The sequence below is a fragment of the Coturnix japonica genome, chromosome 4, assembly GCF_001577835.2.
Source record: "Coturnix japonica isolate 7356 chromosome 4, Coturnix japonica 2.1, whole genome shotgun sequence".
Classification (NCBI taxonomy): domain Eukaryota; kingdom Metazoa; phylum Chordata; class Aves; order Galliformes; family Phasianidae; genus Coturnix; species Coturnix japonica.
The window spans coordinates 37,207,963-37,280,051 of record NC_029519.1 but is presented as its reverse complement, the minus strand read 5'-3'; the positions used below and the strand labels follow the sequence as shown (position 1 = coordinate 37,280,051).

At 35.4% G+C, this 72,089-nt stretch overlaps 1 long non-coding RNA gene across 1 annotated transcript; it reads right to left on the bottom strand.

The window, feature by feature from the left end:
- Window positions 1-47,280: 47,280 nt before the first annotated feature.
- Window positions 47,281-67,214, bottom strand: LOC107313328. The gene is made up of 4 exons (XR_004307253.1): window positions 67,160-67,214; window positions 53,744-53,859; window positions 47,929-48,057; window positions 47,281-47,363 (listed from the first exon to the last, which is right to left on the bottom strand). It is a non-coding gene; the product is annotated as an uncharacterized LOC107313328 (long non-coding RNA).
- Between the last annotated feature and the right edge of the window lie 4,875 nt (window positions 67,215-72,089).

Below are 72,089 nucleotides of genomic sequence, written 5' to 3'. Positions count from 1 at the left end.
GACACATAGGGTGCAGTCTGTGAGGAGTCCAAACAGGCAGTCTTTGCATCCAGTCAGATTTAAGACCAAATATGTTTTTATATTTATCTGTATTCTTTTATATGTTAATCTAGTCCTTAATAATTTTTCTCTGGGATTTCTGAGTACATCCATTACCTCAAGAGGAAATAATATCAAGGAAGTGTGATTATTTGTGCCAAAGAAACCATAGTAAATCATTTGTTTTCTCCATTTATATAAACTGTCTAGACTGTAAATATATATATATTTCGATTTAATTGTGAATTTTATGACTGCTTAATGCATCACCTGGTTTTTGTTCTGTGTAATCCTATGTTACTGACAGTATTTTACATAGCAGTCTTCTTGAAGAGTGAAGGTGATGCAGGACCCCAAAGACATGTTTAACGAACCAAGGACCTCTTAGACCTCAATTTACATAGCCAAATCCTTCCCTCTCAACCTTAAATCCTTAAAACACAATTTATTTAATCCCTGCTATATTCAAACACACTGAGCGTGTGTAACAATACATCAAAATCATTAGCATGAAACCTTAAAATAGTGTATTGAATTTGTATAAAAGAGCCAAATCCTTTGAGATCTTAAGTGTCACATCTAGATCTTTTGAAGGAAACACTGTTTTAAAAATTTGTTCTAAAATGATGTTGCTGGTTCACCTGTCAAGTTCCAACACCTGAGTGCCCTTTGAGCAATATTTTTTCATTATATTATATACATTATTATGTATAAAATATATATATATATTTCAAATAAGGAAGAGGAGACTGCACCAACTCTCAGAAATGATAGCAGACTGAAATATATATATATACTTTGCTCTGATTAACTTAGCCATACTGTAGCACTATAGCAGCAGATATGAATTATGCTCTTATTGTATACTTAAGCTAGTTCTAAACTATCACACTTTTCAGGTTTTATTGTAGTTGAAGATCCACAGCAGCACAAGACTCTCTACATCTCTCTAGGCTGGTTTAATCTCTGGGAAACTAAAAGTACCCTTCCATCTTTAACTGGCGAATTTAGCTTGTGTATGTATAAGCTGCAGCACAGAAATATCTAAGGTTACTATTTCAAATTTAGCCTAATACTCTGTTGATGAACTTAAGGAAAGAAAAGAAATTGAATGAAATCCTCCAAGTCCAGTCCTCAAGGAAGACATGACTATTAAACCCCTTAGTCACTGCATCGTTTGTGGGTGGAACAAATACATGGTAAACTCTTGCCATTTACCTGTGGCTCATGCACAGCTGGCTGCTGTCTATGTTCTGAATTTCAGGATCTAGGGTAGTAAATTTTTGTGCTAGGGTAAATTTGTCTGCTTTTCCTATCAGATAATGCATCCACACATAAGAGTTCAACCCCCAAAGGCTTAGGCTCTTGGATTGTTTCTGTCATCTTGGAAAATGGATTTGCAAGCCCAGCTCCTCAGAGAACATCTGGTAGATGTTCCTGAGCTTTATCAGGTGTGTTCACGTGGTACAATGCATTTTTGAAGTTACCTGTGATGTTAACAGTCTGGATTGAAAAAAGTTGTTAGAGTTCTGTTACAGCAGCTACTATGCAGTAAGTGTCTGTACTCTGTAATGGTTCAGTAACTATGATTCTACACTGAAACTAGATTGGTGATACAGGGAATCTAAAGAAAGACTTTTTTGAAGAGGTTTTGCATGCTGGGAAAGTTTACAGCTTGCTTCTTTACACAGACCTATTTTTGCTGAAAACTGGGACCTGATTCATCACTGTGTTATTCTAATTTTATGCTGGCATAAGCCCATTTTCTGTAATGGAATTTCTCTGGTATAAGGCAGGAATGATACAGTAGTGAAGCAAAGACTACATTTTTAAACTGACACAGTCAGAAACATCAAGCCTGATATATTTTTTCAGTGGTAAATTGTAGGTACTAATTCCAGTCAAGCTGAGCTATGTGACAATGTACTAAGCATTATTTAAGTCATACTATCAGGGAAAAGATGGTTTTCTCCGGTTGAAGCTGAACCATGAGACAATAAAGCAAGATTCAGTGTGGCCATAGAATGTGTTTACAGTACCAAGTTGTGTGAGTAGGAATCTGCTTTGTATTTATGCAAAGACAGCTGCATGTGAAGTGAGTGAATAGCCTTGGGGAAAAAAATAATAATAAAAAAAAATAAGGTACAGCTCCTCACTGTCCTTTTTTGAAATTTTCTTTCAGCACAATGGATGGTTCCATCTCCCACTGCACCTCTCTTCTTCCTCATGAGTAGTTTAGCCTTCAGCTCAGTGAGTGTGGAGACTGAAAGTTCTTCCCAGGAGCATATACTAACCACCAGGTTAATACCTAAGAGATGGACAACAGTTGCTTGATTTTCAAGGAAGTGTTGCCAAACCAGGACACCTGTTCAGACTTAAAATAGCAAACGCTAAGAAATCTTTCATAAGTTAGGAAAACATATAGAGTGAAGTCTTTGGATGACAAATTTTGACTTAGGAATTTCAAGAGAGGCTAAGGTCCTATTTGAAGTTCTGGTTCTGCCTATGCACTACCCACATGATGGCTGATGGTGACTAAACATTTATACAGCATGCTTATGGATAAGTCTATTGTTTGTTTGCAGATTTTCAGTGAAAAGGAAAAACTGAAAGTTTAAAAAAGGGCAAAGGTAGTTTGCCTTGCTTTCAGCAAATGTGATGACAAATAGGTTTTTCATCATTTCCCCATCTCTGAAAATAATTAGATGAAAAACAGAGGCATACTACTTGACCAGATCCATAGCTCAGGTTACTGACGTTGAAATAGGAACAAACAAAATTTTCCTGGTTTACTGGAAAGCTTATAAACCTTTACATCTCGCATCATATGGACTAATTAGAAAACGATATATTCAGGTACTATTCAACATGATTGGCATTCCCTCATTTACATGGAAAGGCAAGTAAATTCTCCTTTTAAGAAAACAGTGTTTTTTCTAGTTTCATGTGGCAGCCACTCAACTTACTTTATTTCTTTGCAAAATAGGAACTTCAGCATTTCATTTTTTATCTTTTATCATTAGACTCCTACAGCTTTAAAATGATTTTCCCCCTAGAAAATGCAAATCTATTCCTTTGTAGTGAAAACCATATTATACATGCAGCATGTAACTTTCAAAACTTTAGTTAGAAGCAGCAAAGCAAGCTGTCAGACATTTCAGTAATTGAATTTCCTTGAGAACTGCCTTGGTTTGTCAGCTCTGACTTTGCTGTCAAAAGAAAAGAAAATAGCCAGGGAATTAATCTAAGATAACACAGGGGGTATTTTGATAATGCCAAGACACAAACATTAAGTGTTTTCTCTGGAGATATTTTTGAGGTAGGATTCCTCCCCTCCAAAATCCACACGGGTTCATTTTAGCCTTGAGTCATTATTACCTTGTGCAGAGTTCTGAGAATTAACTAATGACCTATCAAACTGCAGTACAAAGGATCCTTTCTTCCTGTATTAAGATGCACAATATCATTGCTTAAAAGGCCCGATATACCCTTTGTCAATTAAGGCATAAGTGCAATTCATCTTCTACTGCTTCCGCAGTTGGATTGCTTGTAAAATGTTTAGTGGTTAATTATCCTGGAAGGAAGTCCAACTTATGAAAAGCCAAGCAGTGGGAAAAAATAGCCATAAAATTAATGACTTATTCTTTGGTCCTTATTTTACTGGGGAGTGTTAATCAGAGACTGTTGGAGTTGCACCTTTGACTAGCACTCTGCTTCCTTTATAATCAGCTTCAGAAGTATTCCATTCTGGGTTTTCCCCTTTGGCCTGTGTTTGCCTCCACAGGACTTGAATGTATTAAGAGGAGATTGACAGCTCTCCTAACAATTGCAGCCAGTCCTCTAGCTAAAGGGAAACACAGGGCTAGTCACTTTTACACTATTGGAACCCACCCAAAGTTATATTTAATGTATAAAACTGTTATCTAAAAATTGAAACTAATAAAATATATACTGCTGTAGATAAAAGAAAATAGGTAACATTTGAGCTGTGAGACCTTCATTAGACAGTGGATAAAACTGGAAGAGAGGAGAATTGTATGGGGAGTAAATTATTGTATTTACAGCTAGCTCTTTATACCTACAGAGAAGATTCCAAAATAATCAGGTCCCAGGGACAACTTAGCCACTGTACATACAGTCCATTTTAGGTGAGCCAAAAGGATGTGTAGAGGTAAAAAGACATGCTGAGTGCTCTCACTGGTGAAATGGATAAAATTTCTTTATGCAGATTCTCTGTGCATTTTGGCATTTAGTCTGTTAACAACTACAGAATTAAAAGAGATATTTTTTTCCCCCCAGGTCACACTGCCTTTCATTGTCTAGTAGATTTCTGGCAATATTATTTTTGCTACTACTTTAATAATGAAAATTTTAATATGTTACAAATAGCATATATCACAGAATTGTTGCTTAAACACACATTGTTCCTCACACAAAACTATGAATAATTGAACTTAGCATTTTTTATTATATCTTCATATCTTCATTTAATCACAAACACCACCCCCCCACCAAAAAAAAAAAAAAAAAATCGGGAAAAATGCCAAATGCTATTTTAAGCCCAGCACATTATCCACTCTTTTTCTCCACAAACCTGGATAGGAGTGTCAGTGTTCTTTCTTTCAGAAAATAAATATGATAATATCATTTTCCAGATGCAGATGTCTCATAATCATAATTCTATATGGCTTCCCTTCCACACAGAACAGAAAAAGAAGTCATTCTGAATACTGCTATATCTCTCTTTGATAAGCTATCCAGGTGTCCATGAGCCTCACTCAGCAATACCCGATAAGTGTTCATAGGCTTTTCAGTTTCTCTTGGAAAAGATGATGTGTATGGCTAAGAATATTCAGCAGTCATTCACTGCTTTGAGGACTTGCAAATATACCTTTTTGCTCCATCCATGATGCCTCAAGGAATTACATCTGGCTTCCAGCTGCCATGCCAGAAGGACATGTATCTAATGCAAATCTTTTGTCATATCAGTCACACTGAAGAGTTATCTGGGGTAACCAAGGGCACCTCCTTGGGCAGTGGGGTTTAGACAACAGATACTTTATGTCAGAGGAACTTAGTCCAGTGCTATTGTCTTTAACTGCACATTCTCCCTGCCAATAAACCATATAATGCCTAAACCAACATTAATGTACTACACAATTTATTGTACTCATAAATAACAGAACAGCTCAACTTGTAATTGATGCTTAGTTAATTTCTGGGGATCTTGGAGATGTCATTTGAACCTGTAGAGCTTTCCTGACATATTGACACTGCCAGTGCACTCTCAGCCTGTTAGTCCCTGTCTCTGGACTGTACTGTTTCACTGAATCACAGAATCCCAGAATGACCTGGGTTGGGAGGGACCTCGAGGATCATGAAGCTCCAATGCACCTGCCTGGAAGGGCCACCAAACTTCCACGTTTACTGGATCAGGTTGCCCAGGGTCCCACCCAACCTGGCCTTGAACATCTCCAGGGATGGGGCATCCACAGCCTCCCTGGGCAGCCTGTTCCAGGACCTCACCACTCTTCTAGTAAAGAACTTCCCCCTGACATCCAACCTAAATCTTCCCTCTTTCAATTTAAAACCATTCCCCCTTGTCTTGCTATTATCAGCCCTTTCAAAGAGTTTACTCCCCTCCTGATTATAGGTTCCCTGCAGGTACTGAAAGGCTGTAATGAAGTCACCCTGCAGCCTTCTTTTCTTCAGGCTGAACAATCCCAACTCCCTCAGCCTGTCTTTGTAGGGGAGGTGCTCCAGCCCCCTGATCACCTTCGTGGCCTTCCTCTGGGCCCTTTCCAACAGCTGTTTCACTGTTGTCTTCTCACAAACTATTAAACTAAGTCAGTGTTCCTTACTTTCCCCTCTTCTCAGTCATTCCTCTGCCATAAGCCTGTGGTGGGTGACAAATTCGTTTAAGAACAGATGACTGCTGTTTATGACCATTGTTTCCCATCTCATGACATCTACAAAGTTTTCATGTAGTGGCAGCAATTCCCACAAAACAGCACCTTTGCCTTCCTTATTTGTGGTACTATTAGAAAGACCTGAGTAATACTGGTTTCTAACACTGTCAGCATCCTTGATTCTGTTTTTCCATTTATTAAAATGCTGGCTACAAAATCATGTTCAGTTTATGCTCTTCTTAAAATCAACAGCAATATATATGTATCAGAACCTGGTTGTCCACCTTGTTCTTGTAAGGACTATAAAATATTCATTCCATTTGTTTCCAAGCTGTTTCACAGAGATTATGAGAACCAGCTGGTCCACATCTAGGCCATACTAAACTGTAAATGACTTAAACTCATACCCTAAAGTAGGACCTACTGTCATATATTACTCTGTTAAGTATATTGTCTACTAAAAATAGGATATATATATTACCTATTTACTTGTTATCTGTTCCTGCAATAACTGCCTCTGGAAACAAAGACAAAAGTGCTAGAATAGGATGTAACTTTGAAGAAAGATGTCTAAATTAAATACATAGTGGATTTATATATATATATATATATATATATATATATACATATATATATATATATATATTTATACTATATAAATATATATAGGTTTTTTTTACTGTGATATTAGTGGTGCTTCCTTGATGAGGATTCCATTTTTGCATATGTGGCAAGCTCTAAAATCTTCCCCTGTGCACTGTCCTCAGGGGGCAACATAACACACAAGCAAAATATTATCTTTTTTTTTTTTTTTTGGAAAGCCTCAAAGAACTTTTTGTACCTTTTTCCTAACCTAAGACTTCAACACATGTAGAGCATCAGCATCCTGATTATTTTGATATTTCATTTTATAGAGTTTTTCTCGTTAATAAAAGTAGATAAAACAGTGCCACAACCACCTGTCCTTAATTACTGTCTGCAGAGCCAAAATTGCAGCAATTCGTTCTGTTAGTTACAGTTTATTTTTTTATTCCAGGTGGAATTATGTGTTGTGATGTGGAGGGGAGTGAATGGAGAGGGAGGGGATGTCTGGTAATACATGTACATTTCAGGATGAACTGGATTTTACTATGTTATTTGTTTGGTTATATAGCACATTAGATAGCAGTGTTTGGAAACTCAGTTTTTCAATTTGCAGAACATGTTTTTTGGTTTGTTTGTTTGTGTTTTGTTTTGTTTCTAAAAAACAAACGAACAAACAACCCTGATACTTTGCTGCTCACAGAGTATTTGCCAGGAAATTTACACTAAATTATTTACATCCAGGTTTAGTTCCTGCTGAACTGTAAATAGAGACATGACCTTACCAACTTTAGATTTCTAAGTTTTTTGTATTATATTTACTTTATCGTCCTACATCCAAACAGAAGTAGCAACCAATGCACAAAGCAGTTCAAAGCTCCCCATTGCTGAAAGTTGTTCTCTTCCTAGTGTGATATACAATGAAATACTGAATTTTCACCAGTTATCTTCCACTTTTGTGAAAATCCAGCTTCTGATAGAGCTCTGAGTTGTTCCTTTTCTTCTGAGGTATTGTCTTGAAGGGTGTTTACATTATATCATTGACAACATATCAGGTAATAAGAATGATCTGAATTGGTTTTAGGTTTCCTAGAGTATCTCATCATCAAGTATGAAAATGTCAGCTGACAGTCATTACAATAACAGCAGAAAATCAAGTTCAAGTTCCATCTCTGAGTTAGTATCACCTGACCAGAAATAAGGAAATTCCACCCTGAAGTTAGTTGTGTACATAAATGAGTCTGTAATGAATACATAGCACTGAATTATTATGTCCACGAAGCTTGCAATGATGTCCCGCTGAGTTCCTCTATTACCTGAATGCAGCAGCTGCTTTGAAAGATGAATGCATGCATATGTACAAGTATATCATGGTGTTCCACTATCTCCATAGAATACAACAGACTTCATTTCAATATTTTTGTGTCTCTGTTATTATGTATCTTTATGTCTGAGATTAACCAGTTTTTTGTTATCTCCAGCATTTTGAAACACAAAGTAATTTTTCCTTAGGGCATCTTTCTTTTGCACCGGTTATCAAAATCCTGGTTTTCTATTTTTCCCTCTTGAAGTTAGTTAGTTACTCTATGCAGATTGTATTGAATAAAGGGCTAATTTGTTATATTGTTAAAACTGTAAAAGTAGTTGAGCACGAACAATGGGAAAGATATGGGGTACCTCAACCGTAACCCAAGGAGCCTGCTGATTGGTCCAAGGAGCCACATCCTAGAAACCATCCTAGAAACTGAACCAGTTGAAGCTGGAATACTTCCTCAAACTACACTGGGGTCAGAAGTACACTGCAAGGATGACATACAGCCTTCATCCCCACTACCACTGAGATGACCAACAGGAGGCAATACACATTTGTACAAGAATGAATAAACATACCTGCTTTATAACTACTTTGTAGGTATAGAGTTTGATTCTGCAACTTAGTATCATTAGCTTGAGGAAACTTTGGCAGACAGTGTCTGCCTGCAGTAAAACTTTGAGATCTTCTTCTGTATTGCACAGAAGGATCTTTAATAGCAAGGCTTTACAGTATGAGTAATTTTTAGAGAGGAAGGTGTAATTGTACATAATGCTCTGTGAGTATGATATACCTCGATAATTAAGATTGTTTAATGGTTTTACATAAATACAGACTTTCCATGACTTTATATTATTAAACCACTAGTCACAACAATATAATCTGGTATATTTTTTCACTATGTTGAAAGACCTTTTAACCTTCTCACCCCCTTTTTTTTTCTTTTTTTCTTTCTTTCTTTTTTTTTTTTTTTTTGAATGAAAATAAAATATTAAAATATTATTTTGATGAATGGAAAACACTGCTTTTCCTGCTCATGATTTCTCTGTCAGTTCTACCTGCTACTTCATAAAATATAGCTATCAGCAATGTGATTCTCAATGAATGGTACAGATTACAAAACCTTTAAAGTGTTTATCCCTGCAAGGAATTATAGGTTTATTTCTGGAATTTCTAGATTCATCCCTAGACTCTTCCTTGTCAAATCTCGGAGTATTAAGTCAGTCTTCTACTTTAGTTATTTCTCAAGATGAGTGTAAGGCCTGTGTATATTACTGGGATGGCTACTCGATCCTCTAGCTTCCACAGAGCTTTCAGATGAACAGAGTCTGGTCTTTTTGATTGATTTCAGGTGAATTTCTGAACTTGTTCCATCAGATCTTTTTGATTTTTTTATTTCTGTTGTGGATATACTCTCACTACCTGTAAAGACTAATCTGAGGATAGCATCATCCTCTCTGGTACAGACCCATGCCAATAAATCATTTACTTTCACTGCAGACTTTTGATCCTATTTGATTGCACCATGGTGGTCTAAAGGATCCACAGCCTTGCTTGTGGAATTCTTTTGATATATTTGAAGAGTTTGCGGTATGTTTGGTCTGTTCTTAAATCTTCCCTAGCTTTTTAAACTTACCTGTCAAGAACTATGTCTCAGAGACAATACAAAAGAAGGGATAAAATATATGGGTAGCATATTACCAAGTAATAAGGCAGCTCCTCTTCTCTCTTTTACATTTCTGTATTTACTTAAAGATCTCTGTTTCTATATACTTTCATCTTTTTACTCTTAGGAGTAGATGTACATGTACAACTGTTCCAGATGACAGTAGAAATTCTTGTTTTCTCAGTACTGCAGAAACTGTTTAGAAAGAAAGTAAGTCTTACCTGAGGAAAACTCTGGAATGCTTGCTTAAGTAATACACCATGAGTTTTGTGATGGGATAATGCATTTTGTACTGAAATTGCAATAGAAATGCCTGCAGACAAATATGGACTTGTTCTTTCTTAGATATACTTTCCTCAGAATGATAGAATATTCTATTCCAAGTGTGGTCTTTTCAGTTTAAGTAAATACTGGCAATAAATAAAACCCTTGGGGACAAAAATTCTCATGGTATTGTCTATTACTGGATCAGGGTAGAGACAGAACAGAAGGGAGATGTTTATCACAGATTGCAGTGAGGAGAATACATCTCTGTTCTGCATCCTTGTTTCCAGGACAGAGTGGAAGAAATCATTCTATATGAAGGCAGAACAAAATAGACCCACCACACTTCAGGAAAAATGAATCTTATGAGGAAGGGTGGTTTTGAACCACGCACCCCCAGCCAAGGGGTGAAACCCAGAGAGAAAGAGTGAAGAAAAAACTCAACCTAACCAGTGTGTTAAAGATTCTAATAATTTCTGTAAGGAGTAATGAGTAAGGGAAATACCATCTGATCACTGTGTCAGTCATTCTACTCTCTCATAAAAAATAACAAAATAGTCTTTTTCTTTTCCTTGTTTGGGAATATTCATCTGCAAGAACTGCATCTTTTAATTCCAATCTTATCCAACATAGAAGTTGGACTTACTCATCATTAGTGCTGGAGAATTAAACAGTTGTGCATCCTTAGAGCAAGTGGGAAAGACATGTTTTCTTTCCTCTGAATCACAGCCAGACTCTGTACTATGAGGTTCAGGAGATTTTCTGTTTATGAATGGCACGCTGGTGACACATTAAGGAGCAGCTGCTGAAGCAAGAGTAGATGTAATATACCCTTCTGACCGAGGTACGGCTGAGAAAACAGTTGAACAAGTAAATCCTAAGGAATCCAAGCACAGAAGACTGACTATCCAATTTCCCCTTTTACTATTTTATCTTTTGAATTATATGTGAGAGCAGAGTTTGTCAGACTGCCGGTGTGTTGCAGAGAACTCAGGACTTGAGAACTCAGTGAAATATAAAACAAATACAGGAACAACGAACTGATCTAAGGACAGCAACAAACTCAGACAAATGGTTCACTCCTGTTTAACTGGCTCCCCTTTAGAAAGCTCCAGAGAAAGTTGCACATAGTGAGATATACATCTATTAGTGATGTGGTGAAATCAGTCATTACTAGAAAAGACCAAATTTTTCATCTGCTTGATGATGTGACTGCCACTTACATTTTACAAAAGAGCTTAAGGTGCTATATTTTACAACAAATATCTAATAAAAAAGTCTGAAAAAGAACAGCACTTTTTTTTTTTTTTTTTTTTTTCTCCCCAAAAATATCTACTTAATCACACTTCATGTTAAAAGTGACATTTGGTCAAAGTTAATGAAGGGAATATTACTAATAATAAAAATAAGATCACAGAAAGATATTCACTTCAAAGAGTTTGGTTGTGTGTGAAGATAGGAATATATAAAACTGAGAGAGTAAAGATGAGTCTGGGAGGAAAGAAATACTAATATTCTTCCTGGAGTCCCTCTCCTACGCACTCAAGTCCATTATGTCTTGCTCAAGAATAACAGAAGCATATGTATGATATGTGAATCATTTAACACATCCAAAAGCTCCATTTTTGCATTTGTCATCTTGGGTTAGTTCTAAAAATATTTCTATGACATAACACAGGGATAAAGAACTAAGAAATCCAAGCATATGATGTTCTGAAATAACACTAGGTACTGACAGATCTTTTTTCGCTTCAGGATGAGGTGTAAGTTTACCAGGGTTAAAAAATACTTCCTGCACGGGTAGAAAAATCCTTTTCAAGCAAGGAAGAAAAGAGTTTCTGCATATCAACATGACAGAAACAATGTAATAGGAGGTAGATAAGAGGTGCTAAGGTTCTTGTGGTGTGTATCAATGTAATCAACATCTCCAGCAAAAGAGGAAAAGATTACAGTTAAGCACTTCTGATGAAAGCTAAAAATAATCATATTCCCTTGTTCCTGTGCTCATATTCTCACAGTGGTAACACAGCTGTAGAATAAATGAGCATATGGTCAAGCATATGGACAAACTTCAAAAGAATTAGCACTTATATTCATAATTGAAAATGTTCTTCTTTTGCTTGTATTGTTGCACACATATCAGTCTCTTTTAGAAGTCTTTCCTCTTCCAGCTTTATTTGTGTGTTGCTGACCTCCATGGTAGGACACTTGACACCAGTGTTATGCAGTGTCACAAACGTATTTCTCTTGATATCCCAGTCAGTAAGAAGTTGCTGGGGACACAAGTCAGAGTGATTAATAGCACACTACTCATAAAGGCTTGACTTTTATATAGAGGCTATATAATGGAATGCCCATAATGCCACATTTTGTAGCATGACTGTAAAGATCACAGCAGTCATTTCATGACCTTCTGGAACCATTTCCTCATTTAAGAATGACTGATTTTATGACTGATATATATATATATATATTCTTAAAATAATATTCACCTACAAACACATTCTTTTGAGGATCTTATAATTCTTTATAATAGGTTGGAGCTGTTGCTCTGCTGAAGGAATATACGGAAGTAGAACCAAAAAGTGAAATCCTATTTATGGCCAAGATGGTTTAGCATAGATGCTTCCTATATCAGAAAATATGCATAGTAACTTTTTTTACTTTTTGTGATTATTCATTGGTTTAACAAATACATGAGAACTCACTCAAAATAGGACTGAAATCAATAGCCAGGTCAAAAATACAGTTTAAGACAGTTAAAGGCAGTTAAAGAGGTCCTCCTTCACCTAGACTGACACAAGTCCATGGGACTGGATGGGCTCCACCCTCGGGTGCTGAGGGAGCTGGCAGGGGTGATTGCTGAGCTGCTCTCCACCATCTACCAGTGCTCCTGGTTATTTGGAGAGGTCCCAGAGGATTGGAGGCTTGCTGATGTGACTCCCATCTACAAGAAGGGCTGTAAGGAGGATCTGGGGAACTACAGGCCTGTCAGCTGAACCTGGTACCGGGGAAAGTTACGGAACATATCATCTTGGGTGAGATCATACAGCTTCTGTGTGGCATCTAGAGGATCAAGCAAAGCAAGCATGGGTTTGAGAAAGGCATGTTGTGCTTGACCAACCTCATTTCCTTCTATGACTGGATGACCAGACTGGTATACAAGGAAAAGAAAGGTTGTTAATGTAGTCTACCCAGACTTCAGCAAAGCCTTTGACACAGTCTCTCACAGTACTCTTCAGGGGAAACTGGCTGCCTATGACCTGGACAGGTAAATTCTTCTTTGGGTAAGGAACTGGCTAGAGGGCCATGCCCAACGGGTAGTGGTTAATGGAGTTAAGTTCAGCTGGCGACCCATTACAAGCGGTGTCCCCCAGGGGTCAGTACTAGGGCCCATCTTAACTGATGACCTATATGAGGGGACTGAGTGTACCCTCAGTGAGTTTGCAGATGAGACCAAGATTGGAGGTGGTGTCGACCTGCCTGAGGGTGGGGAGGCCATTCAGAGGGTTCTGGATAGGCTGTTTCACTGGGCTGAGGTGAATGGGATGAGGTTCAGCAAGACCAATAGCTGGGTCCTGCACTTTGATCACAATAACCCCATGCAGCGCTATAGGCTTGGGGCTGAGTGGCTGGACAACTGTGAAGAGGAAAGGGACCTGGGGGGTGCTGGTCGATGCTCAGGTGAACATGAGCCAACAGTGTGCCCAGGTGGCCAAGAAGGCCAACAGCATCCTGGCCTGTATAAGAAATAATGTGGCCAGGAGCAGAGAGATAACCATCCCTCTGTACTCAGCACTGGTGAGGCAGAATCTCAAGTACTGTATTCAGTTTTGGGCTCCTCACTACAAGAAAGGCATTGAGGCCCTGGAACGTGACCAGAGAAAGGCAATGAAACTGGTGAGGGGTCTGGAGCACAAGTCTTATGAGGAGCAACTCAGGGAGCTGGGATTGTTTAACCTGGAGAAGAGAAGTCTCAGGGGAGACCTCACTGCACTTTACAACTTCCTTAAGGGAGGTTGTGATGAGGAGGGGCTTGGTTTCTCCTCCCAGGCAACAAACAGGACCCAAGGAAATGGCTGCAAATTGTGCCAGAAGAGGTTTAGATTAGACATAAGGAAAAACTTTTTCTCTCCGAGAGTGGTCAGGCTGCCCAGGGAGGTGATGGAGTCACCATCCCTGGCAGTGTTCAAGAGGTATCTTGATGAGGAGCTAAGAGATATGGTTTAGTGGTTTTCTGTAGCTACAGTAAAGGGAGGACAGTTGGACTAGATGTTCTAGGTCCTTTCCAACCTTGTGATTCTATGATTCTATACACAACTGAGTTTGAGTTGTCCACGGTAAAATACTGGAAAAATAATTGACTTGTTTACAAACTTCTTTTGATAGTGTTTTCCTTGTACAGATTCTTGTTACTCCTGGGCAATCAGTTTAGTATAATCTTTGGGATGAGGTCTTCATGCTTTGGGCAAACTTTCAACAATCATTCAAAATTCTTTACAATAAAAATTTGGTGAACCCTTTTCAATGTTTTTAACAAGCTGTCAACATTTACAGTCTTGTATTAATGATCTTTTTCATTATGAACTATGTGATATTCCTTGCCTCACAGTGAAAAACAAATAATAGTACAGTCCACGGAGGGCAAAAGAATCATAAAGACCTGATAAGAGAAAGGGAATGTTTTCTTAGATGAAGGTGAGGGAAACCATACACAAAAACTTTTGGTAGCATCCAAACACATCTTTGCAGTGAAAGATATTGCTATCATATAACATCAGCAGAAAATCTACAACATGTTCCTTATATGTGAAGCATGTTAACAGCCTCATTTTTAGGGGGAGATGAAATGCTGAAGTACTTCTTAAACTTTAGTCTTTACAATGGTCAGAATTGTAAATCAGGCATCAGGAGTATTTTTTTATTTGTGAGGTGCATTTAACCCAACAGAAGCAAATAAGAACACATTTTTTTCTGCCAAATTCCTATTAGCTAGATGTTTTCAATAAGAATTCTTTCTGTAATTTCAGGTGTATTTTTAAGATTTTTCTAAAGCTACTATTCCTTACTGAAGAGCATATGTGAACTCAATCTTTTATGGACAGTTTTACCTTAAGTATGATAGTCTTGCATCAGTAATGAGAAGTGTCTGAATAATTTATTTTTGGATTTTGCAATTTTGCTTCCTTTTTTTTTTTTTCTTTTTTTTTTTCTTTTTTTTCTTTTTGACGTATTAGAGTCATTATGATGGAATTAAATTGGCATATGGGAAGTATTAGCAGGAAACTTATTTTAAAGTGATAACTAAAGCTTTTATGTTCAGTACTAAAATTTACTGCTGGATCTCAGTATGCTTAAAAAGCTGTTTTCTCTTCTCTGACACCTTTCATTATGTGCACATCAAAAAATGTTGAACCTTTATCTTCTCTTCCATTTTTAGAAAGGTGCTATAATATGAATACAGTAGTCAGATGATGTAGAGTGACTTGTTTCCTATGGCTACCTCAGCAAGATAGCAAATGTAATATAAATTTAAGACCACTTTACTTCCTTAACAATCCCTAAAGAAACACACCTGATAATCATGCCTACTTTATATGTTTACCAGACTTCTTAATAAATAAATAAATAATCTACCAAGTTTGATTTTAATTTAGTGTGGATTGTATTTTAATTTTTTATACAATCCACATAAGTCATAAAAGTCAGTTTTATCATTCTTCTGTTCAAAGTCTGCTCTGGTTTCTAAACCAGGGTATTAATATTACAGAAAATGTCCAAGGGTAATCGCTTCCTTCCTTATAAAAATGCATCACTTCAGTACTCCATTACTATGAACTTTCATGGATTTTTGATACTAGTAAGCTGTATGTAATATGGGATTTGGATGTATGTTGGATATTTGATAATTATAGACAAGTGGTGATTCAGACAGATAGGTCCCTACTGTTTCTTGCCTTTCTCTTCAAGCCACAATTTATTAGCCTTGTAGTACATTCCCACATGTCTTTTCATCACCCATATCATGTCTATGGGGTGTAACACAGATTCTTCCTATTATAACTTACTATAAACTATTATAAACAGCATTACAAATTCCCAAATCATTTTCTATACAAATGAGTAATGTAATAATTTCATTTGGGATTCACCAAAATGTTCTCAGTGAATATTGCATATATATATATGCTGTACACAAATTTATTTTGAAGCATCTTTTCCTGCTTGTCCATTCAAATAATTCTGAGGTTAAAAGAGTCTTTAAAATGCCATGGAGCATTTGTTTTGGGTTGCCTGCAGGAAGTGTGTCTAGCAGCTCTGCTTTTGTTAGAAAGGAGATAATAGATAATATTGAGAGCAAATGGCACTAATTGGCAAACTTGGCAGTTTGATCAGAAAGGCTAAAAACTAAATGAGCAAAGGGACTGACCTCTTTTTGTATGTTAACAACGAAACACTGTTGAGCTAGCACAGAGAAATCTGTTGACCCTATCTCTTCTCTATGGAGAGTTTGTTCCTCTGGGGCTGTCAATCCAGACTTTTTCAGTAGTGTTAAAGTTATTAATAAATAAAAGCATAGAAATACACAACAGACTACGCAGTGTCCACATCCCCAGAAGAATCCATAAGGTCAGATTTTAAATAGACATATCTTAATGATAGAATAGTATTGTATGGTGGTATATTGTACTGTTATACATCTTCAGTGAATCTTCTTTTGTAACTCCTGTCTTGGGAACTATATTTGGGAATGGGAAGACAAAGAACTTTTTAGCTTCAAATTTCCCAGTTTTGAGGTGGAGGTGGGAAACATCAGAGAGCATGTTAAAGTTGGAAAATAGTGAGTCAGTATGTTGGTTTTGCTTAGCCTCTGACAGGAACTTAAGCTACCTTTAGTAGGAAATATATAGCATTAATACTTCATTACTTCACCTTCTGGCTTTAATACATTATTACTCCACATTACTAAAAACAGATTCTGCCTAACAAAAGCTTTATATCTACAGCATCCATCTCCTACCTATGCCATAGACTAATGTCAGCAGACAACTTTTACAGGTATGTACAGTATATCTTAGTATCTTGGTAGATAGTTTTGAACCTTGTATCTAAATAACTAGGTTTAGGGGAAATATATGAGGGCTGCTCTGAAAAAAATGTCTCCTAATTCATGGTGATGGCCCACAGTGTCATAAGCAGTTGTTGGTGGTACAGTAGTAGAGGCTGAACCTTCCCACAAACATTCAGTTACATGTTGCTGTGTGACAGATGGCAGCAGAGGGGGAGTCTGGCTAAATGGCATTTGACAAGGGAGTGCCATGAACTGTGCCTCTGAATTCCTCCATGCAGAAAAAACTGCCCTCATTGACATTCACTGGTGCTTGCTGAACATTTCTGGAGCCCAAGCAGTGGATATGAGCAGAGCAAGGAAGTGAGTGGTGTGTTTCACCAATGGCAACAGTCATGGTGGGGCTCCTCTGCTGGTGAAGATTTTTATGAGTTGCATGCAGGCTCTTGTTCATCACCAATGAAAATGAACAGCTAGTGGAGTGGATTGCATTGAAAAATAGAGTTCTGTGGCTGAGAATTTGCTCTATCAAATAGTGTTATCACGCAGTTTGTATCTGTTACAGTTTCCATGAAAATAAATTGGAGGCATTACTTTTGGATCAATATACGTAGATTTACAATTTATTTTGCAGAGTCACTTATCCTTGAGTATTTCTAGATCATAGTTTTCCTAGTCTGCTATCTTACATTTATTCAATGGCTTTGTAATACCTCCGCTGAAATGACATGAACGCATTTGTACTAAATATTGTAATACTTCATCCATTTTTCTTTATTCTACACAGGCACTATTAGCTTTGCAGTTTTTGTGCTTCGCTGTTTGGGAAATCGCCCTGGGAATGCAAACACTGCAGCTGAGTGACAGGCCTTTATCACCTTCTCTACCTTCTACTATCCAGCTGGTTGCTTAAGGGACTTCAGAATTTCTGCTTCAGTGGATGGCAAATACCTTTGCAGCACTTGTGCTACACCCTTGTCTCCAGAATAAGTACAGGTAAAATCTGAAGATGTGACTCTAATGTATTTACTGAATTACTACGTGAAAGGCAGCCCCTAAATCTAACAAAATATCATTTGCAAATTGGAGAGGTTCAAGCCAAGTTTTTACTGATACTGCAAAGATTATCAGTAAAAAATCTAAAATAGCCATAAGAAAAAAAAGATGGATGCAAAACTCTTATGTAGCCTTTTGACCAGCCAAAACAGGCATTCCTTTTTAAAGATAATTGATTATTTATTCAGTTTTATCCAGGAAAGTATTGTTGTTCTAGAAATGCAAGTGAATGCTAGTTCATGAGCTGAAAAATTATTTATTCAGATTTATAGACAGACTCTAAGCATTTTGCAGGCCTCTGCTTCGGCCTGTGGTTTATCCTATTTCCCATTCTTTTTAATTTACATAATGTTTACTGCTAATGACTTGTAGAACAGAACAACAAACTGCCTTATCTCATTATAAATTGGAATTTTATTGGATTACAACAAGTAGGGATCTGGTCCAAGAATTTAGTGTCAAACTGTATAATGTGGATCCTTTCTTGGTTGAAAGTTACTACATACTTTTAGAATAGTTGGATTTTCTGCACTAATGCTCTCTGTTCATGTGTTGCATTGCCTGTATCATTCTTTGAGCTTCGTTGGGTATAACAATCCCATTAAACTTTGGGTCATTGGCTTCAAAGCTATAAGAAAAGGTTACTTCACTAGAATCAGTTATTATAACCATTATAACACCATATTTGCCCACATGTTGCATGCTATCATATCAACACATCTGAAATATATATAGTCTTCTGTACAAACTGCCTTCAATGGACTGCAGAGAGTCATAACGCAAATCACAGAGAAAGCCAGTCCATATTCAAAGACTGTAATACAGTTTTTCATTCTTTTCAAACTCTCCCAACATGTGAGTTTACAGGGAGCATACAGGTCAGAGCTTCAAGGACCTTTTACCATCCATAGTAAGTACATAATCTTGGAGCTGTTGTCTCATCTGTGAAGATGGCATTTGAGTTTTTATTTGCCTTAAGGCATACGGTGGCCTTTTGCAACATTTTCTTTTTATTGATGTCCCCAATCAAATCCAAATGCATATTGATAAGATAGTGTGATTGCATCAATATTGTGTCCTTTATTTAGAGTACTTCTAGATTTAATATTGGATACCCATGAAATAGGTAACAAATAAGCTTCCACATTTCCTTTAATCTATTCTAGTTCCATTTCTTCACAAGCTAAATATCTTTAAAAGCTGCTTCTTCTGAGTCATAGCTCTCCAATTTTTCTTCTCCAATTAAACCAAAGATCTTTATTAGTTATTTAAAAAATAAAGATGCCAATATTCAAGGCAACTTCAGTTATTCCTAGTATGCCTCTCTGAATCTGAATCTGCCTTAGTGTTTGTTAAATTATGTCTTAAAAGCTTGCTTGGACATCCACAAAGGAGCATAGAGAAAGACTAACACTGTATCGAGCTATTCCCAGGCTCACCACAAGTACCATCAAAGGCTAACATTTATATACCCAGAAGAGACAGACTGGTAGGCAACAACTCAAACTGAAGACTCCCGACTTCCCTGGACTGTCTCAGGGTTGTCCCAGAAGAGCTTCTGCCCCATTGTTTGAGTGTGAAACCAATCAAGGTGAGTCACTGGGAGAAGATCTCCAGACCATTTTTAGTAATAAGGTCACTGTCTGTGAACATGCGATGCATTATGTGGTAAATGGAAGAAGAGTAGGACTAATTATGAGATGTTCAGGGAAGGGACCAAAGGTTCTAAGGAAGGAGCTCCTTCCAAGGGAGGAGCAAATGTTGGCAAAGGGAGGGGTGAGGGGTCATCTCACTGGTCTGGCTGTGCCCTGACTGAGCCAGTGTGCCCAACCTTCTTAAATTCCTTGCTGATGAAGTGTCTTGGAAACACAGGGCTCTGGGGGTGTTTTAGCTTAAGGAAGGCATGAATAAAAGAGTTTGAAGTAATGTATTTAATAGAGAACTGTAAAAGTTCTCTTTTAAATACATGATGGATAATAAATTAAGCAAACAAAACAGATGGAATTATATTTACTCCTGTCACATATGCTCTTAGAAGGCAGAATAGGAGCACAGTTATAGTATTATATTTTTTTGCAACTATTTTCTTTTTTTCTTTCTTTTTCTTTTGTTTTTGTCCAGGTTTTATTGTTTTTGGTTGGTTTTTTTTTAGAAATGTGGAAGAACAGAGGTAATACTTTATTTATTATCAGGGCAGTTACTGCTGCAGTTCATTCCCCAGATACCTGATTTTCTCAGTCATTTGAAACATAGCCGCTAAACTTGATGTGATATTTTCAAGGGAAATCTAATATTTTTGTGACAAGTTGAAGACAAATGCTGTGTCAGGTATTCACCTTAGTTTAGCTGTAGGGTCCCCTACTTGAACATACACAGAGAACATATTCAACTGCCCCTTGCCTTCAGCCCTCGCATCTCTATCCACCAAAAAAAAAAAAAAAAAAAAAAAAAAAAAAAGAAAAAAAAAGAAAAAAGGAAACCTAGTTGCTTAAACAACTTTGAAAGTGGAAAGAGTCACATACAGTAATAACAGAGATGCAACACAGAGAAGACCAGAAGAAAGCAAGAAGTTCTGAATGTTTATATTTATTACGATAAATATGTCTCTTCCAGTACTTGAAGAGTACTCATGGGCTGGAACAGAGAATAGAAATGGTTCGTTACCTATACCTTGGCATGCTCTGACACCTTTTTGCGCAGCTGCACTGCTGCAGCCTTGTCTATACTGCGATAATCGTTCAGTGCGTGTAGATACAATTACTTTTGTCCTAAGCCCACGAACTGAGGTTCTAGACAGCTTCACTGTCTTTCTGACGTTTGGTTCTTGCAAACCAGACCGAGATCTTCTGAGCATAGGAAGTACAATGAAAACTCATGGTATTTTTTCACTAATATTAATGTCAGTACAAGCTAGCTTGATTAAAATTTTCCCAACTATGTCTGACAGGCAACCATTTCTATGAGTAGTAATAAAACCCTAAGTGCAGTAGCCTAAGGACATAAATGAAGTAAAATTTTCAAGATGTAATAGCTTTTATTAGGTATAGTTGTAAGATGTGAAAATGCATTCAGATACACTTTAGCTCTCTCATGAAACTGCAGTCTATCAAATCTATTCAGATTAATTCTTCCTCATGAAGAATAGAAGAACCCTTTTTTACGGGCAAAGAACTGAGATATCTTGTTGATCCTGACTTTCTACTACAAGCATATCTCTGCAACATCACAGAATCAAAGCTGAGTGGAGGAAAAAACTTAGTTTCCTTCTGACATCTCCCAGAAATTGGAATTCAGATCTCTTTTCCCCACATTTGCTCCAGTGTAAATGTATCTGGGGGACTTCAGTCACCTTGATATTTTTCTGGAAAAGCAACACTGACAGACGCACACAGTCCAGGAGTTTCCTTCAGTATGTGGAAATAACTTTCTGATGCAGATGGTGGAGGAACCAATGATGAAAGAGATGTGCTTCAGGACCTTGTTCTTACTAAGAAGGAAGGGCTTGTTGAGAATGTGAAGGTTGGGGGCAACCTGCAGTGCAATGACCGTGAGGTAGTGGAGTTCAGAATCTTATGTGGCAGAGAAAAGGCAATAAGTGATTGCAACTATGGACTTTAGGAGAGCCAACTTTGAGCTCTTCAAGGACCCTCTTGGAGGTATCCCATTGTTTAGAACCTTGGAAGGTAAGGTGCTTATCAGAGTCTTTGGTAGACCTTATCACTGTGAAACCCTGGAAGACCAGAGTGTGAGACAAGAGCAAGCAGTGTCTGCTTCTAAGGATGGACAGGAGGTTCCACTGATATGCACTGTTAATCCTGTTATTCTTAAGGAACCTTTCATCCTTTATCAATGTTGTTTGGGAGAAGCTGGGACCAATTAACTGATTAGAAGAACCGTTAGAGGAACAGAAATGTCTTGTTTGTAAGTAAATGCTATATAAGATGTATGCTGAACACAATAAAGAGACTACCCTGATGCTACAAGAAACTAAGAGAGCTCTCTAAATCAACTGAGCACCGACACAAAAACTGTACTGTTAAGACCATAGGTTTGATCCTGCATGTGGGACACCTGCCACTGCAAGAGATACTGGCCTGACAAAATTATTTTGATATTTCCAACAAGATGAATATTGGAATGTTGTCAGGTCATGCAGGGATGTGACAAAGAAGGCTAAGGTGCACTTGGAATTAAATCTGGCAAAAGAGGTCAAGGACAAGAAAGGCTTCTTTAAGTATGTCAATAGTAAAAGGAAGACTAGGGAAAATGTGGATCTGCTGCTGAGTTAGTTGGGTACCCTGGTAACAGAGGACATTGACAAGGCAGAGTTACTGAACATCTTCTTTGCTTCAGCATTTACTGGTAAAGCTGGTGGGAATCCCAGAACCTGGAGACAAGAGTCTGGGGAAAGGAAAACTTCCCTTTGAAACTGTAAATGAAGCATGGCAAACCCAAAGTTCACATTTATAGAAATCAGCCAAAGCTAGAGTTATGTAAATTTGAAAGATGGGCATATTTTACTACAGTGATCTAAGGTTAATTTAAGATTCAACCGTAAGTATCAGGCCACTTAATTCTGAAAATCAATTTTAGTCTAAAAACTTTGCATATCAAAAGCTTAGATGTTGTGTACATTCTGTTGCAAGTCTGGAAACACTACTAGAAGCATTTATTATTTATGAGTAATTCTTTTATAATAACTTTTTTTTCCTAATTTTCATTTACTTATTTAACATCAGCCCAATCAAAAATGATTTGGAGAGAGAAACAATCATAAAAACAGAGCTTAATTCACTGTTTCTTTGATAACCACTACATAATTACACTGATTCCAAAGCAGTTAAATGGGCAACACAAAGTTGTCAGTGCATTGTGAAACTCTTGAACAATCAGTGTTGTCTATAGTCAGTCACTAATATAATGGTGTGCTATGCAACTGACAAGTATGCATGCAGTTTTTCTTGAGTTGTTACTGTTTTATTCCACTGCTTTTGCCCACATGCAACTGAAATAACATTAATTCAGGTCCAAGTCCTGTGGAAATCTTAAATTGTAGGCTATGAAGACAGATTGTATGTGCTTTGTCAAGAATATTCTGATATTTTGTCGCCAACTGTAGAACAAAATTTGCATTTTATCTAGAATTTTATCAACAATATTTTTCAGGCTAAACCTTATGAGATAAAATTTTGTTTTTAATTTTTTTTTTCACTGTAATTTCACGATTCCTTTACATAATTGCTATAGTAGAAATAAACATACACATTTCATCATCTTGATGGAAAAATATTTATTTAACAACTTAAAGAAAAATAATACAACAAATAGTTGTGCAGAAAGTCAGTTTGATATGACTGCTCAGGTTTCCACAAGCCTTAAATAAGCATTCTTTGAGTTTCATTAACCAAAAGATGATAGATCAACAAAGCAATTGTGAAGGGATCTTCCTTCAGAATATTGTTCTGAAGTTTAAAGCAAGTGTAGTGGCCCCTTTGGTCTAACTTGTACACCTGGGACAAGAGCCAGGCTTCTTATGAATTTACATCTTTCACCAGTTCCACTCATTGTAGTGCTTTCCATCACTGTCACTCTTCTGTCTGCTGCCCTACCAACTGCACAGCTGGAGCTCTGTTTAGAATGGGGAATTTTGTTTGAATCCTTTGCATCAGATCTGTTTTCACATCTTTTGTTTTAACACTTAAAGTAAAAGCATAAAGACAATGTTACAGCTTGATTTACTGGGGAATTGCATGCTGCAGGAGAGACGAGGAATTTAACTTTTCAGAACTCATATTTCACATCTAACATACCAGCATCCCTCATCAACACAGATCATGGCTCACTGAACCCATGAAAATAATTTTCAAAAACTAAGAATAATTGGCAGTAGAATGCACCATTTCTAAAATCTGATGAATACACATGTCCTACCGGAAAACTATATTTAGAATGATTGTGACAGCTGCTTTGTGAGTCAAGATTAAATCAGGAGGCATTCAGAACTGACAGAGTGAGTGGAGAACATAGAGATACAGAACTAGATAATTTTTTTTTTTCACTAGATCTGTTACTGATAGAATACTTAGCAGCAAATATTATTAATCTACACTAATGTATTTTCCCACAAAGAGCGGTGTTTAATATAATCAAATATTGCTGTACAGTTAGCTTTGCTCATTCTAAAACTATCAGTTTTCTTATTCAGTAGTCAGGCAAAGTCAGACACTGGATGTGCTCAGAAGCACAAGATTTTTCTTTGATATTGGACTTCAGAATGCACACTGCTGCTCTGCAGATCTTTTTATTCAAAACTCTTTGCAGTTCAGTGTTGTTTGCTCTTAAAACACTGCCTCTCCCTTTTAGAGCTCCTTATTGCTTTGAACTTTCCTTTGCAGTTTTCATTTCCCAAATGATATTTCAGCTTATCTGTCACTCGTTTTCAACTAAAAGTAACATAAGTTTAGACCTGAACAAAAAGTAAAAATAAATAAATAATAATGATAAAATTAAACTATTTTGCCTCAGCAAAGAGGCAAGATATTAAAACAATTTCTAAAGGATAGTAAATTTTATTTCATTGCACTTTGTTTCAGTAGTCAGAAAGAGGGATCACATTGCCATGACACTGCTAGTGTAACAAATTGTACATCTTTGTCTCTGATTATTTATAACTGGATCAACCTTACATTGCTAACATGTCTTAAATAATTATATTCAGTTTCTCGTCTTTTCTCCCCTCCCTAGCCACCCCCCCCCCCCCCCGTTAAAAATGCTTTTTTTTTTTTTTTTTTTTCTTTTTTCCAATAGATATCTGTAGAGCTGTGTCTTCATTTGGAAATCCTTTATGAATTATAAAATTGTAAAAGAAAAATTCTCCTCCATTTTTATTTCTTGTTGCATAATATAGTATATATTTATCTAGGATTTCTAATGAATATCACAAGATTTTTTGCAGCTCATGATACAAATAAGATAATGTAGGTTTTTTATTTTTCTCAGTTTTGAACAGTCTGATAAATCCAGAGTTTAATATAAATACACTTTTCCTCTTTCAAGACACAGAACTGAAATAATAAGATGTGACCCTAGTATGCTTCTCCCATGTGAGATATGGTGAAAATGCAATATAAATGCCACAAAGTATGGCATGGGACAATGGGAACAATATGACAGTGTTCTTCCTTAAGAGTTGTTTTTTGTTTTTTGTTTTTTTCCTCAATTATTTTAAGTTGAGAAATAACTGCCACCTGAATCAGGAGGATTTTCTAGGATCTGTTCAGTTGCAGTGAAAGATAATTTCTACGGGTTTCTGGCACATTTTTGAGCTTTTCCATGTTTGAATCCAAATTCTTACAAATGTAAGCCACTGTGAATCTGACATCATTTTTAACATCCTGAAAAATTATTCCAGACAGACATAAGCTAGTAGAAATTTCACTGCCTCTGATGCGTACCTGGAAAGCTTATTTTGTTTTCTAGAGCAGAACATTCATACTTTAAGGAATTATGTCATTCTAAAAACAACAGATATCTTTACATAGAAAGATAGATATTTCAATGTAGAGATGAAAATTTAAAAAAAAAATAACATAAAAATCAATCAGGCCTTTAAACTATCAGTCACACCCTGTAGCAGTAGCAGTATGTAATGTTGATATTCCTAAAATCAGATATAGAAAACAAATGAAGAATGCAAAAATATAAAAGAAAATCCAAAATAAAATAATATGCACAATAAATGTTTAAAGTTAATATCATAATTTCACTTACTGATTGAAAAATACTTTTCAATAAAAGATATTCTGATTAATAGTTTTCATCAAATCTATTTTTTTTTTTGCCACTTTTCTCTCACAATGTAGTTAGTTAGTTGCAATTTCATACTTTTAATTGATTCATAAACATTGATTCATAAACATGCAAAGCTTTTCTAAAGTTTCCTCCTAATGGAATCCCTGGCCAAACTAATATAGATGACAATATTAAATTTACATAAGTAATAATAAATTAATAGAACTGGATTATAATTGAAATGCTGTTTTTATCATTAAAAGTCTGAAACTAGAGAATGCTACTCACTAGAAACGGACCACTTGTTCCAAGTGGCAGCGCCTCTCATTCAGACCAGAAATTTTTCTCTGTCTGAGAATTTGCATAATAAAAGTAAACGAAGAATGGACAGGGGACTGAAATGTTTTGGAGAGGAGCCTGTGACAGCTTCTTTGAAGCTTTAACAGTTTATAATGTAAATACGTATTTAAGAGATTATTAACATTCATATATTTTACCCGAAAGGCTCTCTGTAAGGTCAACTTTAAAGTTGCTGAAATATGCAAGAATAGTAAAATTTATGTGTGAACATGTTTAAAGATTTTAAAGAGCCTGTGCTGCAGAATGTTTTTATTTGATTTTAATGTGATTTAATATATGTAAAATTAGTGTATATAATTAGTCAAAACAATGTACCATCAGACTCCAATATAACATAGGCCCTGGGAGGTCTAGAATTTGAGAAAATCTGAATATTTTTCCACAAAGTCATTATGGTGTGAGTGTAGATCAAAAGAAGAACAGAGAAGACTGTGAAAACAATCTTTCAAATGAGTTTTCAAAAGAAACAGGACACTGTTTTACTTTGGTCCCCAGAAAAGATAATTTATTCCTCAGAAACAAAGCTGAAAGTTCAGTTACTGAACACATTAACTCCACACAAACAGAAGTGTTAAACTAATACTAAAATGATCACTTCTCCATAAAGCTGTTATCTAAAAAACTTCTGAAAACCACTTCTTTAGATGCCCAAAGGTGTTATAGGTCTGAAAATTATCTTTTAAGTATAAATGAATTATACTACTTTTTTTTGTGTGTGTGTACACTTTGATCTGAATTTTCATTTCACAGGAATAAGAAAATCTATTAAGATCATTTTTGTAGGTGTACTGTATTCCACGTCTTTCTGTGATGCTCCATCATTGAATTTTAATGAATAAGGATGTAACCAATTCTTATCTTAACTAACATAGCTTTAGTCAGAATTTAGTCTACCCAAAAAATAGGTGGACTTGTCCATTAGAATTACAGATAAATGGAAGCTGATCCTAATTAATGAATTTGGTAATAATATGTCCTTTCATGTATTAACAAATTACTTATACAGTATGCTGAAATTACAGAAAGCCATCAAAGTTAAAGAAAGCTGCTTGTCAACAGTAATCATGTTTTGTTATTTCCCATAGCAATGTAATTCAATTACAGCTGTCACAGATCAATCAAGAATAATTGCTGCAAAATGAATATTCCTTTGTTTCACTTACTTTGCCTTGAGGAATCTTTATCTCCTTTTCATCATGTGCTTCAACAGTTTACTTCATAAGGAGGAAATGACAAATGGTGAATCAGGAAAGGGAAAGAAAAAAATGTTGGATAGTCCTCCTTGAGATAAGTTAGTTCAAAAAACTAAATTATTCATACACCTATAAAGTCACACCTAGGGAAGGGGAAAGTTGCTTACCACAAGGAGAAAGAAGGAAATAATTTGATCTGTTTACTAACATGTATAATGCAGCCATTCACTTAATTCTGCAAATATTTCCTTATCAAATTGCTTCTTAGCAAATGAAAAATAAATTGCTTGAATTTATTTATACATTGCTTATATAGCAATTTTCCTTCAGTATTTGTCCAACACTCAAATAGCCATAAATGCACTCTGTCTGCCTTGATTCTGCCTGAAAACAACAACACAGTAATGCCAAAGTCATGTGGTTCTTTGGAGTTTTTAAATAAAAAGGTTAGAAGTACAAACTGGTATTTTCCTGCTCATCTGCTGGATGGTGTCATCCAATTAAAATGCAAACATATAGACATGATGAAAATCCTAAATTCGAAATGCCAAAATTATAATATGAAAAAAAAATATCTTGTTGACATATAATAAGAAAAGACACTTTTCATTATCTAGAAATGTAACCTCTCCAGGAAGCTGAAATTAGAAATTAATCTTGAACCAATGCTTCAAAGTCTCTGCTACTTTACTGAAATTTATTTGAAAATGCATGCCCATAAATAACTTCTGGACGCATACATCTATTCATGACACCTCCACCAACCACCAAAAACAAAAAACAAAAAAAAAAAAACTCCCAACAAATAATTCCCACAAAAATCAAAACAAAACAGCCAAAATGCACAGTTTCTCTCCACTGCAAAAATGTGAGGGTTTTTTTTTGTTGTTGTTGTTCTTTGTTGTTGTTGTTTTTTTTCAGATACTGAGAGTACGGATTATAGCAATTCTAGTTGAAATGATAGAATATCAATTTTATTTATATTGCAGTTCACTCAAGAAGGTAATAGCTGCTCAGAAAATGTTACAATTGCTTGATGGAAATATATATAAATATATGCTAATGCAAATTTAAATGAAGAAAAGCTATTGTGCTTTCTGTTTCAAAACTACTTGGAATGTTTTTAAATAGAGGAAGATCAGAGCAAAAAAATCAGAAACCTTTCCCTTTATTTCTGGACTGAATTTCAAGGAAGTAATTCCAGTTTCCATTCATAAATAGTTAAATACACTAACTTGCAAATAAGAAGTAGAAATTTGTAGCTATGTACCTAAATATTGTATCTTGTTTGGGAATGGAATCCCAGCCTGTATGTATATCATACATATAATAAGCATTTTTCCTGATATTAAAGAAGAAAAATGAAATTATACAACCAGTTATCATAAGTTATTATAAATATGAAAGTTAAGGTGAATTCCTATATATGCAGCATAAGCTATATTTTTCTTATCACTGAAAATTTGAAAGGACTGTGCAAGAAGAAAGAAAAGTACCCTGTTGCAATTTGAAACTGATTATTATCTGACAGAAATCACCAAATAGCTCTGGTGAGAAGGGTTACTGACTGCAATGGTTAACTAACAACACCTGGGGCATTTTTTTTCCTATGAAAGGAGGATTCAGTGAGCTTACAAATACTGAGGATAACACCAAGATTAAACTAAAATACTCACAGAAACTAGGGAAGATATTGACAACTTTCCTACTCAAAAACTGCAAATTTGACTCAGGAAAATAGATTAGATCTTATATTTTTAAAGTCACATAATAACAGAAAAGTCGAAGTCATAAGGGACTGCTGGAGGTATTTTCCTACTACCATGTTCCAGGAGGGCCACCCAGAGCATAGTGCTGGGCTCATATCCAGACATCTTTGGAAGGTAACAGGGAGGAAACTCCACTGCCTCTCTGAGCAGCAAGTACCAGTGCCCAGATACACAATAAAAGAATGTGTCCTGGTATTTAGATGGAACCACCTGTGTTTCTGTTTGTGCCTATTGCCTCTTGTCCAATCTCTAAGCACCAGTGAAGCATGCCTGGCTTCTTTGTACCATCTTTTCAGGTGTTATCTTACCCTGAGACCTCTGCTCTGTATTCTGATTATGATTATTTTGTTATTAAGCAGGTATTAAGCAGGTGTTAAGCAATCTCACAACTCATCCATATTTATGATTTCAGAAGACCTGAAGTCAGAAAGCAGATGTAGTGGGCAAGACATTTTTTAGAGGATCATATAAATAACAGAGGAAGTGTTGAAAATACTAGAGCATATAACAAAAAAAAAAATAATCATAATCTTAAATCAAGAAATGACTCACTAAATCTAAAAATAATAATTAAAAAACCTAGTTTGGTTTAAGAGGGAATGAAAGCAGTTATGTAATGAACAAATAGAAGAACACAAAAAATAAATGAGGAATTTCAGAAAACTAACACGGAAACAAGATGTACATACAAGGAAATGTCACTAAACTATGTTTAAAAAAGAAGTTCTTGTGTGTGTCAGGAGCAAGAAAAATACTAATAATAAATTTCATCCATGAATAGTTGCATTTAAGTATAACTATATCTACTGTCACCTGTCCTTACAATATGTTTACGTTCTTTGCTAAAACTGGAAATTCTTTCCTCCTTGTAAATCATATTAATGTTGCACACTGTGTGCTAAAGCTTGGTATTTTAAAATCAGAAGGTTTACATAATTTGCAACAAAATGTATGACCAATGAGCATTCTTCACTACTAACACTCATTTTCTGTAAGTCTTGGAAGTCTGGAAGAATTCCCTGGAGACTGAAGGAATGATGAGTTGCATGACTTGGGTGGTGTTAAGTTTGTCAGTTTGACATTGATCTCAGGCTAAGTAATGGAAAGAGGCTGATAGAACACTTGATTAATAAGGAGGCCAAGGAGGTAAATATAATTAATGCCAATCAAAATCGGCTTATGGAAAACAAATCTTATCAAACTGACTCAATTCTTTCAACAACACTACAAGTTGGTTGATAATTAAAATAGGACTGGTGAAATACACCCTTGGCATCAAAAGCTTTTGTCTTGATATTGTAGTATACTTGTCTAATGAAGAAGGAAGAAACGAAGTCAGTGTTGTACACACTAAATAGATGAAAAGCTGTCTAAGTAGGAGGCTTCAAAATTAACTGTGAATCAAAAAACACCATATAGCTGATGAAGTTCTGGCAAGATCCCGCTGCATTTTTGTGTGTTACTCTTTTTCTCTATCTATGTCTGGCAGTAAGCATTATTCTTCATCAAGTATGTAGATAACAAAATGGCTGAAATAGTTGAATAGGTCCTTTTATTGTTATTATGAATTCTTAATTTGTTAATAATGTTAGTTCAATCTAATGAAAAATGTTAAGTACAACTAATTATATGATCACAGATCTGTGAAAGGAAAAATAGACTCTGTATGCACCAGTTCATACTGTCATGTGCAGTACTGGGGGAGAGACTAGAGGTGTAAAGTGGATAATCAGATAAGAATAAACTTTTATTGTTATGATGCAACATGAATAAAAAAAAGAAGTATAATGTATTTGGGAAAACCTTCTTACCTATTTTAGTGGGGTTTTTTGTTTTTTTGTTTGTTTTTTTTTAATGCTATAATTTTAAGTCAGCAACTAGTTTTGAGGTTTTGAGGTTCACATATGGATAAAATTGAATACGTTAAAAAAAAAAAAAAATAGAGAATTTTCCCCATGAGTAAATAATCTGACAGTCCTCCCCAAAAAGTTAAGAAAAATCTTATGTTGTTACTAAGATTTGTAAATAAGAGGACAGATGATTGGCAAGAAATGTTTCTTCATTTCTTGCAACTTGCAGTTGCAGATACACATTCAAGTTAGAAACAGTGCAAACATTTTTAGAGTTTCAAAAGACACATTTGGAGCAAGTGATCAGCACTTGATGTTTTTAAATTCATGAAGGCAAACTTGTTCCCCCCTACTGCTCTAACTCAAAGAATTAATTTATAGTCTTACATTACACAGAAAAAAAAGCTGGATGATTGAATGGCCTTTTCTAGCTGCAATCCATGAATCTATAGCAACAGTGGGAGCTTACTCCTTTACTCCACTTGCCAATAAACTGAATTAACTCTGATCTGTATAGAAAATGTTCTTTAGCAGAATAATAATTAAATGGTATGTTATTTTTTTAAATTTAATATTTATACTAATCAAATCTCTAGTGTACAGTCACCTATACACAGGGCAGCTTATTTTTTAAAACCAAATAAATATACTGTTTTACATTGAAATTTCTGGAATTTCATTAATAAAGCTTAAAGTGAAAGATCTTTCACATTTATACTGTGGCTAAAGTTTATGATAAATGGAGTGACTTGAACTTGCCAAGAAGTTCTGACCAAGCTCAGAAATACGTTTTGATCAGCTTTATCATAAATTATTCTTGTTGGATTGTTCATTATGCCAAAACTGTACCCAGCAAAAAGTCTGCAGTATGAACTATGTTTCTTCTTCAGATAATGTTTCACATTACTTTACAGCAGAAATAGGGGTTCTAAAGTCGGCCTGTTCCCATACTCAAATTGCACAACTGCTGTTGAGACAAATTGGAGAAAAAGCAGAATGAGGAGATGGTACTGAGGTCAAAGCAAAGGCATGAGAAACCTGCTAATTAGAACTGCATTAATCGGGAAAATATTCATTTTTGGCTTGCACTGAATGTGAAGATAAACCCACTGAAATAGTGTAACCAATGGCAGTATATAAAAAGTATTGTTATATGTTGCCAGAGACGATGTATAAATAATATGACCAGCAAAGATGCAAGCAAAAATTTGTGCAATTACATGTAGGAGCCATCCAAGAGACTGAAATGGCTCTGCTATGATCAAGAACAAAGAATAAGATAAGCAAAAGGAACTGCAGGTGGGTAGGTTGCCCTGCCAAGTATGCAAGGATGGCTATCTAAACTGAAACCAGGATAAGCAGCAATTGGAGCAGATGAGATTCCCCTTGGCAAGAAGCATGAAATATCAATGATGAACTAAAATAGAGGACATACCTCCTTCTGTTCTACCTTGTCTCATTTTAAAACTCTCAAGCCTGAGCACCTTAGCTTAGGAATCGCAACAGGTCACAACTACCATATGCTAACCATACAGTATCAGCTCCAAAGTATTTTACAGTCATAGCTAATTCTGAAAATGATTTTATTTTTATTTATGTCAGCTAATTTGCTATTTGTAGAGATAGCAATTAATAATATTAAAATTATCAGCAGAAGTTGTTTTGTTAATGAATTAACTTAGTAAAGGAGGAGTTTAAAATTTAAACAGCTTGATCTGTCAATTTAGATCTTAAACATTCCCAGCATGGTAACTGCAAATTAAAAAAATGCATGCACAAAAACATATGTGTAAATACATACATATCTAGATAAATTTAGTCCAAAAGTATACTTCCTAAGCACTGTTGTGTGAGTACTTTCTTTAGAAAAACATGCTTTGACACCAAAATAAAAGACTCCTACAAGGTAAAACAAGTGCTTTATCTTGCCCCTGAACTGAGCGCACCTCTGGCTGCTTATAGAAAACAAGTACATAATTCCAAGCTACCTTCCTCCTCCTGCATGCATTTTCACACAAACTTGTTACTCTGCTGAAACCAGAAAAACAGAATAAGAAGTCAGGGATATCCTTCTCAGTGCAATGTAAAGACCTCCAAGAAAAATATTTATTATTCTCCAATAAAAATACATGTTATATTTGGAGAGTAGAGAATAAAGTCATCATTGCCTGCCCCAGCCTTCTATTGATAGCTCTTAATTACAAGATATGAGGGGAAGAAGTAACAAAAATTAGTCTGAAGCCACATGTAAAAATTCATTATTTGTTCGATGTTTTAAATTTCAAACTCCTATTACCAGTGATCTTCAGGCAGCTTCATGATATCCTTGAGAATTCATGTGCATGCAGTAGGAAATTATAATGCAATTAACATATTCCTCTTTGATGATGTCAGTGTACATTTTTAATGTATTACTTTACGAATTTATGAGATCAGAGAAAAGCTCTTATCAACATGTGTATAGTTAGAAATGAGGACCACTTGAGTCAATGGGGCAAAGTTTCACTAAGCAATAGGGGTCAAAAATAGAAAAGTAGCACAGAATACCAGTGTGTTAGAAAGGCAACTTCTGGCTAATATTTGTATCCTGTTTACAGCTTACAGAGTTGAAAGTGAGACTGGGCTTACTGTAAGCCATGATTTAACGATTTTTCATAAATACATTAAACTTGATGATGTTCCTCACATAGAGGCCTGACCACATAAGAAAATCAAATACCTAGATGCCAACTTTTACCTAAACCTTTTTCGGTTTAACTTAAATGACCTAAGTCTTATCCTAAAGCACCCTACAACAATAACAGGGATAGTAAGTTAGATGAAAATCTTTGTCTATGGCATATTAGGCTAGTTGTGAAAACACTGGATCAGAATAGAACAATTGGTAAGGATCTTCAGAGATCATCTTGTCCAACTGCCTGACTACTTCATTACTTTTCCAAGAGCCTGATGATAGAATCTGTATGATGGAAAAGAATGAAAAAATACCTAACATTCCCCACAATACTATCTGTGTGCTTGCATACACAAATACACACGTGAAAGAGCATGGTTTGGTAAACTATCATTTGTATTTCTCCATCCAGGAAACAAGAACAGATAAGAAAATTCACTTTTCTTGCCTAACTTGCCTCATTCATTAACTAGGAGAATTAAACATCTGCATCAATATATTGAATGTGACTTGCACAACTGGTTGTAATGAAAGTTAACTGCCCATGTTGGACCTGTTTATTTTGTTGTGATCATATGTTACGTTTTTATTTTATAGAGATTTTTTTTCTTTTTTTAATTTTTGGAAAGGTTTTTTTGATTATTTAAGTAAAATGGACAATTTTGACTCCAAACTGGTCCTAATCTTTGTAAAATATATGCCCTGAAAGAATCCTAATGCCTAAGAAGAACTACTCTCATATTCAGATTCACCACTTTCACCATCGTATTCTATACTGTTGCTACTTGCAGAGAAACTTAGTAAACCCATGAAGGCTGGCAGCATATTATTTTGTAAGCCAACAGTTACTTCAGAAGAACCAACTTAGATTTAGTTTGGAAGGTAATCTCAAGGAAAGTAAATATGCAGTCTATATTAGCAGCTGAAGGGCTGGAAACTCAAATGATTCTTCAGTAGGTAGATCTTAGGTTATTATTTTATTTATAAGACTTAGAAGTACTAATTACAAGAATGACTGCTGGTTCATTTTCTTTGGTCTATATATAGGTACAGGTAAAAGAGACAGAAGGGTTAGGAAGAAAGGAAAAAGAAAGCATAGTAGGAAAAAAGCATTCATTGAACAGCTATATTGGCAGAGTAAAGGAGCATAGGATTACAGCAGTATTTATTAGACACTTTCGTAAGTTTAAAGGACTGAAAACATGGGGCCAGATGACTCTGAAATTGCACTGCATGAATTTTCCAGATACCTGAAGGAAATCTGGCACAGACTCTGCTGAACTATTGTGCTGTGCTAATTGCAGCAGATCGGTCTGTGTCAACCACTTTGTTGGGTCTGCACTCTCACATTAGCTTTGTTGACTTTATAAATTGTTTAAAGAACTGCAGCTGCTATCAATATTTGTTTAATAGACATTATTTCTCCTATACAAGATACATTCCAGCTATTATGTCAAGTATTTGGATCTGGAATCCAAACAGCCAACGTTTACAAATGGCTATGCTGGTGCATACAAGTAGAGCTTGATCTTATCCTTCCACTCAACACAGTAGTATTTGCATAGCTAAGAGAGAGAATTTCTACTTCTTAAAATCTAAAGATAGGCCATACTATCAGGGTGCTGTTTTTTGTTGTTGTTGTTGTTGTTAACTCTTTCCATCTTTGTAAAATTCTGTTTTGGAGAACAAATGTAAACAATGCTTTCAATTATATTCTTCTTTCATGCCGCTATCTCCCATATATGGTCTTTTTAATTTCACTGCTCATATTGGTATTTATTTTGAAACCAAATTATGCATGAAGACTATGTTTGAATGCTAGAGTAAGAAAAAATCACAGCTTTTGCAAGGTAGCTAAAGGGATGATGTTAACAGATAGTTTTCAAACAAAAAAGTAAATATATCTTGTGTGAAATATTAACTGCTCTTTTCTGAACATTTCATGTGGACAAAAAAAAAAAACACCAAAAATAAAAACAAAAATCACTGCATTTAGTCTGGTTCTGTGACATTTCTTTCCTCTTATCATGGAAAATTATGCCTAGATATTTTTGTTGGCTGTTAAAATCATGAACTACTTTTTTTGCTGATTCTTTTCATTTTAGCATATTCTTCTCTAAAGCATTATGTCCCTGTTTGTTTTTTATTTTTCTTGTGATGTTTGCTTCTCTAAATATTAAACCAAAGGCATTTGTGCACCAATGGCATCTTCAGAGCTTTTCATGAAAAAGCTCTGTGAAAAAAAACAGGTAGTTGTGCATAATTCTTTGACAGATATATCTCTGGAGGCTACAGGTATGTAACATATATCCTGTATACCGATTATTTAACTTAGTATGCTAATTGGATAGCATCTGCAAGAGACAGGACAAATAAATTTAAAAACAAACTATATCTCAAAATATACATCCTAAATTTGAGGGATTCAAAAATGAAAAGATCCCAAGTTCTGTTCCAAATAATTCACCTGAAAGTAACTAGAAGTTTTATCCTAGCAGTTCAATACATTATTTGATAGACTACTGTTATAACATTCAGATACTCGTGTAAGGCTGTAATATAATCTAAACATCATAGATACAAGTTTTTCTCTATTGGTTGGCTAAGAACAAAAGACAATCATGCATCCCACAGACCTGAAGATGCTGATAGATGTGGTTGCCAAGTCATTCTCAAAGAATCACAGAATCACCAAGGTTGGAAAAGACTTGGTCTGTTTGATGAATTAGGAATTGCATGGATTGTTACAGCCAGAGTGTTGTGATCTGCTTCTCTATGTCCAGGTGGAGGCCAGTGACAAGTGATACCTTTATCATTGGCCAAGGCAGTAGAATTGAGTGCACCCACACAAGTTTGCAGATGACACCAAGCTGATGGTGCAGCTGATGCAACAGAAGGAAGGGATGCTATTCAAGGGGACCTGAACAAGCCAGAGAAGTGGGCTCATGAGAAATTAGTGAGATTCAATGAAGTGCAAGATGTTGTTCTTGGGTCAGGGCAATCCCAGATACATGTACAGACTAGGAGAAGAACTCCTGGAGAGCAGACCTTCTGAGATGGATATAGGAGTCCTGGCAGAAGAAAACATGTCAGTAGTATGCACTTACAGCCTGGAAGGCCAACTGTATCTTTCTTATACTTACTACTCAAGCCTACACATGAAGAGAAAGCCTCAGTTCTCCAAAATAGCAGACATCATTTCTGTGTAAATCCTCAGAGCAGAGAAAAAGCTAACAAAGGGATGCATTAGTCACTATTCTTAGTGACTAGAGTCAGAACTACCTCCTTCCCTTTGTACCCCAGACACATATACACACAACCACGTGCTCTTCTAAATTTATGGAAGGAGACTGAAGTAACACACAGTAAGTGCTGAAGACTTACTGGCAAAGCAGCTACCTTTTCCTTGTTATATGGGGTGGTTCAGAGGTGTCTGTGGTTACGTCCTGGCTCTCTTCTGGAAAAGAGCTGTAGTGTTTTGTGGAGTGAGATGTCATTTATTTATTTATTTATTTTAAAAAACAGCAGCAGATGAAGAGCTTTTTTGATAGGGAAATGACATCTTTGATGTTTTGCACTGGGATCTGGATTTCAGTCTGCAGTATGGTCAAAAAACTTCTATTTATATTCTGGTTGTAAGAACCATTGTCAAAAACATCAGAGACTGTACTTGCTATTTTTCCAATTATATGGCAGTATAATTCCCTCACACATTACATCTATCTGAAGAGAACTGCTTTTCAAAAGTTAGTTAGACACATTTAGGATGGTCGCAGATTGAGAAGAGTTAGATTTTGTGTAGTATTTTGTACACTTAATTGGAAAAAAAAGGACATATTGTTCCAGTATGCTGGTTTATTTGCTAACTTCAGTGAGTTTTGCATTGCAGCAATGAATTTTGAATGTCAGTTGTCACAGACACATTTTTACAGGTTGAACTTAAAGTGAAAGCATGTCTCTCTAGTTTGCAATCACGTGTCAGCTTGTCAAACTATATAATGCACTAAATTGAAATACTTAGGAGCACTGTTCCCCTCAATAAATCCTTAATTTGTTCTGGTCTTCTTTGCATGCAGCATAAATCGGGTTCCCTTTTCACCTCTTTCAAACAGTTGTCTCTCTCACTGTCTTCCATAACCTGCTTTACATAGATTCAGCCAGGTCATGCAATGTCCAGATTGTTCGTCACTATTCATCAGTTGCTTCTCAAAATGATCTCTTACTTTCATTCTAAGTGCTTTCCCTTCTTTCTAGTACAAATGATGTCCCTCACACCTTGGAATGTCGTACTGCCCATAAATTTTCTGTTCTGGACTTCCCCTCATGGGAAGCAAGAGTAAATTCTCAGCCAAGAGGAAACAAAAACATGAAACCCCTCAGAAAAGTTTGAAGTCTTCAAAAGGCCAAACATCTGTTGTTTTATCAGTATTTCAACAGATATGTAGCACTAGGCTTTAAGAAAATTTGTGCCAACAAGTGCATTATACACCAGAATGAAATTGAAAAAGCAGCAATATCAAGTTGCTTTAGTCCTTCAAGGCTCCCTGAAGTGAATATTCTGGGGTCACTTTTATGCCAGTGTGGCCTTCTGTAGTCAAGCAATTCAATAATGTTTATCTAATTGAGAGACACTCTTAAGGGTTTGAAAAGACTGCACTTCAATAAGAAATGCACAAGGTTTTATTGTTGTGAAATAGTCTACTCGGGAAAAAGAAAGTTTCCTTTCTACCCTGATGATTTCAGTGTTGTAGCCTGATAGTCTAATGAAATCTAAACAAATTGAAGATGTAATCTTTTTGTTTGGATCCAATACATTCGTAAAAAGTATTGATGACTGTATCATTAGCCTCACTATTTATCCATTTATTTGCAAACTCTTCTCCATGCCAGATGTCCTATGCCTTATGATTAAAAACTGTACTTGTATTTTTTTTTATTTTTTTTCAACATGGTGTCATAAACATTCCTCTTTTTGAAGCTGGAATTAATATGAGCTTTGAAAAAAAAAGAATACTAGCAGCTCTTTGGATTGTTGAACAATATTTTCTCTGAGGATAATGTGAATTAGTTTTTAAGTCTCATTAAATGATAATTTTTAAACCCAGCTCTAAAAATTCTCAGTCAAATTTCAAATCAGTGGAGCATGAAGTTTGTAGGTAACACCTTGCTGGATATGTTGCTTGTACAACTTCATTCCATAAATATTTTATTATTTAATATTTTCAATGTGATAGTTTTCTAAGATGTATTTTAGTTATTTTCACTACATATTTATTAATCAAATAACATATTCTCAGTGGTAAATGCAATTTAAAATAATTTTTGGCAAATTTGACTACACATAAGATCTTTAACCTCACGGTGAAATTCTGCCAGAAATACAAGTAAATGCTTTTTAAGATGATGTAACATTGTTTAAGAGGCAATTAACTATAAATTGAATCTTTAATCACTTAATCGTTGCTTATAATCCTAGTTCTGAAATAATGCTATTTTTTATCATGCAGAGCGAGCTCCAATGGTTCATAAAATTCTTCTGTTATCACGTAGTATGTTAAACAAATGTGGCAATTGACTGTGTCAAAATGCGTGTCAAATTAGACAGACGCAAAAACAGATTTATTGTAAAACCATTTAAAATATATTTTAGAAGAGCCAAGAGGAAACTGTGGAAATCCTTGATAAATCATGGCAATATTAAATAATGTCAGAAGTAAGCTTGTGGGGATTTGAGCTTGGGTGTCTACTGAATTATTATCAAAACACACTAAATTTCCTGCCACATCTGAGAGGGAGAGAAATTGCATTAGTCAATGCATGTATTAAAGGAAATAAGAAAGCAGCAGCCCCCAAAAGGCAAATAAATCTGAGAAAGAATTTGGGAGATGAAGATAACACACTATTCCCAGATGAGTTTTGCAATATTTGTTTTCCATTCATTTTTATTTACAGAGAATTGGCTTCCTTCATAAATATAAAAACAGAATTACAAATAAATGAAGAAAAAAGATAAATAACCTTGGACACTTTGTAGATTGTTTACAACAATCTGTTTCAACTGAGTAGTAAATCAAAAGCTGCTTTGTTTAGTGTCAACAGATTTCTGAACTTGTGCTTTAGCCTGGAATTTATTAACTGTGTACATATTGCTAATTGTAAATGTATTATTAAGTAGAAACACTAGATAAAGCTTCCTACGTTCACATTTCATTCTTTGAAGATCAGTATATTGTTTGTTAGGAATTGCTTTTCTTTCAAACATTTCACTGATGAGTGACCCTTTGAAAAAGAACACCAGTTCTTTGGTTTATTTTGAAGGCATTCTCATTAAACCGTGTACTGCTATATTGAAATACATGATTACTCTAAAAGTGCTGACGCAAATACTTTTCCATATTACTCTTTAAGTTTGTTGATTTTCAGTGAATGCTAAGTCAAGGACAAGAACATACATTTCTTCATCTGCATGGAAATGAAGATGCTTCATATATTCATTATTTCTTTCTCTGCTGTAAGTTTTATGCATACAGATTTTTTGAAAATACTGAACTAAACTGGAATTTAGTAAAAATACCATTTTTATAACTCATGCATCACTATGATTTTTAAGTTCATATATAGGAATAAATGCATATACTAATAAAAGTAATACACATTTCTACACATATTTCAAAACACTGAATAAACTAATATAATTTATTCTATGTCTAATTTATAGTTTTAGTTGAAGAGTTATTCTAATCAAGATATTTATAATTTTCTGCAAAATCTGTGGAACAAATTTTATTAGGTATTTTCTCATTTTAAATGACTTTTTCTTAATGGTGTGGTAATGCTTTTTGGAAGGACTTAAATTTATGGAGTATTTTCTATTTTAAATATTGTCTGTAAAGAAGTTCAGTATGTTAAAAGTACAAAAACTGACTTTAAACACTGATTTTTCGTTTATGGACTAAAAAGCCTGTGACAATTTTTGTTGTATAAAAAATTCTATAAATATCATATAATTAAATTTTATACAAGAAAGAATCCTTTAGGAAAACAAAACACTGAGATCAAGAGGCATAGTTCCTGTTTTTTTTTTAAAAAATGCCTTAACCCCTTTTCATCTTAATTCTTTACAATCTTGAAATTTTAGGGTCTTAAAACATAATGAAAATTCATCTTAGAAATCACTGTCACCTTAAGCCATGTATATACTTCCACAATCCTGATGTCTAGGTACATTGACTAAAATTATTAAGATTCTGGCACAATTTTCAGTTATTGTAACTGATTTGTAACTGTAACCTTGACTCGTAACTGTAACCTTGACTTTTGATCATGCAAGCTTAGTCCTCAAAGTTACTTTTACACTCCCAAGAACCAAACACTATTTGGTTAGTTACCTACTTTTCTGATTTAAAATTGTATGTAGTTTTAAAAACAAAACAAAACAAAACAAAAAACAAAACATTTTTATACGTGGCACCTCATTATATCGTATATTGGCAGAGATTTTTTGAGACATTTGTTCATTAATATTTCTAAAGCTGTGTTCTTCATGCACTTGTGGTTAGCATATCTGATCACTCTTAGTTCTGATAGTATTTACTAAATAACATTTGTTTCACTTAAATTCTGCATCCTGAGTATGTAAATGAAGTTGGACTGTAGGATGAATATCCTGGTCACTTTTCTGGCCATTTACACCTATAATGTGATCATGAAATGCAGAAAGAAAAGCAGGATGTTTCCACAAACTATAGTTGGATTATGCAATATATATTTAATTGATCAAAAATTGTACCTGGAATGGTATGTGGTGAAATATTTAAGTATCCCAAAGGAATTACATTCAGTATGGTTTCTCCAGTATCCTGGGACTTCCTCACATGCTGCAGAAAATGTGTTCGGAAAGTTCTCTGGTTTTGACTTCTGAGTCATCCATGCTGTAATATTGCTATGAAAATTTAAGCGTTTATTTTCAAATTCTCTAATATTTTATTTTTTATGTCCCTTTTCAAATTCATAAAATTAATCCAATGAAACACTTGAAGTTGCTCACAACATCATTTCTTATAAATAAATAAATACAAAAGCAGATCTTCCTGTCTCTATCTCTAGTTTTTGTTGCTGCTTGAACATTGGCTATCTCTCCCTCCTAGGATGCTGGGAGGAAAACTGACATGGGCCTCTGGGTATAGTCAATGTAGTTATTTCTTCTTACTCTTGCAGTAGTTATATCCTTGTAGTTATATACTTATTTAGTTACATGTGCTCATTAACAGCTTTATTTTTACTGAAAATACTGCCCTCAGTTTCTTAACGTAGATTAATCCTTTTCCATCCACGGACATACAGAAGATTTCTTAGGGGTGACTGCTTCAAATACAAGTAACTAAAATATGTCTAATCTTCCTTCTGATTTCCTTTCATCATGTATGATTTACCCAAATATAAAAATATACATTAAGGAAATATATGAAAAGGAAATATATGAAAGGGAAAATGCATGAAAAGGACTGTAAAACTGTCAAAAATAATATGCTATAATTCCTTAAGTTATTCAAAGACTTTCTTTCTGTTATTTCATTTTCAGAAACCTGGAAGTTTTCTTACTGAATAGTATAACTTTAGAAAGAAAAGTAATCTATCCTTTAAAAAAAAATTTTAAAAAATTAAAAAAAATCTGACTATACTGTATTCTATAGTATAACATATAATTATCTTCATTTCACAGAATCATCACCTCATCCATGTTGCAAAAGACCATCAAGATCACAATAGTCCAGCCACCAACTTGACCTGTGTCATAAAGGCACATGTGCAAACAATATGTATACTATACCTCTGTTCATATGAGCACTTTTTTTTTTTTTTTTTTTTCCCCCAATTCTGGATGATGACAGATGAGATATAAAGGGTAGAAAAGTGAAGATGTACATCGCCTTCCCCCACACCCCCAAATAAATCAATAAATAAAAATAAAAATAAAGGTCGGGGGGGAGAGGGGGGGTGGGTGGGGGAATAATTAATTAGAAAATGAGAAATTAAGACTGTGAAAATGAAGAAGAGAAGCAGAGAAAAAAATTAGCAGAGACTCTGTGGTAGTGACTATGTTAAAAGGGGAAAGAAGGAAAGCAATAGACAGGAAAGAGAGGAGGCAGAAACAAAAAAGATAAAGCAAAGAAAAGAAGAAATCAGTAGTATGCAATACATATCTAAAATCTGTCTTTAAATAGAGAACATGGCTGGATGCTTCATGACTAATTGCTACATTTTGGTTGAAGTTTAAGATATTGGCCTTGACCCCAAATCTTGAAGTGATGTGAGATCCACTTGTGCAAAAGAATCTATTACTATAATACAATTACAGTTCTCATTTGTCTTTAACAACTTTGATAATGTTCATTCATTTTACTTTGGAAACAAAACAAAGCCTGTGAGATTGAATAATACAGAACTGCATCACATGATACTCAGGTTTTAAGACAGTCATTCTAGTCAGAAGCAATCCAATGAAACATCAAAAATTTCATTACAGAAATCTTCATGATAATCAATAAAACATTGCAGAATGTATTGACTTTGAAAGAGAGTGTATTTGAAGAACTTAAATGTACCTGTTTAACATTTTCTGTGAGTCTGTGAAACACACTCTTCCCTTCAGACTAGAAGTTGACAGATCTTTTGCACATCATTTCACAACATGAAAGGAAACTTCATCCTGACCTAGACTTGTGGTAAACCATAAGTAGTTCTATATGGTTAGTTTTTAGTACAGATGCAGGAAAATATATTTTCACTTGTATTTGGTTGGTCTGGTTTGGTTCTATATATTTGGAACTGGCTAGTGGATTTGCCCTTGCTTGTGATTTAAAAATGTGTTGAAGTGAACATAAAAGGCATTTAGATTCCATAAACTGAAAATTCATGGTACTTAACTGGAATCCAGAACCCTACAAAGAGTGTTCAGAATACACTCAGTTTTATGAATTAACAGCAGATGTTACGAATGGTAGGTCTGAGCAGCTAATGAAAGGTGAACCCAAATTAACCATTCTTTGTCTTCCTAGTATCATATATTTTTTCTCTTTATCCAGTCATTGTGCATTTTTTATTACCTCTTTTTGTAAAAGAAAATAAAAATACTGTTCTTCTCGGGTGGATGAGAAGTCAAGCTTTCCTTTCCTATCAACAGGCTTATAAAATACTGCAATGAATCTTCTCTTGCTTTCTTTTTGGGGCCCAGTGAGTAATAATAAGTGTTTTTACACAGAGGAACATACTTAGCAGGAAACCATGAAAAGTGCCTTTATCTGTAAGATAAATCATTTCAGTAGGAAATACATGTTTCTATAGAGATTAAATGTTACCACCATTTCCCATGCTCTGGATGAATGTGCACATCATAGATCCATTTTATAAAAATCCAAGCATATCCTTTTTTATATGTATGTGTGCTTTTAATATTTCCAATGGATTTGGTTATTATTAAAATGTGGATTTAGTTATTACTAAAATAATGAACTTATATTACACAATACATATTGTGATATTGCAGAAAATGCTTGGAATATCACCCGTCTATCTACTTTAGCAGACAGATTATGAGACAAATCATTTATACAGGAAGCTAGTATGGAAAGCATACTCTCTTTCAGTGTCACCTAACAATCAGGCAAGTTAGAACTTAGATTGTGGAGCTAGTAATATATTTCTGCACTGAATGTGCCTTTCATATTTAAGTTTCTAATTCTTATGTTTGGCATACAGATATTGAAAAAAGATTATAATATTCGACATAGTTTATAAATTATTTACTAAACTAGTTATAAAACATACAACTAGTAACAGCAAACACAATAGTTGAACTATAAAAATATTTGCAAATGTAACATGCATACATGCACATTTCTTTTTCTATTGAATTTCCAAAGCATGTCCAGAAATGTAGAAGGCACAAAATACATTGTTCCCACCTTCAGGCTTTCATAATTTATATAGCAAATTGAATTCATGTATCTTTTTAGCAATAAGAAAACAAACCAATACAATTTTATCATGATATCCGTGTGCAGAAAAAAAAAACTCCTCACAACTTGCTGCAGCATATTATGTCTTTTTCTTTGGCTTTCTTTCTTAGTTTTAGAGACACATCATCGTGATTCATTATTCAAGAAGAGAAATTAAACCTCACGGTCACTACATGCAAGATTACAGAGGATTATGAAGCTACGTCTGCTGCTTGCATAAACTTAACAAAATATATTAATTGATGTTTCAAGAACATTAGATTAATTCCTATTTAACAATATGCGGTGTTTTCATTGAAATCATTTTAGAAATATATGTTAAGCCTTTATGGTATGGACTTTAAACAATTCAAAAGTACTTGTGAACCATCAGCTGCCATAAGGCATAAGAAATATCTTTCTCCTCACTTATAAATAAATAGATTGGACTCAGCTCCTATTAATAGTTGCCATGTGAAGAGTCGCCCAAAAAATCACTCAGGTCATGATGAGCTGTGAAAAAACTGGCACCACTTTGTAAAACATATAAAGAATACAATACAAATTGCATTGGGTTTTGTGGCTCGAGGAGTCCATTGTCTGTCCCCCCCACACACACCCCTTATAAATTGTTTTTTCCAAGAGGTAAAAATAATTACATTAATAAGTACTATTTCAAAATACAGAATATATACAGCTAAAATACAAAAATTATTGCTATTTATTATCTGTTTGCAATGAAACCTTTTTTGCCTCTTTCATGAAACTGGGTAGTATAAGATATACCCAATGTCTTTGAGGCATCATTTTATATCAGGAGAAATGTGTTTCCAAGGGCATCTGGTATTAAAGAATTTCTCTTTCAAGGTCCATGTAGAACTCTCTTGTATGAGGACAATAGTTTGTCCAACAACAACAACAACAACAAATTCTTTGGTACATAAATTCTTTTTTTTTTTTTCAGCCATCTTAGCCTTAGGAAGCCCCAAGGCCATGCAACTCAAAAAATATCTGAGCACATCACTTTAGTTCCTTAAGTTTCAACTGACAAGGTGCCCTTGGTGTAAAAAAGCTTAGGGCGTCAGACTAACATACAGTTTTAAAAAACTGTGTCTTTGAGAAGACTGAAAGAAGACATTTCTTAAGAAAAACTCCAAGGCCGCCAGACTTGAACTCCTGCATTAAGCCAAGCAATTATATCAGACCCCTCAGGTATAGCCAAATAAATTTGCACTTTAGGATGTTAAACCATGCCTAATAAAAATACAACTAAATGAACAAACAAACAAGCAAGTAAACTTCCCCAAAGATGCCTTAGGGCACCAGCTTTGTTCCAGTAGTTTTTTTTTACTAGGATACCCCCATGGCATAAATGAATAATAAAAAGCAGTAGACAGACCTTATCCCACATTGACTACGTACACATGAAGTGAAAAATAAAGAACTCCTATTTTCACATGAAAATGTTTTTGTAAGGAGGGGAAAATATGATTTGAAAAGAACAAAAGGAGTAAGTAGAAAATGAATTAGAAATGGAGAGGGAAGAAGACACTGCAGAGGAAGAGGATGAGAGTGATAACAGATGAAGTATATAGTTAAAAGAGAAAGGAAAGCAAATGGGTCATTAAGGGAGGATAGATATTCTTTGTAATAGTACTATATGTTTACAGTAGCACCATTTCTTATTATGTAGTAAATTATAGTACTATGTAACAGTGGCATCTTTACTTATAAGCTTTTAAAATACTCAAGACACGACAATTAGGAACAGAAAACAAATGACTATTTCATTTTATAAATAGTTATAGTTTTATTGAGAAACCATAACAATATTACAAGTCAGCCAAAACAGAAGAATAATAGACACACACACTCAAAACCAAGCACAAATGCACCTTGCATTCATCCAGGTCAAACAAAATCCTGGGTCCTGAAGGATGTGGTTGGCGTGGTTGCCAAGCCACTCTCCATCATATTCAAAAAGTCATGGCTGTTATGTGAAGTCCTTGGTGACTGGATAAAGGGAAATATGACTTCCATTTTTTTGGAAAGGGAGAAAAGGAAGACCCATGGAACTACTGGGTGGTGAACCTCAGATCCGTACATGAACAATCATGGAGCAGATCCCTTTGGAAGCCATGTTAAGGCACATGTGAGATGAGAAAGTGATCTGAGAGAGCCAGTATGGCTTAACCAAGGGTAAATCATGCTTGACTTGTCTGGTGGCCTTCTATCATGGAGTGACAGTGTCAGGGGACAAAGGAAAGACAAATGGTAATGTCTACCTGGACATGAGCATGGCTTTTTACATAGTCTTACACCACATCCTCATCTCTAAACTGAAGAGTTATGGATTTGAAGACTGGACTATTTGGCGGACTAGGAATTGGTTGGATTGTTGCAGCCAAAGGGTTGTGATCTGCTTCTCTGTTCCAAGGGGGCCAGAGTGGTACTTTTGTCAGTGACAGAGGCAGTAGGATTGAGTGCACCTAGTTGATTTGTTTATTCCTGTACAAATCATGGCAAATTTTTGCACTGAGTTTTGGCAGACAGATAAAGTATAATAGGAGGAAGAAAGTGGAAAGAGAGAAAAAGTTGCTAGGGCAATAGAGGCATTAAATCACTGTTGCTAGTTCCCTTCTTTAAAATACCAATAATAACCCTTCCTTGATATTAAAGTAAGTATTGATTCAGCAATGATTTATTTCAGTTCAAGCTTAGAATTTTTCCAGTGAACAATTGTAAAGGTCCCAGGGATGCTGTAAACATTTTGCTGCTGGTGTGGTCCACTGTTATGTTTCTAACAGATACAATCTTATTTATTAAAGTTGCCTGTAAAAATAAAGAGATACAATGATGCATACACCAGAATTTCATATCTAATATACAGCCTCTGCCTTTTTTCAGAATATAGGATAGAATAATTCAGCTCATTCATTAGTAGTTTTCAGTAACTATGTAATTTACGTTATGAAACACTTCATGCTGCTTAAGCTATATGTATGCAAACAGGAAATACATTCATCCCAGTTATTTACAAAATTAAAGTAATGTCATCACAGTTTGCAGACAAAAGAATGAAGAACAGTTCTGTATACTTGACAGTATTAAGAAAAGTGGAAAAAGTACAGGCTGGGCAAAGCGCTTGTCACATAATGGACATGAGAATACACTATCAACCATTCTGATTTTAATAACTGATCCAATGTATATGTCAAAAAAGTATTCACAGAATTTTTTTAAGAAAATGTTTTTTAAAAAAAATGTTTATTAACTTTTTTACTATTTTCAATGTTTTAGTGGATATACATTAAATATTCATAATCAACATGAATTGAAATATGAAACACTGAGACGATTAGAATGATTATTTCTTGTATGTACTTCTTACACTTACATTTTCATAGATACAGCAGCCTACAGTTCAACTTCTAGGTTATTTTCAGCTATTGACCTTTAATGGCACAAATATTTTTAGAAGCATGCATGGTAGTACTAGGGGAAAATCCTGTCTGTTTCTACATATCTGAAGGAGAAAAAAAGAGTGAAATGCTAAGTTAATTGTTTAACCATAATCTAACACTTCTACATCTGCAATGACTTTGATGACCACAGAGTATTCAGAAAAAAAAATGCAGATAATGTTATATTGTAATAAGTGTTTTTTTTTGTAGGTAAAATCTATAGTTTTTCTGAAAATGTACATTATTCTCTCTCTTTTTTTTTTTTTTTCTCCTAAGAAAATATGCCTGCCATACATATAATAAATCTATGTCCTTTTATGATCCTGATACTCATTTTGTTAACATTTAGTCAGCATGACATTTAGATGCATTACATACTATTTGCTTCTGTGTTACCAAAACCCTTCAAAATACACACACACACACACACACACACAAAAAAAAAAAAAAAAAAGTGGGGGAGATAAACTAAAAAAAGAGATGATAACATTATAGCAATCAGAGGAAGCCTGTATGCTCAGAGCAATGAAACAAATTTAAATTCTGGCACCATCTACATAAAAGTGGCATCTGACCAAGACTGAGAAAAGAAGTGTTGAAAGACTATTTAAAGGAAGGATTAAGAGAAAAATTAAAACCCAGAAGAAAGGAAGCATGAAAATTCAAGTACACAGTGCAGGTTGGAGTACTCTACAATGTTGTCACTTAATGGAAAGGGTTAGTGGCAACAGATAGATGCCAGTCACAAACTGGGGTAACTGGACAGACCAAGACTGATAACGGGGCACAAATCTGCATAACTATAATTATAGAATATTAAACCTGATTTGGCATCCCGGTCCAGTTAGCATCCTCACTGTCAGTTTGATCCTAAACTTTGATACTCATTGAAGCTTAAGTTTTACTTTGGCTTCATTTGCAGATCCGAGGTACATCTATATTTTCTCTAAAAACTAAATTGAATCACAGCTGAATGCAAATGGAAAAGTTTACAAAACTGTGCAAGGAGAAAGGAATTAAAGAACCTTTGCAGACAAAAATTGCCTAAACTGAAAATTTTCAACTTCATAACCTTAAGAAAATATCATAGACCTTGAATTTTCTTGTGCAAAAAAAGGGGCACATGCAATATCCAACACTTAGGACCTATTTTTGCAGATTTGAGATTACTGTTCTCCTTAATAATATAATTCCAATTTTCCTGCTCCTTACCTTAATTGTGTATCACAACAATTAATACCAGTTTTCCAATTTACACAAATAATGAGTTTGTTCAAAGGCAAAGTCATCTTTAGTCTTTTTGAAACCTCGAGATCTTCAGGAAGCAAAACAAAAATTGCTCATGGACCTAGAGATACCAGGCAACAAAATATCAGATATGTTAATAAACACATTGCATTTCTTTCCTTATTTTTGCTCTCCTTCTTTCAGCATAACTTATAAAATTATATTTATTTTATTTCATTACATCCTAAGCAGTCAGGTATACTTTCATAATTACTTATTCCTCATGTTTACACTGGCTGCATTAGAAAATACTTTGTCAAATTCTGTGCACTAACAATGCTCTGTGAATTACCTGCCATATCATAACTGCTGTTAGAATAACGTGTTTTTTGATTGTAGCTGGTTGCTATTAAGTCATTTTATGATTCCTGAAACTGTAAAATAGCAGCTGAGATGTAATTTTTTCAGTCAATAAAGGTAGATGTCCCCAAGTAGTCATTATAAGCACCCACTGTTTATTCAAAGGATATAGCTTATCGTTTGTGGCTGAAGTGTCTGGGCAAGCACACTTAACACCATTTGAGAGTTTATTCTGAAAGTATTCAAATGTTATGAACCATAATTCTCCCTATGCATGAAGATTATTTCTTTGGGATAGCACAGCAGCTTTTTGTTACATGAAAGAAAAAATCACTGAAAATCTGCTAGACATGTTGAACCTTCTAATGTAGCATGATTTCCATTTGCTAAACGTTTCCAAGAGGATAGGTTAAAACATTTATGACAGTAAAAACTGAAGTACAACATGAACACAAAGGCAGCTTTGTATATATTTTTGACATATATCATTGATATTTAACTGAAGTATGCTACAGATGTACAGACTAGAGAACTGATTACTTAAAGACAACGATACATAAATGTAATGCTCAAACATTTATGTATGCACTTATTCATATCAATGGGACTACTTATGAATTATGGCCAATAGGTCTTTTTTTATAAGCACTTACTGCCAAGCATCATGCTCACTACGCAAAGGGTAATGGATTATTCATGGCAACAAGCACATAACCTGCTAATAAATGTTTGCAGGATGGGCTTTAAGAACATTTACAGGATTAATGTAGCCTGATAATAAATTCTACCAGCAAGTAAAATGTAGACTGCAGTAAGAAACCTGTTGTACAGGTGTATATAAATGATTTTTGTAGTTTATCTTCTTAATATTGTGTTAGCCTCTACAGAAGCCTGAGCTTTGTTCTCTAGCAGTGTCACGTTAAACCTAGAAATTAAATTATTTTTGTTGTTTTGTTTTCAAGTGCTATTACAAAATAATGTTGGGTAAAAGTTAAAAAAAAATATTGAGTTTACTTAATTGTCGTATTTAAAATAATTTGTTTTGTGTCTTTCAATTTTCTACATACCCTGCAGTGAGTAGGTCTGTTTTCATAACAGCTTCTCATTAGAAAGTGAAAAACTGAAGTACAATTAAAAATTAACAAGAATACACATAGTTTGGCTACTGAGTATTATGCCATAAATAACTTATTAAAAAGAAAATGAAATAAGGTTTGGTTACCTTCTTGTTTTGGTATTGTAGTTATAGTTATGAGAGTCAGGTGTCTTTTGTTGAGGAATGGTTTGTAGAGGAAGGTGCAATGGTGGTTAAAAAAAATCAATAAAACTTGAAAGGAATGTGGTGGGCTTTCCAGAATTACCTTCTCTAGCCCCGTAATTCAAAATGGTTGCTATTCTGTTTTGTTAGACCAGATATGAGATGATCTAGTACGTTTGTTACCTAGTTTCTCAGATCACCCTCCATTTGTTTCATTATGTTGAATGCCTTCTTTACGTCTGTCTTTAAAAGTCATCTCGGTCATCCCCAGGGCTCCCCACGCTCTGACTTGGTAGTCTCGGCTGGGGAGCTGTAAGAGGTCATGCTTTTTACATTACTGTCTCAAAGTTTGCTGAAATGGACAAGTTCAGGCAAGTCCTGGCCACGGTTCCAGGGCTCCCTTTGTCTGAGACACACAGGAACCAAGGTTCGAGAAATCCCTTTGTTCAAGAGATGGACAAGTCCGGGAGCTACAAAAGGGAGATAAGATGCAGATTAATGGCCCTAAAGTGGTCTTTTTGTGTGGGCCTATCTCAAGGAAGATGGCCATCTCCGAGGAATTCACATGACTCTGACCCGAGCCTTCCAGAAATGTCACGAAGGCTGGGAAGAAGAAGAATAAAAAGGGCACGTACAAACCCCGAATTTAAGTTTTCTGACACCAGATGCCTCACTACGGAAACAAGGAGGTTTTCTGTCATCAGATGCCTCTCTACGTGAACGCCTGGATGCTGAAGAAGATGCCTGCATGCTGAAGAACCTTTTAGGTAACTGACCTCACCGTCGTCCTACTGCTGCCTACTGTCTCTTCTGGGATTGCTGCTCGAGACTCTGCTCCATGGGACCTCGCTGCCCAAGACTCCGCTTCTTGAGACCTTGCTACTCTGACCGTCTTCTCTGCGTTTCACCAATCTGCTGTCTGCGGCCTGCTACTCCGCTGCTGCTCTCCCCTATGCTTATTTTGCCCCGGACCAACGTTAACAACGTGCTACGGGATGCTGCTGCTTCCAGGAGGTGACTATTCCCCGCTTTAACGTAATTCTTGCTCTTTTCTACCTTTTTCTATCGCCTTCTTTCCCTTCCCCATCACCCTAATTTTGATATTCGTCGCTTTCCCTTCCCCATCCCCTCTATTGTCTATCATTTCTAATAAACTGGTCGGATCAATATTTGAATGCTCTTCTTCTTAATCTCACGCCGGGCATAACATATCAAAAGAACCTTTGCCTCACTCCTAAATTGGAGCGAGACAGGAGCAGACCGAACCCCCTGTGATTCTTGAAGAAGAGGTCAGGGAATTACTACTCCAACTGGACTGTCACAAATCCATGGGTCTGGATGAGATTCATCCGAGAGTGCTGAAGGAACTGGCAGAGGTGATTGCTGAGCTGCTTTCCATTATCTTTCAGCGCTCCCTGTTAACGGATGAGGTCCCGGAAGACTAGAGGCTTGCCAACGTGACTCCCATTTACAAGAAAGGTTGTAAGGAGGATCTGGGGAATTACAGGCCTGTTAGCCTGACCTCGGTGCCAGGGAAGGTAATGGAACAAATTGTCTTGAGGGAGATCACGCGTCAGGTGTGGGATGACCAAGAGATCAGACCTAGCCAGCATGGGTTCGTGAAGGGCAGGTCCTGCTTGACCAATCTGATCTCCTTCTACAATCCTGTGACCCATCTGATGGATGAAGGGAAGGCTGTTGATGTGGCCTACTTAGACTTCAGCAAAGCCTTCAACACTATCTCCCATGCTATTCTCCTACAAAAGATGGCAGCCCGTGGCTTGGATGGATACACTCTCAGCTGGGTAAGGAGCTGGCTGGAGGACCAGGCCCAGAGAGTGGTGGTAAATAGAGATAAATCCAGTTGGAGACCAGTCATTAATTGTGTTCCCCAGGGTCGGTGCTGGGGCCTGTCCTCTTCAACATCTTTATTGATGACTTGGATGAGGGCATTGAGTGCACCCTCAGTAAGTTTGCGGATGACACCAAATTGGCAGGGAGTGTCGATCTGCCTGAGGGTAGCGAGGCCCTGCAGAGGGATCTGGATAGGCTGGAGAGCTGGGCCGAAGCCAACGGGATGAAGTTCAACAAGACCAAATGCTGGGTTCTGCACTTTGGCCACAACAACCCCAGGCAGCACTATAGGCTTGGGGCGGAGTGGCTGGAGGATTGTGCGGAGGAAACGGACCTCAGGGTACTGAATGATGCTCAGCTGAACATGAGCTGACAGTGTGCCCAGGTGGCCAAGAAGGCCAATGGCATCCTGGCTTGCATCAAGAACAGTGCTTTCTAGCAGGAACAGGGAGGTAATTGTCCCCCTGTACTCTGCATTGGTGTGGCCGCACCTCGAGTACTGTGTTCAGTTTTGGGCCCCTCACTGCAAGAAAGACATTGAGGCCCTGGAATGTGTTCAGAGGAGGGCTACAAAACTGGTGAGGGGTCTGGAGCACAGGCCTTATGAGGAGAGGCTGAGGGAGCTGGGACTGTTCATCCTGGAGAAGAGGAGGCTCAGGGGAGACCTTATAGCTCTCTATAACTTCCTGAAGGGAGGTTGCAGTGAGCTGGGGGTTGGCCTCTTCTCTCGTGTAATTGATGATAGAACTAGAGGGAATGGTTTTAAGCTGCATCAGGGGAGATTCAGGCTGAACATTAGGAAATATTACTTCTCAGAAAGGGTAGTCAGGCACTGGAATGCACTGCCCAGGGAGGTGGTGGAGTCACTGACCCTGGGAGTGTTCAAGAAATGTCTGGATGTTGTGTTGATGAATATGATTTAGCCGGGAAGTATTGGTAATGGTTGGACTAGATGATCTTCTAGGTCTTTTCCAACCTTGATAATTCTGTGATTCTGTAATTATGGCTGTGAAAAGTAGCTGGAGTTGGCAAATCTCATTCAAGCTCACCTGCAACTGTAAATGTAAATCCTGTTGCTTTTTGCATCATCATACAGCAATGTAACAGTAGGATCCATGCTGAATTTCAAATCCTGACAAGCCACTGCAATCTTTTCATCAACGATCTACAGAATAGAACTTGTATTTCCGTATTAAAAAAAAAAAAAAAGAGTTTTTCAATATGTTAACGGTTCATTTCTGGAAAGAAGAAGAACTAAAAACTATTCTAGCATGTTATTTGTTCAAAAATTATTTTTGCTATTCATGTAAAAGCAGCTGCTGTCAACAAGGTTGTTAGTGGAAAAAATCTGTGCCTCTCAGAAAAGTGTATTTAGTAATGCAAGTTGTTTTCTGTCGCCTAAATTAATATCCACCTGAGCATTATCATTCAAAACCATAAGACTGCAGAATGTACACAACTACAAGTTTATCACCTGCAGTTTATTAAAATCTCTGCTAGAGATACAGCCTTTTAAAACTCAGGATAAAAAGGGTAAATACAAAGTCCTACAGGTCAGTCAGGAAACTCACTAGGGCCCAAATTCAGAAGGCTTTAATCATTTTTGGATGGAGTGAAACACTTTCTTACATTTAACCTTGTGCTACACCTTGTCTTTTAGAGCTGACTGAAACATTCATGCTGAAGAATATAAACAGCATTGTATTATTATGGCATTATTCACTGTGAAAGCTGAGAATATGAAAGCACAGAAAACCATCAAAAGAATGAAGCTGTTAAGGATGAATCAAGCTGTGGGTGAGCAAACAAACTGTACTCCCAAACATAGGCATCCTCTTACCACAGAGTTTCCAGGTGTACTGAAGCAATAAGAGAGACAGAGCCTAAAGGCTTGGGGACTGTTGGTGATGCCTAATCAAAGAGAGGAGCAGGTGCTGTGCTAGAATCCCCCTCAGGCTCCAGAGAGCAGTGCTAGAAATCTTCTCAGCCACAGTGTATCTTGAGCCCACAGGGAGGAATTCATTGTTAAGTGTGTTTTGGGGTAAGAAAATGAAGCTAATGTTCTTTATAATTCCTTTTTTGTTTATCTTTTTTTCTACACAGATAAGGAAATTGTTATCCATATTAAGAAATGGTGCTGGCCAAACACAAGTAATATGAGAATTTATTTCAAGGACATGAGTTATTCATACCGGTAGTGAGGGACACAAGAACTATCCCTTTCTAATGCAGCTCTAAACCTCATTTAACTTATTCAGTTTTGAATGTTGCTCATCAAGATCTTGTGAAGATTCAGTAGAAGTATGCAACAGTTTTCCTAAAGATGAGGCATAATTTCCAACCACCTTTTGTGATTCATCCACAAGATAGCATGCAAACATGTAAATACACATCTGGCGTTTGTGAAAGCTTTAGGAATCTGTTTCATCGAATTTTGTTTGCAAAACTATCCATAAGTTTCCTTTCACTTTAAGCTTAAATAATTTCAGATAAAAAAGGTTGTAACTAACTAAAATGGGTTGGGAGCTAAATGAAAGCTAACTTCATGTGAGCCAAGGGAACAACATTCAAAGTGCAAAGCTAGCAACAGCAGCAGGAATATATCACAGTGCCCACAAAATCTGCTCTAGTTTTCTAAAAATACATACCAGGAATTGATGTTCATAAAATATGTCTGAGAGTATGATGCCAGAAATGGTAGTACAGAAATGTACACAGTTGCATGCCGAAAGCTATGGTGAATGCCGTAAAAATACTAATCAGGACATTCTCAGCAGTAGTACTATAACATTGCATCTCAGATCTTGCGAAAGTCAGCATGAACAGGACACAAAATAATATCAGAGTATGTTCAAAGTCATATTTCGAACTAACTGTTGTAGCCCTTTCCTTTTATGTCTCCCACCTTTCTTTATTATCCTTTGCTACTCATTAAAATTTTAGTTCCCATAAAACAGAAACTAGTTCTCATAACTGATGGGTAAAGTCAGGTTATCCTAGGGTGAAATCCAGATCATAACAGATGTTCACATAATAATGTACAAAAAATATGTGTGATATCCATACAAAAAGTCTGCATCTGGCAGCGTTGTGTCTACTTTGAAAATACATATTTACAATATATCTCTTCAAAAGAAATTTAACACTTGATATTTTGTTATCACCTTACTTATAATAAAGCTTCAAAATAAATGTGATGACATCTCAATGGAGAAGTCTAGATATGTGGCAAATTTAGTTGCAAAGGGATTTGGGTTTTTTTTAGACTTTCTAAAGATAATATTTTAACATATTGACATTTCTTTCACCAGGAGAGGATTTCCATCAAGTTTACCCGTATTTGGTTTAAAAGTTGAACTTTTTGTTATTACTCAGCAGTTTTACATTTTTCAGGTGATGAAGAAATTATGGGCCTTGCTTTACAATATTCTGGTTTCTAAAAAGGACAAGGTTTGTTACTACACAAAATTAGTTATTTGTATAATATATGCAGGTAGCTCGCTGTTGGCACATGCAGGAAGAAAACAAAACATTTTCTTAATAATAGAATTTCCACAATGCAGCAGAATTGCCAGGTCACAGCCTGGACCATTGGTTGAGCATCAAGTGAGAAGGCATGGCTAACACTAGGAGCTCAGGTGCAAGCAATGTGCCTGAGTGACTGAAAGGAGTGGAGCCAAATCCACTCATCCTCACCCTTACTTAAGGGTTAGCAGCAGTAGGCGCACTATCTCTTAGGGCAGAAGCTGTGCTTCCCTCAAGTTCCTATTGGTTGTTGGAAGGGGTAAGCCAATTTTTCTTCCTTACCTGCTATTGTCCTATAGTACTTATATCCAAGTAGAGGGTACTGTCATTGCTTTCTTGTTGCCATATATATAATACTTTTTTGCCATGATGAACCTCTGTTATAAACAGAAACTCATAAAGAGTTCTGCACTTACCCTGGATGCTGGAGAGTATGGGAACTGATCAGGAGGAAAGTACACAACTCCAGCTCCATGGCCTACCTTTAATAAAACTGCACTACCTATAAAAATTTCTCCATTGCGTACAGACCCTAACAACCTAATAGCCAGAGTTATCAGTATGTTCCCTCAACTCCTGGAAAGACCTTTTAGTACTATTGTGGTAAATAGGAACTAAGTATGAGGAGCTGAATTTAAGTATGCTTTGGGCTTCCCTTTGGAGGCATACACATGGATTCTGTAATTCCCGTTTGGTTTGCAAAGTCCAAAGGAAGAAGAGAAGTACTTCAGTATTATCTCATCTATATATAGACAAAGGAAATTTCTAGAGTGGTGCTTGTTTGAATTGGACTAAATCAGTATCATTGTGAAGTCCCAAATGGAGAACTTTCCATAATTGCTGCTCTCCAATTACAGCAAAATTTTAAATGATTTTACCCATTTATGTCCATGTTAAAACTAGATGCTGAATTTTAGAGACAGTAATCTCTAGAAGAGCATAGCTTTATGATCAGGTAGTTTGTCCTTTATTTTCCATTTATTCTAAGCTCTTTGAAACCAAGATGATAGGATGATACTTCTACTCCTTAATAGACTCATGCAAAAAGCTCCTGAAAAAGACTCTAGACTGTTATTTCTTGTTAGAAAACAGGATGTTTAGGTGTTCCAGTTCAATACTAGAGGCTCCTCAGAAGCCTTTGGTATCTACCTATCCAAAGATGGAAAACCCATCTGAATATCAAAATATTAAGTATCACAATTCTATGGGTAGACTAAAATTTTTTGGTGTCATATACTAAGGTAAAATTTTTCACTTCTAGTCACAGCTCCTAGTAAAACCTAGAAGCAATATACTGCTGTCTGAGAACACCTGGTGTTCAGATAAGAGGTAACAGTTTTATATGCTCCATAGTGTTTTTTGTTGAATGGTTCAGAAATAAATGAGTTTTGCTATAAAATCTGAAACCATGATATTGCTTTTTCAGATTAATTATTTTCTCTAACATGTAGTAGTAGTAGCAGTGCTCAGTTCATCTAATGATTTTCAGTTAGAAGTTTCTGCAGAAGACAAAGTATATACTGACAGCAGTGACTTGTTATACATTTGCAGATGAAAATACTGGGAATGGAAAACTGTTGGACTCGTCAAATATTTTCCTATATAATTTGTAACTTTCAAAGAAGGCTGAAGAAGTGGCATTAAATGACACAGGAGGAAAACAGGGTAAGTAAAAAATGTGACAAGATTGAACAGCATCTGAAAACCAAAAGAAGTGTTATATCCAATCATTTGTGCTGTACAAGTACTTTACTTGGTTCAGAATAAAACCTGCATTTTATATTAGTTGCACTGCTGGTCACTCAACTTGACAGGCATGTACCATACTTTTTTTTTTTTTTTTTTCAGTGGCAGAAATGGACATAGAAAAAACTATCTACCAAGAGGGTAATTGATTCCAAATAATAATAATAAAAAAATCTGCCCTTAGTGCTGTCTGTTGACTGATAAATCATAGATCAAAATCTCTCCTATAAAATATTGAAGCAAGCCTTATACACCTCAGGCATAGATTGGCACTTTAATGATTTGCGCATACTAAAGACCATTTGAATCCAAAACAAATTCCGAATGCTGTACTGCTGACTGATTTCATCTCAATTTTACACCCATCTACTTATGTAACTTGAATCTTAGTTTTTCTGAAAAAGAGATGGACATTCATTAAGAGTGCATTTAAATAATGCAAACCAGGAGTATTTTCACTAACAAGATGATTAGTTTTGCTCCCTTACTGACCTCCAGATACAGGCTAACTTCTCATCTAACAAAGTCAGTAGCTCATAACTTTTCAACAGACAAATAATCTTTAGTCTTCTACTTTTTTTTCATTTATTTATTTATTTATTTATTTATTTTTCTTTCTCCAGGAAACTGGGACTGTTTTTCAGATTTTATTTTTTTTTTTAAAAGTTTTTTTCATACACCTTCATTCTGAAAAAAATAGTTCCTCTCCTTGCTCACAAATTAACTTCCTGATCTTTACCAATAAATAATGCGCAAATGTACATAGGTACAATATAACAGGCAAATAATGAATTGCTGTCAAGATTAGCTTGCTTATGATAAGAGCTTTAGATAATATTATAAATTTTCCTGGAGACCTTAATTGCCAAATAGAAACTCAATAATTATTTTGCAGACTTCCCCTACATTAAATAAAATACCTAGTTGTCCTCTACTCTTTCTGTAAATTCTCTATAGCCTCAGAAGGTACACCAGCTTTGTTCACTTGATTAAAAGACAAAAAACATCAATACAATTAAACTTCAGTCAGACTTTGAACTAAACCATATGTTCCTTTATCCCCATTGCATAAAAGAACTTACAGATCATTAAGTACCAAACATTTGACCTTAGGAATACTTTTACCTTTTTTTTTTTTTTTCTTGTTTTGTTTTTGCTTTTTGTTTGTTTGTTTGTTTTTGTTTTGTTTTGGTTAAGAGACTAGCTGGTTTGATACAGCTGGAGCTAAGTAAAAAAAAAAAAAAAAAAGGTTGTGAAATACAACATTTGATAACTTGAAAAAGTTAGATGACCATATTCAACTTCTTGTGAAACAATGGTCTTGAGGGATTCGTATTTCATAATTTAAATGATGAGTTTTGTTACACACAAATCTCTGATTGTGGCTTTCATTATAAAGTATACGGTTCAGCAGAATGAGACAATGAAATAATTTTATTTGAACTCCAAAACGTAACAATACTTTATTAAAAAAAAAAATTACAATGATTATAAAGCAAAATTAACAATGTTTAATTGTCATAACTGAACTGCTTCCAATAAGTTGTTTTAAGATTAGTCTTAAATCTAGTTCTTCTCAGTTCATAATGATTGATTTCAGGATAAAAGCAACATTCTTGTAGTTTATTTATCCTTAAGTAATGGATGGGTAATTTCAACTATAACATGCTTCTAATGAAACTTTTTGCATGGATTTTGCAGTGTTTTCTTCTGAGATGAAGTGTTCTAGCACAAGTTTCAGACAATAAGTATTCAACGATTATGGTAATACTGGAGATATTTTTATATTTATGGTAGATGCACTTTAGTAAGAATTTTTCAAGGCTGAGCTATGTGCAATAGGACCTGCTAGAAAGAGCCATTGAAAGCTGCCAAGATGTTAAAGAATATACATAGGCAAAGAAAACTGGCATCCTGGAACTGTCCATCAAGCATTGGTGCTTTTCTGTCTTCATCTGAATCCTTCTGGAGATTGTAAGGTAAATCTGACAAGTTCAGAGTATTTCTGTCTTCCTTGCAAGGTCATCTCTCCATTTAAATCACTGTTTTTCTCCTGCTGTCCTCTTTGAAGGGCAGCATTACATGCCTACTATTTGGATCATAGTCATTCTGAATACAGTAATGTGTAAAATACCACTCTCTTTGAACAAAATGAAATAATCCTGTCCTTAAATGTATGGCCAGATATACAGCCTTAATTATTAATTTTTATTTTCTAACTTTTACATAGCCAATTGTCTTAACTCTTCTCAGTGACTCCTTCTCTAATGCAAATCTAAATATTTCTTGTCAGCTTTGCTATTTCATTTTCCAGCATGCTGATTAATGGCATTCCTTGGCTAATGTCATCACTTTTCTCTCAGGATCATCAGATGACCTCAGGATGTCACACCAAGATGTTATTAGTATTCTCTCTGTCAGTACTGGGTACAGGGTAGCTGAAGTTTTCAGTTAGTGCTTGTAAGTACCCAGTCCAAAGATGCTTTGTCTTCATTTTACTTCATAAGACAATACTACAAAAGATTTTCTTTTGTAAAGAAGTTCCTGCATATGCAACTTTCTTTCCTTGCATTTTTTCACTTCTTTCTACACACAGCTGGCAACAATATGCTGCATTCAGCACACATGGGGGAAAGACCTTTTCATGGTTCCACAGCTTACAATTCCCAGGGCTTCTCTAATGCTTTCCTTCTTCCTATTGCTGAAAAAGATATTTATTGCTAATGCTGACATGAGCACTAAAGCCAGACTTTACATCTCAGATGAGTATTGCTATTCTTCTTGTGGAGTCAGATTCTAGATTATTGCAGCACTGTTTTTAGGTGCTTACACACACAAAACAGATTATGGTCAGACATAGTCATATGGTCAGAAAGAAACTGTTGTAAATTTAATATGCTTTTTATATCTAACCACCCCCAAAGCACTCAGTGATATCTGACCCATCCTAGAACAACTACTGAGGTATGCTTGGATGTGCCACTATATCTGTTAATGGCTTTGTACATATTTCAAACGGAAACATTAATGTGAATTAGTGAAGCTGTCATGGTTTTAGTTTCTTAAACATGGCATGAATTAGAAGTACTTCTGATTAAGAAAGCAGGTAAATCTTATGAAGCCTCAAACCTAAAAGCACTTAAGATAACCTCAGCTTCTGCAATTTTCTAAAGTAAGCCTTGTTACCACAGTACTACTGTGCTTTGCAGACTTTATCTTCACAATGAACTGTTGTGATACTAGCACCTGTTACAAGGCTATTGGTTTAGGAGTGGAGTTATCAAGCTCAAGACTACTGGGGGACAGATCCACTGACAAACTGAGATTTCTCATATGATAATAGGATCTTAAATGCAAATTTTTAGCCTAAAAACTCTCAATCTGCTGCCATCCTGAGGCAGGGATTTCATGTCCAAAGATTTTTGAGGTGTTTCCTGTCCTACAGTTCTGTTTTAGAAGAAGCCCTGAAGTACCTAAGGCTTGATACAATTGAACTATTCAACAGTGAGCTTGTTTAAATTTCTCTAAGATATGTAATTTGGTAGTTTTTCTGTGAGAGGAGGAACCTGTTCCATCTGGCATCTTTGAGCATGTCTAGTCTGAGAGAACTGTCAGATAAACAGATAGATCCCTTCTTTTTCTTAAAACACAGCTGCTGAGGGAAAGAATAATGACGGTGGTCATGCCACACTCCTTATATAAAGACAAGAATAAAGAATTTCTACAGGATGTGAAGAATAAGGATTTTTCTCTCTTACTCTACATCACCTTTCCAGGAGAGCTATTGTACAACCAAAAGAGTGGGGTAAGGACAGCACTGCCACCTTTCCTGACAGAAACTCCTGTGTTACAAAGAGAGAAAAGAGGCAACTGAAGAGGGGCCAGACCTCTTTTCGACATTTTCCTATAGCCTTCTTAGGCGATCCCCTGAACACAGTGCAATTATTGCTGTGGTCTAAATCCCCAAGTTTCTGTATCTCAAAGGGAGCCTTGTCAGCTACATTGCCATTGCTGGTAACATGGCAACTAAAGCTGCAGGAAGTACTGGATACTGACTAAACTTTGAAACAAATTCACTGTGAATAACCTTCCAAATGTTCTATATACTAGCACAATTAAAAAATATGTTAATGCTTTTTCCCCTTAGTAATTTTAGAGTTTTCCACCCAATTTTCAACTTATTTTGTGTAGAAGTGGTGTGGTAAGACAGATTTTTAAAAGTACAAACAAATCTACTGCTTATATATTAATCACAGCTTTTTTAAAATCCTGTGTGTGATTTTACTGTAACAAAAACATCTCTGTGTTATCGTGACTATTTTTGGTAACAAATCCCAAACACAGCATCATCCAAGCTTCCACAAAGAAAATGAACCCTATGCTAGCCAAAACCAGGACTTAGTTGCTGAGGAGCAGTGCTTGCACAGAGACAATGACTTCTCTGCTCCTTGTGCTGTCCTGTCAGTGAGGAACTACGGTGCACAAGGAGCTGGGAGAGGACACATCCAGGGAAGCTGACCCAGACTGGACAAAGAATATCCTGTATCACACAGCATCATGCTCAGGAAAAAAGGACTGGAGTAAGGAAAGAGGCCTTGGAGGGGGTGTTTGGAGTGCTGACATTTGTCTTCCTGAGTCTGAATGAATTTATCCCTCTACCTTACTCAGATTCAATGGCGTTAGTCCAGAAGAGAAGTTTATGAAGCAATTAAAATTTGAAACAAATAAAAAACGCTTATTACATATCCTATTTATTCCCCAAATGGCTTAAACATTAAGAAAAAGTACTCACAAAACTAGAAGTATTATTCATACTCAAGAAACCTCCATGAGGAAATCAAAAACACGTTTACTGACCCTAGAATCCAAGTTCTGTTTCTTATTGATGGAGGACCAAGCACTCCCAGACTGAAGCTCAAACCAGTGTAACAACCTAGTGTGAGGAGAGAATTTTCAAAAATAAAACAAATAAAAAATAATAGATTTTTGATATTTTTGGTGCTTGAAGGTGGTTTAATGAGCAACTATATGAGAAAAATTGTACTCTTTCTGTCCTAGTGCTCGATGGACAGACATGAAGCAGACAGCTGATAAGAATTCTGTTTGGTAGAGAATGTTGCTTAGTGTTTCTTAGATATGTTTTTATGGTGCAGTGGGGAGCTAAGTGTACAGAAGATACAGTAATCTGCACAATTCTTAAGTGGACATGAACTTCAGCTCTGCTTAATGTCTACTGGTACCACAGTGACTGAATGCGATACAATATTGAATGTCTCTGAGGTCTAAACTTTGACCTGGGAGTAACTATACACACAGTTTCTGAAACATAAACATCTTTGCCATGCATCTTTTTATTTGATACCTGTACCGGTGCTTTCACATCTGACTATTCAGCATTCTATCTGTAGCTGTACCTGCTGGTAGCACAGTAGCTGCTGGATTGCAATGAAAACTGTAAGATGCTCCAGTTCAGAGCCTTGCTAATGCTGACAATTGATTTAGCATTGCAAGCTAACTCAACAGTGCTGGGCTGTTTTTGTTCAGAGATTTCAGTGGGGAGTTATTTTAAGAGATATATTTCTTTTGTTGGGGTAAAAAAGCACAGTTTGTCTTAATTATCCCTGACGTTTCAAACCTCATAGCAGGCGCTTCCTCCGGGGACAGAAACAAACCAGTCTCCTCCAGAAAACAAGTGTGAAATGAATAAATAAGGCTCTGGTTGCTCTAATGGTATAGTGTGGTTACTATTTTTACAGTGGGGGGAGGATGCTGTCGAGATGGTTTCTTTTTATCTCTGAGGAAATTCAGGATATTGATAGGTGAAATATTGTGGACAATTAAGAAAGGAAAAAAGCTGGTCTAAAAAAGCAATATTTGGTATGTATTTGGTTGCCTGGTATGTTCATTCTGAGAGCTAAGTTTTTCTCAGAGGAAGGGGAAGGAACAGAGCAGACATGCATCACGAATGAAGGCTGCCGTTCTTTCCATTTGCAGGCTGTTGAATGTGTTAGTAATTAGAAGCTCCTCTGCATTACTGTACACCTTTTTCCATGTAGCTTTTAATGCAATTTTTTGTTTAGATTTCATGTATAATTTTAATGAAATAACTAGTTAGGGGACTGCTATTGTCACATCACTGTGCAAAGTCAGAAAATCTTGCAGGGAATCTTGCAATGCATTTTGATGAAAATGAATTCCAAGGAAAGAGATTATTAAGGAAAACTTTTTTTTTTCTTTTTTTTTCTTTCTTTCTTTTTTTTTTTTTTTTTCTTTTTCTTTTTTTCTTTTTTAAAATCCTGTAGACCAGTGCATAAATTGTAGGGATCTTCTGAGTTAAAGGTAACCATTAAATTTTGATTAGAAAGGTCTTAAGGCTCTTTCACTTGGTTAGTAAATCTTACATTTAATGGCTAGTATTGGATTGCATTGAAACACACTAAAGCCACAGGGAAAAATGATAGAAAGACAGATGGATGGATAGATGCTGACATAATTTTAGAATGCTTTTCTGAGCTTGTGAAGCTGATAGACTACCACGAGGAAGCCTGCTTTGCTGCTTCTTCTTGCTGGGATTTTTGAAGCAACTGCAGCACTACACTGACACTGCAGCATAAGGGTTTTGCTATCTGGTTTCTCAACAGCCCAGCTAGGAGCTAGTTCCATGTCAGTCTAGCATCTTTCTTTTACTCAGAGACTAAAACTGCTTGTGGCATCTATGTGAAAGCAATGCCTATATGTGAATAATGAAGTTCTGTGAGCTCCTCTTATTCATTAAATCTACCTTAAAGCACTTCATGGTCCAAAAACAAACTTCAAACAGTGGCCAGCCAAAGATTCAAGTAAAAAGTATCTGTGAATTCCTCTTATACAGAAATGGCCTTCCAGGAAGGAGAGCCAAAATGAACAGCTCAGTCTAGACTCTCACAATTTTTGACAAGGTAAGTCATACAACATGCCAATGGAAATTGCTGAGGACCGAGTGCTGCTGTGGTTCAAAGGTCTATAACCGTTGAAGATCTTGAGACAATCCTCTACTGAGAGATAATGCCAACTTGAGAAAATACTAAGTATGAAAGAGAGAGATTTCATGGGTTTCATTGTGCACTCTGCCATGATCCTTACATTGTTAGCTTATTCTTTACTCATAGTTTGCTACTGCTAGTGCTTAATAAGGATGTCAAAGTTGTTGGTAAATGCTTGCAGGAGGAAATTGGAAAGTGGAAAGTTTTGTGCAGAAAATCCATAAATGGTTCTAAACCTATCCGACATACTGAAATTCATACAAACTCCTGGAAGTTGTTGTATGCAAATTTTGTACCCACACTCATGCATGTACATCTGAATTCTAAACTCATGGGAGTATTCAAGCACTCCTAACCCCAAATAATAGAAAAGATTATCAGATGCAGTTGGTGTGAAATGAATAAAATGCAAAATAGCTTTGAAAGGTCCTTGCCTGAAGACAGGATTCTAAGAACTATTCATTTTCTACTGGGAAACATATCAGCTTAAATTCTCTAAATACCCAAATGTTTTCAGGGTCACTCAAAAAATCATCTGTTTTACAACACTGACAATAATGTAAGATGAACAAAAAGACCAAAGAGATTTTAAGATTGTACTGCCACATCTGTTTAGTGTTTCATATGCAATATCTTATAAGCCTTTATTTATGAATATATAGTTCAGTGTGGCTGTGTCATGCTATATGGTCATGATTATTGTTATTCCTGTCCTATCATACAAAAGATACATCACATATCTTTCTATGACACATATCACAGTCTCAAATACAGTAGTGTAAAAGTACCAAAAATCAATAATGCTAGGAGATTATTAAAGGATATTATATAATATCAAAAATTCTTACTATCGTCATAAAGATTAAACTAGCAGGACCAGTTCTTTGCTTCTATGACAATAAGGCTAATTAAAGCTTTTATTTGATGTTTTGATCTATCACACTGTTGTCAGTGAAGCAAACTGAAGGAATATATGTATTTTAAATGGCTAAATAACATCATGGTAAACACTGGAGTGCAATGGAACAAATTATATATAATTCATATTGCGTATAATTATATAAAGTATAATGTATATAATGTAGAATGTGCATGTTCAGATGCTTAGAGAAATTCACTGAAAATTTTAAGTTTCTTTCATCTAGTTCTGTGTTGTTTTTGTTTTTGTTTTTGTTTTTTTAATTGATCTGTGGTATGAAGAAAATCATGTTTTTTTTGTGTGTGTGGGTTTAGTTTGTAGAAGTGTTTGTCTTTCAGTTTTCAGAATATCTTTAATGACATCTTATTCATGACCTCAAATGACAACAAAGTTCTTCATCTTTGGAGATCTCTGCATCAAAAAAATAATTTGCATGTATGTGCGTGCGCATACTTAGGTATGCATGTGTAACCCAAGGAACATCATTCTTGCTGAGTATCTGACAGGGTTTTCCAAAAAATTTAGGTATTACTGGCTAATCAGCACAATTTTAATTTATACAAATTCATGATAAGTGCTTCAGGAACACTTGATTATTGTTTTCCAAGGACCAAGTCAAAGCTTGTGAAATTTAACATAGAACATTGTGTCTATTTCAACTGGCACTGGGATAAATCTTAAGGTGATGTTTTTTATCAATACAGAAAAATAAACAATAATGACAGGATGTGATATTCCATACAAATGATATTGATATTGACTAAAAGCTATGGAAATGTAATTTGAAATTCTTTAATATCAGAGTAAGTTTTTATCATCATTCCTGTGTAAGAAAAATATAGAACTATATACGATCTTAAAGTTTTTCTGATTGTCTGCTCAAATAGTTGTAAGTACATAATTTGTATGTTTTTTAATGTGAAATGCTATATAAGAATAGCACTGTACTGCTTTAATGATGTTGATACTTGCAGAGATTTGAAGGATGTTAGACTGAATATATATATATATATATATATATATATTTCTTTTTTAGAAAAATATCTTGCTTCTGAAAGGCATTAACTATATATATCTTTACTGTGGTCACTAAGCCCATGATCCATCTAGGTACTATTTCTTAACTCTGTTCACATACCTGTTTGACTTGAGGAAGCATACCATAGTGTGCTTGTTGATTTCTTCCTGATCATTATTTACTAAGCTACAATACTCAAAAAGTTACAACTGAAAGGCAGATTAATAATTCATACCTCTATTATAAAAATCCGTAAATTGTATTCCAAGCAATGAGCTGCATCTGTTACCTAAAAATAAGAAGACAGGCACAGCATGGTAACAATTTAGAATATGGAGCATTGCACGGCAGGAAAGTTCCCATTGAGATGACTTTGGCTTAGATGAAAGTCCTAGCTGTCTACCTTCTTTGATTGAACTGTTTCATTTTTTAAAGTAAACATTACTGTATATTCTGCGAATATTGCCCGTCTACAAGAATGTCAATAATTCTTTCTGACAAAACCAAGCTGAAAAGAAGTGCTTAGGTTAAGCATACTGCAAAGATCATCCTGCAAAATTTAAGGGAAGTTTCTTCAGGAAGCTGTCTGTTTCTGATATATGGGAAATATTTGCCAGGAGACTAGAGTTATTTGTAACATATTCTGTGCATGGAAAAAGTAATAATTCATATCAAGTTAAATAACATTATTAATTGTCTATGGCATTCAAGCTTATTTTAAAGACCAAAGGAAAAATACACAGCACATCTTAATACTTTCCTCTGCATGGATGAAAAGAGATGGTAGACCACATTAGTAACTGATAAAATCTAAAGGAATTATTCAAAACTTTAGTGAGATTTCTGTCACAAGATTGCACAGCCAGCATATACACTGCATATAAAGAGGTCTGCTTCCCATGATGTTTTATATACAGTCCTATGGATTTCCTGGAAAAAAATCAATGACATTTTGTCTTAGCTGATATTGAGGGCAAGGTTCCCAATAATTTTTCTAGAAAGTCATATCCAAAATGCTTTGAATCAGATTGGATTTTCAGAAAATAAATTGAAACTTTGAGTGCTTTACCTTTAAGATACTGAGTATCATAACATGATAACATTATTTTCAACAGTTTTTTACTCATTCCTATTTGAATGAGACATCGACACAGGAGAGATTAGCAAACATTTTATTTTGTTTTCCTTTCTAATTAGACTCAGTTACATCTCTTTTTATACTGAAAATTTAGAAAAATAATTCAATTAATACATGTATCTTAATGGAGTATGTGATGACTTCCTAAAATAAAGACAGAAAATTCTTAGGGCAGCCATCAGAACACAGATCATTGAGATACAATATACAGACATGCTGTCTGTACCCCAAATCTGTTTTCTGTACAGTAAAACAATGCTAACTAGAAACACAAAGAAGGTAATGTTCCAATATTCCATTTCTCTCCTAGCCTGAGATGCAGAGAGCTTGATGTTTTGAGGAAAACTCAAGTGCAGATTTATTTAGAACTCTGCCTAGTTCAAGTCTGGTGTAATGGAAACTGGATGTCCTTCTGTTTGAACAACTTTTCTATTAAATAAACAGATATATATATTGGGAAGCTGCTTCTGCTTTCTCCAGAAATAAAAATTAAGTCTGTTGGTTACTGGATGTTACATGTTATAGAGGCCAGATCAAGTCTGAAATTGATTTGAAAGTATGTTGGATCTGAGGTCCCTAGAAAGTTTAACAGAGAAAAGTGGTGTTCTTGGTGACTACTTGGACTAAAGGTGCACAAAGTAATAAGGCTTCTGACCTGGATTTCCAAAACTATGTCAGTTTACATGTAGATATCAAATACAAAGTATTCATTAAATCACTGGAAAAACAAATGGTGAGTTAGACAGCAGTAAACTATAGGACACTGCATTTTGGTTTTCTTGAGTAAAGATGTAAATGTTGTTTTGAGATTTTTACTAAAATTGTGGCATTCAATAGAAATAGATCTTTTTCAAAAAGTGTACTGATAGTCATTGCCAGATCTAATAAACATATAAATTCAATTTCAATTTAACAATTAATTTGCATTCTGGTCTATTTACAAAGATTCCCTAGCAAAGTCACTTGCTCCCGATTTACTGGCCCAGGACATCTCCAATAAACCAGATCTGTAAGCCAAAAAATTATGCCCTTGGACAGGATGGGTGAGGGCAGTGCATTTTGAGTCAGTAGCACACTGAGTGTTTCTGTAACAACAAAGATTACATCTTAGTCTTGAAAAATTTAGACTGCTATCTAGGTAAGGAAAAATGGCTAAGTCAATTCTATTGGTAACTTAAAAGCAATAATGGCAAGTCATCTATGTATTTCTGTTACAGTTACAGTGAACATATTGTGTAGTAGAGATTCTACAAAATATTTTCCATACATATAGAATTATGGAGGTGTTATGTGATGTTAATTTGCAGTAATTGTTGATATTTTCTGTGAAAATGCATGAAATTCTACTTGGAACTTTGCTGAAGGCTATACGCTGATTAAGAGAATAGGTAAGTTTTCTTATGTTGGAAAGAAAGAAGTAATGGTTACAGGATTCAGTGTTAGGTCTAGAAGGGTATAGACTGTAAGACAAAAGGAAAGGATTGCATTGGTTTGTAGAGTGTAAGTCCTGTCCACGGTCTGCTTGAGATATACTGATAATTGGCCCATGACCATTGGTGAGGTGAGGGGAGAGCTCTTCTCATAGGATGCCCTTGTTTTCAGTCAGCACCTCCAAAGTCTGCAAATATAAGTGAAGAGAAAGAGTGATCTAACCTAAGATGCTTTCAGTTTCATTTTCACATTCCCTTATGAATCTGCATAACAATTGCAAACTATTAGCAGTCAAAATCCAAATCATCCCTCTGGTGTCTTCCAGCTCAGGATATTCTATGATTCCACAATTAGTCTCTCATACAGTTAACTCATAAGGCTAGTTCTGAATGGCTACAGCCAGCTTATTTCCTAAAATGTTTTCTTTAAAAGATATTAAGTAATTAGTCCTTGTGTATTAATCTCATGCAGTAAAATTAAATTAAAAGTTAAGTCTAAATGAAAATAATAACAGGAGGTTATGAAATTTGATAAAAAAATCAGTTTATTCTGAGTAAGCATAAAAAGAAGCCCAAAATAATGCTGCCTAACCCCCCAAAAACAGAAAGCTTGCTGTTCATTTCAGTTTGAAATTCATCTTTAGACAGAATATCAAAGTTCCAATAATGCAGTTCTCTTCCATAACAAGAACAGATTTTCAGCGTACATAGGCCATGCTTTTTAAGAATGAAGATCTTGTCCTGTACCTTAGGGCTCATTTGTGTACCTTTTGTGTTTAACCAAATCTATGAGTTATTGAGATTACTAAGCTGAGACGGTGTTAAACATTCACTTCAGGGCTGTAACTAGGGAGAAACATGTAAATACTGTTTTTCCCCTAAATGACTTTTCTTGCTTTTTAGCAGACTAAATTTTCAGGTATTAAAAACAAAAACAACTACCAAAACAACCAACAGAAACCGTAATTTAATAACCTCTAGCTTTTGCTGTGTTATTTATTGTACTGATACTAAAGGAAAATATTTCCCTTCGACTACCAAACATATTATGACAACTAGTTTGAATGCTAGCTTTGGCATTGTACCAAAGAATTTTTAGCCACAAAGAGACAAGTTAAAGTACACACGATTTTGAATTAGAAGTGACTGTAGTGGTGTCTGCAATATGAAATATTTGAATTCTTTTGCATTTTTATAATTTATACATGGTGTATATTAAGCAAGCTACATTACTTCCCACTAAGGGGTTCTTCAGAGGAATGCTACAAGCAGGTCATCTTTATCTCAGGTAGTTCATTACATTTATCTTTCAGCAGGCAGCTCTATTTTGTTCACATTCTAACTAGTCACATAGCCCAACCACACAAAGTTACCTACATTTCAGCATTAAGTAAACAGACAGTGAGTAATTTTGTGTTCTAGTGCACAGGATTTGAACATTTCTCTATGATTCTCAGATGCCCTGGGATTTAAACCTCAAAAAAATCTGTAGGGTATTTCAAGTACATTCTGTGGCACAGAAGTCAGCTCACACTCACTTCTGGCACATTCCCACCTATCTATACAGGGAGAAGAGGTGTTTGTTTGTTTGTTTGTTTTTTGCAAAGGTGATAGTAGCAATTTTGCATTCTTTTGGAAGATGTAATTTGAGGCCTTTTATTTCCTCTCACTTTTAAATTGAGGAGTACCAAAAAGAAATACTTTGCAAATACATCTGTTCAGCTATAATCTTCAATGAAACTGTAAAATAGTTCCTCGCTGGATCATGAATGAGTCAATAGTTACGTTGAACTTAAGTAAAAAGTTTCCTCTCCCTTCATCCTCTTTCACCTTCTCCTTTCCCTTCTTCTACCCCTCACCTCACCTTGCCATATAAGCAAATCTTTTTAATATGTCTGGCACACAACTTTAATCTTGAGGTGCATAGCAAATAGTTCTGATGTTGAATAAGCATCTTGGGAAGAAAAGGAAAGATTTATCAGAGTTCAAAAAATCTGCTTAATAATAAAAAATACTGGTTTAATGTTTGAGCTTTTCCCTAGAGTGATCATTAAGAAAATAAAAATGTTTATGTAACTGTAATGAATTTTAACACAGTCAGATAGAAAAGAAATGCATTATCATAAGCTGGGAGGCAGGTGGTAGCATTCAAATAGTAGCCAATATTTTTTACACTTTTTTTATTTCCCTTATATATTCTTCATCATCTTGTGGCATTATTCATGTCTCTGTAGATTAATCTAATGTAACTCAGAATTTTGGTTGAACAGCTTCTTAGATTTATTGTTATAATTTGAACAGTAAAACTGTTTTAACACAGTAATTGGTCCTAGTATTGCTCTTCATTTGCTTTGAAACATATTTAGTTGTAAATTTATCCAACAAGCTAAGGCAAACTTTGCTGCATTCATAATAAAATTATTGCATGAGTTATATTTTAATTGAAGTAAATCAATATTAAATACTTCTATTTCAATATCACAGATAAAGGACATGAGAATGAAAAAAAAAATCTGAATTATTGTTTCATTTAAATTATTTGGAAAATGATTATAGTACAGAGGGAAAGAAAACAGGTGAATTATTTGAAGCAGATG